Raw genomic sequence first — 72,089 nt, forward strand, 5'->3', positions numbered from 1 at the left:
AGTTGTTCACGCAAACACATGGATTCTGCATCCTTGGTGTGTGTGGTTATTAATCATAAGAGTGGAAACCCTCTCAAAAACCGACAAAAACAAATAGTCTTAAATGTGTATAATAGGTTAAGTGAGTTTTAATTACAGTAATTATAAAGTAAATGTTTCCTAAACAAACGAATGCATAGTAGTGAGGTTAGGCCTGTTTGACGAGTAACAGGAAATGTTTAACATGAAACAATGTCCAACAGTAGGCGGGAACACATACTGAGAATCTATGGCGCCAAACAGCGGCCAATGAAGCCTCACTTCAGTCACGTGCTATTGTTTATATTAGGATTTTTCTTAAAGCGAAAAGATAATAGGTAAGGAGAAAACAAAGTGTTAAAATATCATTTTATGTGCTCATATTTATTTCCTTATAAGAAATTTAAAAAATCGTTTAAATAAAACACTGCGGAGGGAGTTTAGATAAAAGAATGAAAACAGGCCTACTTATATGTAGTATACGATTCCCTCATCAAAACTACGATAATTTGAAACCAATTGTGCGATCCAGTCAAGCCTCAGGATTGGCAGCGCTGTTCCGAAGTAACTTCCTTCCCTCAATGACACAGCAGCAACTGATTGCATTAACTTGCTGTTGAGTGTACTCCCGATATCGCATCGCAATTGAGTTGATTTATAAACACGCCGCCGGTAAAGATCGGTATGGCATAGTTGCGTCTCGTGGTCAATTGGGAGGCCTAGGCATGGCATAGTTGCGCCCCGAAGAAATCAGGTAGCAGAATGAACATGACATAGTTGAGCCTCGATGGGATAGTACACACGAAAGTGATTGTCATAAAATAAGTAAATTAGGCCTACTTAAAATTATTATAGTAGTAGCTGTACTGAAATCAGGTAGCTTATGATCAATTTTGCTATTTGAAATAACACTTTTTTATCAACCACACACAATAAATGAACTGCATTTTTTGTTTGTACACCGATATCTTAACCCTACGGTACAGGGTTTCGCAGATCGAAACTTAGAACCATTGTGAATTATTAACTCTTTACCCTTTTCACTAAACTTAACATTTATTTTAAATTAAGGGGACACTCAACTATATTTTGGAACTTTTTTCCTATTTGACCAATCTTTTTCAAATTTGGAGAACAATTTTAATATACACATGGAAAGTAACTTGCAAAATCTCAGCTCATTAGATCAAATACTTTTCAAAATAAAAACTATTTCAATTTTTAATCAATCATTAATTGAAATATCACTTTTAATTATCTTTTTTTTTTTTTTTTTTTTTTTTTTTGGCTTTGTGCATTTGACTGTGACTTCTCAATGAATAGGGGAAGAATTCATTCTGCGTATTGATTTAGTTCTGTCACGTAAATTAGTGTAGACATTTAATTTTTCATTTCTATGACACTTTTTCTCCAATTTTTAAGTTGAGTGTCCCCTTAAGCTCACTATACAACACAGACAGTGTGAAAATCACTAATAAAATGTCACGATTGCTAAGGCCCCATATTCCAACGACTCACTCATTTGAATATGTCAGCTAATAAAGTACTGCCAACTCCATGGTGTTCACTTTAACCTAGACTATCCATAATCACTGCATAAACAACAGAAAAACAGTTAATAAAGTACTGCTGACTTCATGGTGTTCATTTTAACGGTATCGGTAATGAATATTAAATCGAATAAGACATCAATAAGATTGGTTGATTACAAGTCTCGAGTTCCCGTAATGTCTTTTTTCTCTACCTATTTCATCGGGGCGCAACTATGCCGTGCCCCTTTTCTCTACCTCATGAGAACATGGTGCAACTATTCCCACAAAACGGGGACCCTTTTTTATCTGCTGCATCTTACCTGACCGTGGGGCTCAACCATGCCTTGCCCGTAAAGATAGCCGTCTCGAGTAGTACAAGTAATATTAAATTTACGAACAATAAAAATCCAAGTACGAAAGGGTTACCTGATTAATAAAGTATAGACAATTTATTGTAAAAGATAAGAACAAGTAACTTTTTTTTAAACTGAAGTAAAAATTAAACCTAGAATAATAAAATTATGTAATGATGAAATTAATATTATATCAAATTTAATATTAGAGCGCCATATTTATGGGGTGGTGAATTATTATGAATAAGCAATATATTGTTTTACTTATAAGCAAATTCTACTAGATTTCAGGCTAATAAATCAACTTGTGTAAGAATTCCTCAAAGTGCTTAATTTGCATTGTTAGTAGTATTAAAGTACTGCTACTTTATCGACTTACCAGATCATTTCCTCTGAATAGCCTCAGTAGCTCAAAACGGACGTCAACTGAGAATTTCATTTTAACTGGTGATGAAATGGAAGATGTTCGAGTACTGAGTCTGGCACGGAATTTTGTGCATTTTGTAGGTTGTGCAGAGAAGTTTGTTTCTAAACATGCTGTAAGGTAATATCGGATGTTGTAATATCGCATTTATAAGCCCGCCAAGGTCTGTACTCTTCTGCCTTACCCTTGCTTCTCTATCAGACAGTCTTCTCATCCAAGCAGTCTTTTTCACTCGAGCTCCCCAATTTCCGAAATCCAATATTCGACGTAAAATTGAGGTCGATGCAAAAAAAAAAAAGAGTTAGAAGCTCTATCCACTTTCACCCATCCCATCGTTTTCTTTCTTTGTTGCATGATTCATTCCACAGGCTCCTCTAGCCTTACTCTTTTCATGGTTTCTTTTTACCCTCTACACGTGTTCTAAGCCCGTCTTCTCTTTTCCGTTATTTTATTATTCAATTATATCTTGTACGAAATGACTTGCTTGTGTTCTGCAAAAAATGGAGACAGGAAACAACGCCTTCGAGACGTGTAAATTGACGTCACTGACAATTAAATTATGGTACTTTTTAAGCTTCGTTCCTGGAATCTAAGGAAAAAGGAACCTTTCAAGTACATTTACATTCGTATTTCTCTCCATTGGTGGTTAGGTAGAATTCTGTGGCCAAATAATGAAGTTCCTCACTTAGGTTCCAAAAAGTTTAGCACCGAAGTAAAATGTTATTCACCTTGTTTTATGTGGATAGCCGACTGTCTTAATTATTATTCTGAGGACTTATCTATTACAGTAGTTCGGAGTTTTTCAAATGATGAAAATATTTCAGAAAGTTTCCAGTTTTTACTTTCTCCTGCTATGAAATATAGAATGTGATTCTGAAAAATGTGGCTTAGATAGATTTTTATTGAAAACTAGCCGTACTCGTGCGCTCCGCTGCACCTGTTAGAAATAAATATAAAGTAATTACATAATTAAAATAGGACGTTTGATCCAGGGAACATTCGTGTTTGATAAGGACAAATCGTTTAATATGTTACTTAATTTAAATTGTATTTACATAATTAAAATGCGGTCATTTTGGTTCAGAGAGCAATCATTTGGTGCAATGACAATTCCTTTAACATGTTTCTTAATTGTTATTACATGCAACCATAGTTTAATGAAGATTGACGTATCATTCAGTTTTAATGTGTATACTTTATATTACTTGCTATATGTTTCAGAAGTTACTGTAATAACATTGTAGAATTATGTCCATCTAGAGAAACTACAATTTCCAATGGTGAAATAATAATTAAACAATTAATTAGCTTCCGATATTACTTCATATAAACACAGAACCATTCCCTGTAGGCTATGTTTAATAGCTTTCGATTGTTGTTGTCCAAGGCCCCTTATAGACGAAGTCATTTGATTTTATTTCAGTACAGCGACTTAGATGGCGTTGTTATTGAAATTTTAAAACTCATTTATTTCATTAAATATCAGTCCTATCAAAATTTTGTATAGGATAAAACTTATCGGAAATTATGTTTAAAGAAACTTTTGCTATGTAATATTTTTCATGAAAATTAATAATAAAGGAGATATTTCGATTTATTTGATTCAAGCCCCCTTATAACCCCCCTTTTAAATAAAGTATTTTGAATGCCATACAGGCTAAAATCTAAGTTACAACGAACTTAATTTATATTCCAATTTTCATATAAATTAATGTAGCCATTATTGCGTGAAAAGGTAACAAACATCCAGACAGACAGACAGACATACAAACAAAAATTTCAAAAAAGCGATTTTCGGTTTCAGGATGGTTAATTATACATGTTAACATAAATTATTTTTGGAAAATCGAAAATTACCAGAAAAATTTTGGCTACAGATATATTATTAGTATAGCAGCTGGCTACGGACTGGAAGGTCCGGGGTTCGATCCCAAGTGATGACGGGATTTTTCTCGTTGCCAAACTTCCAGAACGGCCCCTAGGTTCACTCAGCCTCCTATAAAATTAATTACCGGGTTTTTCCCGGGGGTAAAAGCGGTCAGAGCGTGGTGCCGACCACACCACCTCATTCTGGTGCCGAGGTCATGGAAAGCATGGGGCTCTACCTCCATGCCCCCCAAGTGCCTTCATGACGTGTGACGGGGATACCTTTTATAGATATCATCCAACAATTTTGGTAGACCTCAAGATCCTGAATTTAAAAAGGAACAGAATATTCTGAATAAGAAATATAATGCAATAATATACTAGAAAGAATAAAATCAACACAATAAAATAAATGTCACATTTGTACAGATCAAATTTCTGTATATTTGAAGGAAAAAAATTAAATTATCTCAATAATTTACTATAATAATAAACTGCTCTCTTAATTTTCCCAAAACAATATATGAAGTGTTTCATATAAAACAATTTTTATCTCGAAAAGGAAGCAAAAACAAGCAGAATTCTTTTAAACTTTTTTTAAATAACCCATGAAATTAATGAAATTACTTAGTACGGTTCACTCTGTAATGTTCACAATCGCATTTTGGAGTGTTTCCTGCATTGAAAGTGCTCACAATAATGGAGTGTATCTTGAGTGGTGGAATAACCTGCCTATGTTGACGAGATTTCCATCAATGCCAGATTGTGAGGATGATGGTGTAATAACTGAGAAGCCTGATACTACAGGGTACATGATAATGAATTGAATAGAGTAAAGATAAGAATGGAAGCTGATACATCAAATCAGAGCTTGTCACGCCTATTACGCACCATTTAACAGATCCGCTCTGTCAAGCAACATTCGTGTAAATGTGTAATCTACCATTTCCAAATGCGATCAGGGGAACTGCAACGCAAATACATGTAATTTCTTGCAGCCAAACTAAATTCCATTGTGTAAAATTAATTTTTACTCTCAACTATCAACGCACTGTCAAAAATCTAACTTCTTTCTTACGCAAATTCGTTCTCAGTAATGAAAAAAAGAAATACAGAACTTCGTTTCCAACATTTTACATTATTTATATTTACAGTTCATAGGGTTTTCCATACTTTTCGAGGATTTTTTTATACTTTTCATAGGGTTTTCCATACATTTTAATGTCTTTTGTATATTTTCTTTCTCGATTCTTACTTATTAAGAAGCAGGAGAGTATTGATGAATAATTCTGTCAAGAGCGATCATGTACTTTCGAATTTCTGCAAATGGCGACAACTGGCATCAAAGTAGGCTGTAAGGAATGATATTTCGGTGGCTGAGAACCAGACTGTTCTAAGTCCAACTTTTTATAAGAAAGAAATCTGTGTTTCATTGTGTTCCAGTTCTTGTCTGCATATGAGCTACTCCATCTCAAATCCACCGAAATATAGAGAAAATTGACCTTACAATTTCTAAATACAATGAAACTTTTTTTGTACGTAGAGAACTGTGATGTAATGCTTTGTGCAAAGTTTGAGGCATCAGAACTTCATAGTGTTTAAATTAAAAATATTTAAATATATCGTATTTTCATAAAATTAGCAACTTTAAACTGTTGTGGCTCCGAAACCCTTTCACCCAATGATCAAAATCATGGTTTATTTTGATGCTGAGAAATTAAAGTTTATATTGACATATAAACAGATTTTCTTACTTTTATGGAAATGGAGAAATTTAGATTTTTTGTCATTAAGACGCTTTTGGCTAGAAAAAAAATTTTAAATATATAGTTAGATTCCGCATTGAAAGTACAAATAAACACATATTTTTTACTGGTGGTATGTTGATAAGAAAGTATTGAAAACATCAAATAAAGAAAATAAATAGTACGCGCGTGAACTAACCAGCGGACTGTGAGACGGGAGCTTAGCCGAGACAAGCAAGGCCGGGAGACAAACATGTGATGTGTCGTCTAGCAGCGTATGGCTGTCCTAGCTCTATCACAGGTTTTCATAAACACGGGAGTAAAATGACGCCCAACGCTCGCTTATCTTCAGCTCTCGGCCAGTGAGTGCCGTTCAAGTCTAGGCGTGTGAAAATATTCTACTTAATACCCTCGAAACTTATTGCCGTAACACTAAGCAAACAATGCCGAATCCCTCTTAATAATGCAAGGTTTTTTTCTCAATATTTTTTTACATTTTTACAAATGGCCAAAAAGCCTAAAAGCAAGTAAAATCAGATTATCTGTCTCTCTGTTTACAATAAAAATAAGGATTACTTCTTAACATAACCTACCAAATGTCAGCTTCAAAATGAGCTCTCGTTCAGTGTTGTGCAGTAAATGGTTCCAGAGTTCTGAGCGCTGAAAGAGGCTTGTTTTTATAAAATACGCTAAATTTGTCGCTCAATAATACGAAAACCGTTTGACTTTCGATAGTACATTTTTGAAAATGCAGTCCCCTCAGCATCTTGTATAAGTATGGAAAAATTAGAGTATAAAAGAAATTCGAGGTTTTTTACTGATCGATTTCATATGGAATAGCCCATATATGAATCGAAGAAAATTGTAAATATTCCTCTCCATAAGGTTGCTATGAAGCTATTCCAAATTGTTTCATGGAGCTTTCAATTTCGGGAGCTTAAAATAGCTCTACTAAAAAAATATATATATATATATTAAAATGGACTTGGAACTGTCTGGTTCTGGGCCATCGATTTGTTATTTTTTAAATAAATTACTGAATTTATTGCTTCTGTTCCATTCTAGAAAACATTCTATACAGTTCACTTATTTTAACATGCTCGAAGCTCAAATACAGTAAGTAAAACTTGAGAAAATTTCATAATTTGACGTTAGTTACTTAGCAACGGAAGTCAGTTGCGTCACTCTATTTTGACGTCACTTCACACACCCAGTAAAATACTGTCGTAAGTCGAAAATACATATTGCTATCGTAAATTATTTCCAACGCTGTTTTACTAAAGTTTTTTCATGTTTAGTCAACTGTCCGAAGACAGGTCTGAACCTCACAAGTGATACTAACAAGACACCACTTACGAGGCAACTAGGCCAGGAGGTAATGGGGTAGAGTACCCAGTTTACTTTCCCTCCATTGCATACATCGCCGATTAGCTACATGTTATACTAATCATACTTAACAAGTATACAAGCAATAATTGTTCTTCCTCTGACACATATCGTGAAGTGATATTTACTGCCTTATAATTTATGTACATATCAGCCAAAACCACAATCAGAGTCATTTTAATAGCTGGAGGTATGAAATTCTAATAATAAAATAATCTATTATCAAAGATATATATTTTATATATTTTGATGTACCGAAGTACATATGATATTTCCGTTCCATCACTCTTTCATCCTATTATCAAAAGTTTTGATATCTATTTATACAAATATTTGTACAGCAGTATTTTATTAGAAAATAGCATATCTTTACAGATCACAATTTTCGAGTTACGACACTATTTTACTGCGAATGCGACTTGCTTAGGAACGAATCACCGTCAAACGGTTATGTATATCACACTCCTAGAATAATACTGTCGTAAGTCTCGAAAATTGAATTTTAAGTTACAGGCAGTTTTGTAATCTTCATTTAATCCTCTATCTAACAGTAGAACTGACGTATCTCTATGTTCAAGTGCAAAGTTTGATAAGCCTATTTGGTAACCCTGAGTTTTCATACGCCTTTGAAATGTTCATCTTGCATTAACTCAAAACTAACTTTTGGTAGTTACGACAGTATTATTTTAAGGGTGCGATATATAATATAATTACAGCAGAATCCGTATAGGCCAGTTTTTATCTTATGCTTTTCCAATTCACTGCGGGCTAAAGCAAGGAGATGCACTATCACCTTTATTTTTAACTTTGCTCTAGAATATGCCATTAGGAAAGTTCAGGATAACGGACAGGGTTTGGAATTGAACGGGTTACATCAGCTTCTTGTCTATGTGGATGACGTGAATATGTTAGGAGAAAATCCACAAACGATTAGGGAAAACACGGAAATTTTATTTGAAGCAAGTAAAGTGATAGGTTTGGAAGTAAATTCCGAAAAGACAAAGTAGGCGTATATGATTATGTCTCGTGACCAGAATATTGTACGAAATGGAGATATAGAAATTGGAGATTTATCCTTCGAAGAGGTGGAAAAATTCAAATATCTTGGAGCAACAGTAACAAATATAAATGACACTCGGGAGGAAATTAAACGCAGAATAAATATGGGAAATGCGTGTTATTATTCGGTTGAGAAGCTTTTGTCATCTAGTCTGCTGTCAAAAAGTCTGAAAGTTGGAATTTATAAAACATTTATATTACCGGTTGTTCTGTATGGTTGTGAAACTTAGATTCTCACTTTCAGAGAGGAACAGAGATTAAGGGTGTTTGAGAATAAGGTTCTTAGGAAAATATTTGGGGATAAGAGGGATGAAATTACAGGAGAATGGAGAAAGTTACACAACGCAGATCTGCACGCATTGTATTCTTACCTGACATAACTAGAAACAGACGTTTGTGATGGGCAGGGCATGTAGCACGTATGGGCGAATCCAGAAATGCATAGTTGGGAGACCGGAAGGAAAAAGACCTTTGGGGAGGCCGAGACGTAGATGGGAAGATATTAAAATGGATTTAAGGGAGGTAGAATATGATGATAGAGAGTGGATTAATCTTGCACAGGATAGGGACCAATGGCGGGCTTATGTGAGAGCGGCAATGAACCTGCGTGTTGCTTAAAAGCCAGTAAGTAATATGCGCGAGAGTTAAATGAATAAAATGTTATAATTTCGACTTCTAACATCACATTATTAACTGCAGTGACTTACATCATACTATTTTGACGTCACTTGCTTAGCAAAGAATCACATTCTTACCTTGATTTTATTACTATTTAAACTCTTCAGCTGGTTTGAAACCGTGATCGTGGGAACAGTAATGAAACTAGACATTACTCGAAATTAGGAAAATCGAAGTAATATAATATTTTGTAGAATCAACACAGTATTTAAAAAGTTATGCAAATACAATTATACAATTTTTCTCTTTCCTCCAGCTAAATGTTCACAGATTATAACTAGCACATACTATCTCTCTTTCTGTTGCAATCAAGCGACAAGCTCCGAGGTGAGATTAATAGTGAGGTCTGTAGAAAATGTTTTATCGTTTCCTCTTTTTGCCGCAGGATATCAACAAATGTGCATGTGTTAAAAGCACGTGCCACTGTATGTGCGTGTTGGCGCACGAAAACCGCAATTTGAGGTGTGACTAAATTGGATAAAATGGGCCCAGGCACCCATATTCCCAAAGCTTAACTTTACCGCTGCGTTCTGTTTAGATTGCGTGCGTGCGTTTATGATATGAAGTCATCGTATCGCCTACCCACTTCTCACAATAAACCTGTCTTAACTTCAGTTTCAATTGTATTTGGCACACCTACTGTCACGCAATATTGAACTTTATTGACAATCTCTTTATAACGTCCCATATAAGTCCACACTGTAACAAGAAAAGTGGAACAGCATGGTAGTAGTGGAAGAATAGTTAAAAATTAATTTATTTATGAATAAATAATGGAACAGTGAATTACATAGTAACGTTATGAAATTTTCTAACTGGAGGAAAAATGGGAAACGTACATTCGAAGACAAAACTTGAAAGGATATCTACAGGGTCCGGTAAAAAGATACGACGTTTTCAGATTGACTGTAACTGTGGCTAAGACAATCGCATAGCAGAGGGAGCATAGCGAATGGGCACCATTATTCATAATAATTTTGTTATGAGGAACCGACCTCCATAGTCGTAGAGTTTAGTCGCTAGAGGTGCTATTCATAGACATTTCGCTAGCCTGCTCTACGAGCGTGCTATACTAGCCACGGCTATCGACTGGTTACTTGTACAGGATTCATAATATATCATATCATATATCGTATCGTTTCGTATCGTATCATATATCATATCATATCATATCATATCATATCATATATCATATCATATCATATATCATATCATATCATATTATATCATATCATATCATATCATATCATATCATATCATATCATATCATATCATATCATATCATATCATATCATATCTAATCATATCATATCATATCATATCATATCATATCATATCATATCATATCATATCATATCATATCATATCATATCATATCATATCATATCATATCATATCATATCGTTATATTATAAAAAAAACCAAACACTTCATCACATAAAAATTCACCAGTGTTAAAAATGTGTTCAAATTTCAATGAAATATGTAAAACATGGATCTAGATTTCTGCATTTTTTACGTGAAATACAAACATTTTCTTATTAATATACAGACGGTAGTTGATTTTATGTAATATTGCTATTGTTACTCTGTAATTTGCCAATTATACCTACATTTTACTTTTTTGGCTATGATATCTATATTTAACTACTTTTCATTTATTTTATTTTGTATTTTTCATTTATATCTATATCTGTATCTCTTACTTAGGTAGTATCTATTTGTCTGTTCTTTTTTTTTTCTTTCCTTTTCTCATTTTCCATTTAAATTTGTATTTACACTTGTATCTGTTTCATCTGTTTTTTCATGTTATCTATTTTTTTTTTGTAAACGAATATCTGTACTGTCTATTGTAATTGGGGCTTTGCCCTGTTATAGGAATAAATAAATAAATAAATAAATAAATAAATAAATAAATAAATAAATAAATAAATAAATAAGTAAGTAAATAAATAAATAAATAAATAAATAAATAAATAAATAAGTAAATAAATAAATAAATATATCATATCATATCATATCATATCATATCATATCATATCATATATCATATCATATCATATATCATATCATATTGCTAACACTGGTTTATGAATAAGAAAAACGTTAGTTCGCTGATCATCCACCGGAGGTCCGCGCTAAGAATGTCTATGAATACGGTCTTAGAAGCTTATACTTAATATACGACGTACACGCACCAACCTGACAACTAGGTTAAACTTTTGTTTTCGTAAAATCTGTATGGAAGGTTGGTTACAGAATGTTTGTTGTTGTAAGTCTTTCTGAGCCATTTTCTTTAGTTAACTTACAAGGAATACTTTATTTAGAAAACGGCGGTAAAAACTATTTCAAAAAGTTAAATTACAGAAAGTTTACGAGTAGCTCTACCGCTATGTGGTTGCTCATTTACAAATATAAGGTTAAAAACATGTTCAAATTTAGGAGTTCGCTTTCCTCTCATCACACCATTTCCACGTAGGTGGGCTGTAGCTGTCCTATTACCCTCAAACGCTGATGAATTCCTCTGAATGTGACACGAGCTGGGTGACGTCGTAATGGATACCGCTACCGATGAATACGCCCAGCTTTTCTGTCACTACATTCATCTGCCTTATACACAAAGAACATGTCATCAAGTTCCGATAACCTGTGCAGAGCCATGTTATCAATAAACGTAAACTGAACTGGTGACCTCGACTGCAAAAGCTATACCTTCTAAATGAAAATGATGCCTCAGGTACATGATACATTAGCCTGTTATTAAAAAAAACGCGTAAACGTTATGTAACCTAAATAAAATATTACGCCCAATGGTCTTGCTGGTAAAGGATAACATGGACACATTTATTAATCGCTTTAATGGCTTATAACTGTAAAACTGTACGTTCCGGACAAAGTTTCCTCCTTGAATTGGGTTCGGATATAGCAGTGATGGCCAACTCAGCTGCTCTTACGAGCAAAAGAGATCGACATTGGCATTCAAGCATTGGAATTATCTCATCTCGCATACTGCTCGTGTACAACGGAAAGTGCTCTTACATAAAGAGCACGAGTTGATCACTACTAGTCGATAAATTATTACTGTCACTATGCAACACAATATATTTGCGTAGCAGGGGTGGGGTTAAACGATGATAAACAGTCCCGTGCTGGCAGCAGTAGCATTGATTCAAGATAAGTAATTGAGATTACGAAGCACATTTATTTTGTGTTGATTAGTTATACAATTTGAAGGTACATTTTTTCTAAAACCACTGATCAGTTAATAGTTATTGTCAACTGATCTGATAATTGTTTATATAATGATGAGTTAGATTACACAAATATAAACTTTCTCAAAATTGTGAAAAAAAACTCTTTCTGTTACCTGGCAACAATATTGTGGCACCCGTCTGGAACGTTCTGGTCGCGTCTGGTTGCGCGCGCATCCAGCGAGAAGAAAAGCGCGGGGAAACGAAAACACGAACCCCTGACGCTAGCTGCGGTGCGGAGTGAGGGGGAAGAAAAAGGGACTGTGACTGGGCGGATGTAAGGAAGCATCTGGAGACCGATTGTTGTGGAGATTCAGAAGCTTCGGGACGCAGAACATTCTAGACGTTCGTGGTAATTAAGTAACACCGTGAGTTGTCGACGATAGTCAGTCTTCGGAAGTCAGTCGCGAGTTAGTCTTCAGTCTTCAGTCAGCCTTCAAGTCTTGGAGCAAGGTGGACCTGAGTTCGACGTGCAGTGAACTTGAGTAAATCCGTAACTGTGGCAATGACCAGGCGAGGGCGATGTATCCGGAGGATCTGAGTTCGATGAGCAGTTAACTTGAACAGTGAGCTAGAAGAACTAGCCAAGGCAAGCAACTGTGAACCGAGAACTGACAGTTTTGTTCTGCATTTAGTGCTTTGTGAACATTAATTGAAATTAGGAGTACATTGTTGTTATTCTCAAAAATACACGTGTATTGTCATTGTCGTCGTATGGAGTGCAATAACGACTATTGTGTTGCTGTGTTGAGTGGAATACCCATTGTTGTAGGGTGAATTATTAAGAAATGAAAGTCACATTGTTGACAGGTGTGGTGGTTAAAAGTAGAATAAAACGTTAGAATATTTTATACAGTACATGGAAAAAGTACGCTTCACATCTGTTGATACAGCAAGAGCGTAATTAAAATATCACGTCGATATTTGCAGTACCAGGAAAACATTTATTTGACAAAACAACAGAAGTGTTGCTAAGTGTTATATCCAGTGCTAAGAAGTTGGTACCGTAACTACCGATTAAGTTGTGTGAGCATGGGCTATTTCTCTACCGAATGAACAGTAGTCAAGCATCTCTAAACGTCAACAAACTAGCACAATCTATTATGTGCCACGTCATGTTAAATACAAACATTTATTTTCAAGGATACTTCATATTTGCTTTAATTATTATTACGGCTTCTGCGGAATGGTATACATAATTCAACGATATTATACTTCCATATATCTCACGGCTTCAGTTATTTCCACATTAATTTCTGTTCTGCAGCAGATTGGTTGTTATATTCAATTCAGTTGTTTGAATGGATATTGCTTCATACCAACATTGTAATGTATTGTGTCGAATAAGAATTGTGTATACTTGACTTAGGTTTTAAATAAGACGTTTCTTTCATTGCTGCATTTCCCATGTATAGAGAGGTATTCAGAGTGTTTTTCATAGCACAGTGTTCTGCAACATGTTTCTAAGGCTTCAGCAGGAGGTGGTAAAAGCTCAAAATTATGTGAAATAAATTTATAATAGATTCAATTGTTGCATTATTAAAATAGCATTTTGGAATAGGTATATTCATTTCTATAACATCACTTGGATCCATAGGCGGAGAGAGAATCGTTTACTTGGGGGGGGGGGCAAAGCAAAACCATAGAATCCTCATATAACGGGGTTATGGGGGACAGCATTTGCCTTCTCTCCCCGTTATAGTTTGACTGTGGTACAGTATCACAGTCTACTATATACAGTCGCGAAGCTTGAGGTGACTTTTTGCAAATCTCGTGATAAAGCGCTCCAAGCAGTTAGCAACTAGAAACAATAGACTGTCCACGGTCGACTTTGGACTGTGTCGTATTTCCATCGAGTGTTAGCTCGTTGCGTATTTCACATTGATGCTTGTGAAATGTTCGTTATTGGTTGTAATGAAAATGTTAATGGCTAAAATACAATAATTGGAATAATAATATTTTACTAGAGACGTAGAAAAATTAAATTTCCTTTAATGAAATTTATTTATCACGTTTTATTTTCAATTCTGGTGGGATTATTATTGCTTAGGCTTACTTTTTTTTTTTCAAAGGATAAGTTTTTAATTATAGCTGTTAATTTTGTTGTTATTTTTATTTTTTACTTTACTAGAGACGTAGAAAAAGTCTGTTACAATAAAATTTATCTATCACGTTTCATTTTCAATTCTGGTGTAATTATTATTGCTTAACCTCATTCCACTTTGTTAATTACGTAAGCCTACACTACAAGTACCGGTACACGTAAGTTACTCCATTAATTCATATTTCCATTATTATTGCTGTAAAGGGAAATTCAAATTAATATTTATTGGTTTCATAGTTAATTATCGCTATAATCTTGAATGAGTGAAGCGATTATAGTAAATTTCAGTTCGTTTTGCACAAACAAAAATGATATTAACCTATTTCTTGCAGATATCTTCGAGTTTATGTTGGAATTTAATATACTTCATTAAAATAATAAATTAACTTTATGCATTTAATATTTCAATAATGGAAGGAAGGTGTTAATTTTTTCCAAAAGAACACGACAACGAAAGTGTAACATATTTTGTCGTGTGCTAGGAGAAAGATCTGCGATGATGAGGCGATAGTAGCGATCCTAATGGTGGGCAACTACCCATGTTTGCATTTTTACTACATATTGAGTTTCGCGACTGTATATAGTAGACTGTGACAGTATATCGAAATATGAACATTTAATAAAGGTATTTTTGGGAAAAATGTTTCTTACAGTGTTACATTTATATCCGCGATGTTTCGAACCGAGTTGTATAGGGCTTGAACTGTAGGTCTACTACAAATTGTAATAGGGCATAACTTAAAACAATCTCCCTCTTTTTCTCTCTCTCATACAGAAATACATGTATGCATCAATAAAACCACGTAACAGTGCTAACAGAAACTTTTTTTTATATGAAGCTTACCTTCCTGAAGATATCATATGAAATGTAAACTCTCATTATTTTATTATAATCTCGTTTTTAAGTTTACGCATTATACCGGGATCACTTTTCTTTTTTCTCCATTATTGTGCAGTGTTATTCATACATCTCCAAGTGGCTGCCTGAACACTTGCAGACTTCTAACACATGAGTACAGGCTGTTATAAAAGAAACATTACAGTGCTTCCATTCCCCAAATGAAATATAGAAATTCTTATACATGTAGAATTTTAAAATAAATACCATGCTGTCCGTTCTATGCTGGCCGAGGCACTGAAGGAAGTAGGGTTGACAGTCCATCAAGAGGTGCAGGGACTAGCCACACAAGGAAGTGTTCGGCGAATTGATATCATTGTCATTATGAACTCGGCATACATTCTCGATCCCACCATCAGATTTGAGACACATGCAGATCAACCGCATGAGTGGACAGTGAAAAGAAACGGATCTATGAACCAACAATCCCGTTCTATAATAGTACATTATGCAACGAGCCTATAATGATAGCAATTAAGAAAGCGAGTATGAATGTTTATGAAACGAGCGCTAGCGAGTTTCATAATTTTCATACGAGCTTCTTAATTACCATTACAGGCGAGTTTCATACGACTTTTTATGCTCGACCATATTTCTAACTTGAAATTACCGGTATTCAGATGTATACATTTTATTTGTATCTGACAAGATCGGAAGTGACCTTGTTCTAGGTCGTGAATTGTGAGATGTGCGCAGATGCGAAAATATTGATTTTTTTCCGAGGAACAATAATGTCATTGACCTTGTGTAATCCCGTTAAACGTGGTATAACTTTGATTATTGAATTCGACATTGAAAAACGAGATGACAAATTGAATTTATTTGAATATTATTTACAATTAACGCTAATTATTATAGTAACAGAACATAACCTTCTGCGACAGTATTGGATTTCGCTAATTCTCTTTCGATTGCATATCCGAGAATAATCGATACTTGCGGTTTTATACCGGTACAAAGCTGACGTCTCATTGGCTAAACACATGTAAGCTGAGTTATCATTGGCTGAAGACCTGTACTTTAATGAGTAGGTGTACTTAAATGACATGCATTAAAGGACAGCTACCAGGTGTATAATTAGTACATTTCGGCATGGTCGAGCATAAAGATAAATATAGTCTGTCCCACATTGATGTAATAGGTCTGATGGTGGGAGCACGAGGTACCATACCCTCCTTCTTTGCCAACAAATGTAAAATCCTGGGGCTAACACACAGCATTGTGAAGGAAATAGCCATTAGTGCCCTCAAAGGATCGGTTCAGATATTGAGAAATCATTTCTTTTGGGAGTGATAATGGAAATTTCAAGTTATCTTAACCGATGGCCGTTGATTGGTTTAGATATCAATGTCAATAAATCCGTACTATTATTTTTCTCGCGGTATATGGCATTCAAATCATTCTAACCTATCTGATGATTCCCCCTCCCCCTTCTTAACTGTAAATGAGCACAAACGCTTCTTAGGTGTAAATTTTTCTGACAGTTTGTATATTCGAGTTCCTAACCGTTTCAAATGTAAATCATTTTACCTTTTAGGCGTGTTTCCAAATTATAAGTAATACGCTTTGTCAAGTCTGGCAACCTTTTCACAAGGGAAGCTACATTTATTATTATTATAGTCCAGACACATGATCTGAAGATATGAATTCATAAATTTAAGCACATAAACTTAATCATAAAGAAAAGCAAAATAGATCTCTTAAATTCAATATTTTCTAACATTAATAGAAAAAAATAGTTCAGAAAAGTTTGGGGGGCAGTGCCCCCTACCCATGCGCTCCATTACTTCGCCTATGCTTGGATCAAATGACTTTATTTGCTGATTGGAAACTTTGATTGCGTTCAACCACGTTCCCCATCCGATAGTTCTACATAGTTCTTCGGCTTTGTTAATTTTCTTATAAATTTTCCTTCCTCTGTACTTTCATAAAAAGCCATTCAGTTTCTCATTCTGCCGTTTGTTTAGCGGAATATTCGCTGCAATAAATGCTTCATGCAAATCTCCAGAAAGAGTTCTTTTACTTAGACTCCTGTTGTAGCTATTAACGTGGTGTTTTCTGTCATAAACACTGTTTTCTACTGTTACATGTCATGTACCCTGTCACTTTCACTGCACTGAAATTACAAAAAATTCCATTGCGAATGGAAAACACATTTTCTCCGTACTGCTCAACATATCTCATTATTAGTACCTCTATAGGTATTTAAATTAATTTTGGTCGCGCCATTAACACACAATTCGTTAATTCAGTTGCTTATTTACTACGCTGTGCCACTCTGTAAACATTAGCTGTAGTACGTCGGAATACTAACTTAAGCAAAACTTTTATCGAACCCTACTCATGACAAAATTTGTCCTTCTCATATTATATTCTATCATCAATGTAAGTTTGGAACGTAATCATGCTAACAACCTGTAGATTTATTGTATTATTGGACAGAATTTACAGCTGCCTCCGACATCTTGGTTCCCTGTATTGATTTTTATTTTACATGGCATTATTAATGGTTTTATTTTTAGTATCTGTTGTGTTTATATATCAATATCAGATCTAGTTTCAGAAGCGTGTATCGAAACAGAACACGTAAATGTCTTGTGTATTATATTTTACTACCAGAATTGAGGCTTTGCCGTATCGGAAAATTGTATTTGGATTCCGTGTGAATATGATTTAAAATTATAGTGATTGCCGTGTAACAATAATGTATAACCATCAATATAATAATAAATAAAAAAAATATTACTATAATCATAACGAGAAATATATTTTCTTCGTATCACTGTAATGCATAAATTCAAAATCTTAACACGAAGATAGAAAAACATAGCCACCGGCGTAGCTGAGTCGGTTAAGGCGCTTGCCTGCCGGTCTGAAGTTACGTTCGGGCGTGGGTTCGATCCCCGATTGGGCTGATTACCTGGTTGGGTTTTTTCCGAGGTTTTCCCCAACCGTAATGTGAATGCGAGGTAATCTATGGTGAATCCTCGGCCTCATCTCGCCAAATACCATTTCGTTATCACCAATCTCATCGACGCTAAATAACCTAGTAGTTGATACAGCGTCGTTAAATAACTAACTAAAAAAATAGAAAAACATTATAATGATTACAGAAATAAATAAATTATCTTACTGTTACTATGAATACAAAAATTCAAGATCTTAATGCAATTAAACGTAAATAAATTATACCAAAAGCAAATGTGATTAGAAATTTTAGTGACGGATTTGTAACAATAAATTATAACCTTCAATATAATAATAAAAAATAAAACATGCTGTAATTATCAAACACAAAAATAAATTATCTTGCTATTATTATCAATAATCGATTTCAAAACCTTCACACAAACCAAAATAAATTATATCACAATCAAGTATATAACTCAAATTACCTCAACATACGTATGTATTTATTTACACTGCAAGTGAGCAAACTGTCAGTGGCAGTTGTAATTTAATTACACAATAATTGCAGTTACACACAATAATGTGAATATTTGTAATTAATACTCGAATTTAAAATAATGTAATTAATAATTGAAACTAATTTTTCCATTACAGCCTACATACAATTAATATAACATGCAGTCCACACCTGTGGAGTAACGGTCAGCGCGTCTGGCCGCGATACCAGGTGGCCCGGGTTCGATTCCCGGTCGGGGCAAGTTACCTGGTTGAGGTTTTTTCCGGGATTTTCCCTCAACCCAATATGAGCAAATGCTGGGTAACTTTCGGTGCTGGACCTCGGATTAATTTCACGGCATTATCACCATCATCTCATTCAGACGCTAAATAACCGAAGATGTTGATAAAGCGTCGTAAAATAACCTACTAAAAAAATATGACATGCACATTGTTACTGATATCCTTTCACTACTTTTCCTTCACTCTCATTTCACTCACTGCATTGGCACAATGACACATTTCACTTACCTTTTAGGACATATTTCACTGACACTGTAGAACACATTTTACAGACACTATAAATTATCACTGATCGAAACTATTCACTGTCACTGTAAACTATAACTTCAATGACATAACACGCTTCACTGATACAATACTTCAAATAAGGCTGGCCGTCCACTAGGACCGAATTCGGCCGAATAAAAACTCGGCCGTTTACGGTCGTACACGGCCGAATGATCCCACAACAAGAGAATGCATTGGCGCGCGTCCATTACACTCGTCCTATTCGGCCGTTTGCGGCCGAAGACAGCCGAATGCCGATTCGATCCAATTCAGATGGGATTTTCCGGTCTCATTCGGCCGAACAGGGCAACACGTGATGACTATTTCCATAAATTTCGCCATGAACGCCGAAAAATTAATTAGTTCTTGTGTGTGTGTGTGTGTGTGTGTGTGTGTGTGTGTGTGTGTGTGTGTGTGTGTGTGTGTGTGTGTGTGTGTGTGTGTGTGTGTGTATTTTCGTTAAACAAGTGAAATAAAATTTTTAAGGTTTAACAAATTATTATTCATGTACTACTTACCTTAAGGGAAGAGGATGGTATTTTTTGGTGAAAAATGAGTAAATTTTCAAAAAACATTTTTTTTCCTTAAAATACTCTGTGATATGTGTAGAATACATTGTATAATATTTTGTGGGTATTTGTGCCCTTATCGGTTGTTGAGACGCCATTTTTAAACTTCCTGCGCTCAGGATTTTTAAATCACACCGCCCTTTGTTTGTTGTTTCCGGAACTTCATTTTTTTTTTCAAAACCAAATTTTTCTTCAAAATACTCTGTGATGTGTGTGGAATACATTGTATAACATTTTGTGGGTATCTGTGCCCTTATTGGATGTTGAGACGCAATTTTTAAAGTTCCTGCGCTCTGGATTATTAAATCACACCCCCTTTGATTGCTGTTTCTGGAACTTTATTTTTTTTTTTGCTACATAGCCAGACAAAAATCGATATAATTTTTGAACTATTAAAGATATATGAATGAAAATTAGAATACACATTCTCTAGACTATTAGGAAACTTTTCTCTGTAACGGAATTTCCCTAATTGATTTCATTTTAAAAATAAGTCTCTCTGTTGCAAGAAAGAAAATAAAAAAAAATGTTATTAAATTTTAATTGTTTATTTTACAAATGTAGGAACTAATATCAAAATTCTGTTACAGACAGTTTGTAGAGCGTTCTTTTACAAATAAATTGTAACATAGTGTTTGAATTTATCTTTAAAAATGGCTTAGATATATCGCGTTTAGTAAAATCCTCCATTGGGTACTTTTTTTTTTCAAACCTGGCTCCCAAATCATTTATTCAAAATATTTATATTTTGTTGAGTTGCTACAGCCATGAGCTCTCTACATACAAAAAATTAATATTTTACACCAAATAGGAAAAAAGTTTTAAAAATTACCATCCTCTCCCCTTAAGATCACTGACAAACGTTTCTCAGGTGGTACAACTTCTCTGAAATTTGACCATTTTGAGATTGATGGACGAATTACATTTAAAATATAGCTATTGAAATGTATCAACATTCACCCGATAGTAATCGAAAAACATAGCACTATCCTCTAGAAGTTTATTATGTAGGCGTATATGATGAAAATTACCCAGGCGACACCTTTCTCTAAGCATCGGATATATCCTATATTTTCGTCATTCCTTAAAAGCCATTTGTTTATATGTATGTATGTATGTATGTAATTTTTTTAGTTGATTATTTAATGACGCTGTATCAACTACGAGGTTATTTAGCGTCGATGAGATTGGTGATAGCGAGATGGTATTTGGCGAGATAAGCCGAGGATTCGCCATAGATTACCTGGCATTCAAGTTACGGTTGGGGAAAACCTCGGTAAAGCCCAACCAGGTAATTAGCCCAAGCGAGGATCGAACCGCGCCCGAGCGCATGTATGTATGTATGTATGTATTGTGACAGCGACGTGAGAATCGAACTCACGACCAGCGTCCCGCAAGAAAGCAGATCGCACAGGCTGCACGGAACATTGAGTGACGTCGCGCGGCGGAGAAAGGGGAGAGGGTGTATTACGTCACGCGACGAGTTTGCGCGCGCATCTGGTGCTGGTAGAGAGGAGAGGGCCCTGGATTTCTCTGGAATGCCATCTCTAGAGACGGGTCGAAATTTCCAGGCTACGTCGCTGTAATTATAAATTACGGTCGCGAAGGAACGACAGCAGTTTTCAGATAGAGTTTTCAGTTATTCCGTCAGTGAGTAAGCCAGAGCAAGCAAGCCAGAGTTCGACTCGAGTGTGCGTCCGCATCTGCGTCAGCATCCGAAGGCCTGAGTTCGAGTGCAGTGGACCGCAGTTGGAGGGACCTGAGTTCGAGTGCAGTGGACCGCAGTTGGAGGGACCCGAGTTCGAGTACAGTGAACTGTCTCTGAAGGTCTGTGGTTCGAGATACTGTGAACTCGAGTGACTGAGATAGAAGAACTGTGAACTGAGAACTGGTAGTTCTGATTTGTAAATAGTGCTTTGTAAATAGTAGTTAAGATTAACAGTTCATTGTTGTGCGTAATAGTCCAAGTAAATTGTCATTGTCGTCGGTGGAGTGCTATATCGAATACTGTGTGAGTGAAGATCCAATTGTTGACGAGAGCCTTTAAGGTGAATTGTAGAAAGGAATTATTGTTGTGACGAATAAATTACATTGTTGTAACTAATAAGATTCACATTGGTGTCAGAATCGGGACATTATCGACAATGGAGAACCTTCAGCTGATCCTGCAAGCCATCGCAGAACTGAAAAACGACTTAAGTGCAGTGAAAGCAGAAATGAAAGACGACATGAACGACATGAACAAGCACATCAGTGAGGTTAAGAACGACATAAGTGAAGTGAAAACGGAGATGAAAAGTGACATAAGCGGAGTGAAAGACGACGTCACTACGCAAATTGAAAACGTTTCGGCCCACGTAGATGGAATTGTCGCCATCGTGAAAGACGAACTTAAGGCCGATTTGGATAAACTAAACCAGAATTTTACAACTATAAACGAGACAGTAGCCGAGTTGAGACAGGATGTAGACCATTTCGACGGAAAAATCCGTGATCTCGAGCGTCGTCAAGAGCAGACGACCGAGTTGCTGGACAAGACGAGTGAGATGATGGATAAACACGCTGAGGAAAACAAGCACATTCTCGCGTTGGTGGATCGCCAGGCTAGAGAACAGAAACAGATAGTTGCCGAGGAGGTTCGACGTGCCATGCAAGAAGCGGCCACAGAGTTGAGGACTCCATATAGTGCCCCTGCGGAACCATCGGCTGCAGCCAGACATCACAACGTCAAGACGCCGAAGTTCGACGGTACGACGTCTTGGGCGATATTCCGTCGCCAGTTCGAGGCCATCGCAGAGCACAATGGGTGGACGCCAGCAGAGAAAACTACTCAGCTGCTGGCCGCGCTTCAGGGACAGGCGTCGGAGATTCTTCACAGCGTTCCAGAAGATGGGACAGCCGCTGAGATAATGGCGGCCTTGGAGGGACGTTATGGTGACCATCAACTTGCTGCAGCATTCAGGACCCAACTGAAAACGAGGGTCCAACAGTCAGGCGAGTCCCTGCAAGAATTCGCGATGGCGGTGGAACAACTGGCCCATAAGGCGCTCAGGGGCCTACCTAATGACTTCATCGCTGGAGAGGCGGCCTACACCTTCGGCAGCGGAGTTCGAGACCCGGAAATAAAGCAACAGCTACTCCTGGCAGAGCATCGTACCATCAACGCAGCTCTGGCGGCGGCCCTCAGGATGGAGGCGGCCAAGTCGGCGGCGGGAGTCTCAACACCGCACTGGATCAGGAGCGTCACGGCGACGGATGCTGGGGGGCGCCAACCGAAGCCACCCGAGCGGCAGTCAACGGAGCGGCGGAAACGACGGGCGCCCACCTGCTGGTCCTGTGGCAAACCGGGACACTTGAGAAGGGACTGTGACCAATCCGGCCACAGGCAGGAGAGAGAGGTGGCCGACGTCGAGGAGCGCCAGCAGTCAACGGAGCGGCGGAGACGACGGGCGCCCACCTGCTGGTCCTGCGGCAGACCGGGACACCTAAGGAGGGACTGCAACCGCTCCAGCCACCGGCAGGAGAGAGAGGTGGCTGACACCGAGAGAAACCAACAGTCGCCTGAGCAACGGAGACGACGGGTGCCCACCTGCTGGTCCTGCGGTGAACCTGGGCACCTGCGGAGGAGTTGCGACCGACCTGGCAACAGTCAGGAGAGAGAGGGGGCCGATGCTAGGAGGAGCAAGTCGGCGCCATCATCACCGTCCCCTCGGCTCGTCCTGAAACCGGTCGACAGAAGGTGCGACGATGGGCTGATTGCTGAAGGACGGATAAGAGGCCGTCCATGCAGAGTACTGGTGGACACCGGGGCGATGCTCACTATCGCCAGACCAGACGTCGTGCGTGGCCTACCTGGGAGGACGCCGCTGCGCCAATACGAGCTACGGACTGCTTCAGGCGAGAGCTTGCCCATCCAGAGAGAGGTCTTCCTAGACCTGATCTTGGGGAAGAGGAAACTGGAGATGTGGGTGTTCGTCGCCAACATCACCGAGGACGTCGTCCTGGGACTCGACGCCATGCGGTTACTCGATGCGACGGTGGACGTCCGGCGCCGTATACTCCGTCTTGGTCGGGATGAAGTGTTCCTGATGGACGCCGAGGACCAACCCGTGGCCAGCGAGCTCTCCTTGGAGGGCCAAGGGGAAGAGCAAGATGGCGCCCACGCAGTACGAGTATCGCTGCCCAGCCAAGCCAAGGATGGGGTGGCGCCACCATAAGGAGGGAGCAGCCGGAGGACCCCAAACGTTGGACCGACTAGCAGCCTACCAAGGGACTGCCCGGGACGAGCAGCCCTAAGGAGGGGGCAATGTGACAGCGACGTGAGAATCGAACTCACGACCAGCGTCCCGCAAGAAAGCAGATCGCACAGGGTGCACGGAACATTGAGTGACGTCGCGCGGCGGAGAAAGGGGAGAGGGTGTATTACGTCACGCGACGAGTTTGCGCGCGCATCTGGTGCTGGTAGAGAGGAGAGGGCCCTGGATTTCTCTGGAATGCCATCTCTAGAGACGGGTCGAAATTTCCAGGCTACGTCGCTGTAATTATAAATTACGGTCGCGAAGGAACGACAGCAGTTTTCAGATAGAGTTTTCAGTTATTCCGTCAGTGAGTAAGCCAGAGCAAGCAAGCCAGAGTTCGACTCGAGTGTGCGTCCGCATCTGCGTCAGCATCCGAAGGCCTGAGTTCGAGTGCAGTGGACCGCAGTTGGAGGGACCTGAGTTCGAGTGCAGTGGACCGCAGTTGGAGGGACCCGAGTTCGAGTACAGTGAACTGTCTCTGAAGGTCTGTGGTTCGAGATACTGTGAACTCGAGTGACTGAGATAGAAGAACTGTGAACTGAGAACTGGTAGTTCTGATTTGTAAATAGTGCTTTGTAAATAGTAGTTAAGATTAACAGTTCATTGTTGTGCGTAATAGTCCAAGTAAATTGTCATTGTCGTCGGTGGAGTGCTATATCGAATACTGTGTGAGTGAAGATCCAATTGTTGACGAGAGCCTTTAAGGTGAATTGTAGAAAGGAATTATTGTTGTGACGAATAAATTACATTGTTGTAACTAATAAGATTCACAGTATGTATGTATGTATGTATGTATGTATGTATGTATGTATGTATTAAGTATAAGCATGTGGCACGAGGACATACATTGATAATTGACGGCCGAAGTGTCGGCTCCAGTGGACGATCGATCGGCTCTTCTGCCGGTCGTCCGGTATTCGGCCGTATACGGCCTAACAAATATTCGGCCGTACACGGTGCCAGTGGACGGCTAGGCTAACACAAACAATTGACACTCTTAATGTTCCGTAGAATCACACTTATGAACTATATTAACCTAAAATCGCTAGTCTAAGATCCTCTTACAAGCTACTTTAAATTAATTTACAATTAAAACCAAAGGAATAATTCGTCAGCCTAAGTTAGTACATGTCACCTTAAGTAATGTAATGTACATATACATACATACATACATACATACATACATACATACATACATACATACATACATACATACATACATACATACATACATACATACATACATACATACATACATACATACATACATACATACATACATACATACATACCGGGTGTTTCAGACCATCCGTATCAGCCTCTTTTCTCGAAAACTATATGATACTGGTTATGTATAAAACAATTTTGATAACTAAAACCTATGTAAAGAATCGATTGGTGGTACCATTTCCCGTAACTAACCGGAAGTAGGTGTACCTGTGGTCAACTTCGAAATTTCAAATGAGAACCTGAATCATTGAAGGTATCATTAGGAACTACTTTTAAAAAGAGACAACTTTTACCGAAACTTTTTCTTTTTAACTTTTATTGTTTACTTAAAAAGCAACAAAAATGGTATCTTCTGAGAAATGCTGTATGTTATTTATGTAGCTACGTACAATCTTCATAGTAAGTGTTCAAAATGTACGCCATCCTGTGCTAAACAATACTGTGATCACCTCCTAACATCCGTGATTGCAGTTCAGCACAGCTGAATACTGTATATTATATATGTGTGTGTGTGTGTGTGTGTGTATATATATATATATATATATATATATATATATATATATATATATATATGTATGTGTGTGTGTATGTGTGTGTATCTTAGATCTAGAAAACATAAATAAAACTTAACACAAATAGTAATTGTTGAATTAAATTAGGCCTAATCATCAAGATTTAATTTATGTTACCGTTCATTTTCAACATACCGCGGCACTCAAAAAAATAATGTGGGCAGTTTATACTTCATATTCATAAAATAAGAAGAGATGTATTTGATAAAAATGCGAGAACATTATTTGCCCATCTCTTCTTAAAATTTTAACAAAAATACTCGTTTTAATATATTAGTATTAATAATGATTACTAATTTCACCACAATGGCCAATAACAATTTTTCATAGACTACAACAACAATACGATGAAATAAAATTTTATGTATACAGAATGAAATCTTTAGAACATTTGATTTTCCATACCTTCTTACACTATAATTGTCATCATTCTTTACTATCAGGTCGTTAGAGGTCTCTTGATGATCATTTTTGCCACTGAATCATACTTCGGCTAAGTTCAACTGATATTTTGTGTTTTACTTCACTTACTACTAAAATTTCTTTCATCTTTATTATAAGTAGAGGTTTGAAAAATATACACGAAGCTCGATACCTCTTTTTAAGGACAATTAAATGCTATGCATTTTGAGCAATAAATATGCGTGTGCATTCCATTTAAATATTCTAACACATAACAACTGCGTTTTTATCTCCAAATAATCAAGGCTTCATGTGGCTAGTAGATGTTAGTTTACGATAGAAAGACCTGAGTGGACATATGAACGTAATATGTCATACAAATTGTAGATTCAGATAATGGGAGTAACATTAGGCGGCAACGCTTTGTGACATTTCAAACATAAATTCACTTTCCAACAACTTCAATTATTTATCTCTGCAAGCGTGGAGTTCTGCTCGTAATATAAATTCTTTTTGTAATTATCACCATACTCAGTGTGATTATAAGATGTTTGACAGACATCAGGGACTGTTTTACTGGCTTTTAAAAATGAAATATTGGTATACGAACCGGATCCGTGCATTGCTCTGAGTTGTAGGCCTCCAGTCCTATATTTACACGACAAATAATATATTCAAAATGGTTTCAACAGAGAAGATTTAATCCTCGTCTTTGGCTATAAATTTTCAAAGGACAATAAAAATCATTAGCATAGCATACTTTTGGAAGAAAGTGAAACTGGAAATCCATCCGTCCGTCCGTCCTCCAGTCATTCATCCATCCATCCATCCATCCATCCATCCATCCATCCATCCATCCATCCACTCACCCAACCACCCACCCTCCTGAAAAAGATACAAGTTTATTCCCTCCCGTCTGAAATCAACTTCACGGAGGTTATGGGTCAATTCCCTCCCTCCCATCTGAAATGGAAACACAATTTTCCGTCCCACTTACGGACTGCGGACTGTCATAAGTTCAAATTAATATCCCTGACTTTGCGTTCAGCATAGTTCCGAATTATATCTCGGTTCAAGATACCGGAACTAACACATTCATGGTTATGCTCAATATTTCGTTCAGTCATTATTTCAGTAATTTGAATCAGTTTTAATGAAGTTAAGTTTATTATTCGGTTGAGAAGCTTTTGTCATCTAGTCTGCTGTCAAAAAATCTGAAAGTTAGAATTTATAAAACAGTTATATTACCGGTTCTGTATGGTTGTGAAACTTGGACTCTCATTTTCAGAGAGGAACAGAGATTAAGGGTGTTTGATAATAAGGTTCTTAGGAAAATATTTGGGGCTAAGAGGGATGAAGTTACAGGAGAATGGAGAAAGTTACACAACGCAGAGCTGCACGCATTGTATTCTTCACTGACATAATTAGGAACATTAAATCCGGACGTTTGAGATGGGCAGGGTATGCAGCACGTATGGGCGAATCCAGACATGCATATAGAGTGTTAGTTGGGAGGCCGGAGGGAAAAAGACCTTTTGGGAGGCCGAGACGTAGATGGGAAGATAATATTAAAATGGATTTAAGCAGGGGCGGCCCGTCCTTATGTGCTACAGTGCTACAGCACAATGATAATTTTTGCTCAAATAATGTATTTGTAATACCACCATAATATTTGATCTGTCATTTGACAATTTCCCGTGGTTATGTTCATGACGCGTTATAAAGTGTTTAGTCTTCGCTCTCCGCTCTTTGGTGCCTCAGGGGGTTCGTTGTGCTACTCAAAGCTCCACATGAAAAATGTAAACAGTTATGCGCATGTGCGAAGCTGAAATCACTGCTCTGATTGGCTATTTTTACGCGGGAAAGTGCTGTAGTCAGCTTCAGCACAACACAGCTTGGAGATTGCAAAAGTAAAGCGCAACGAAAGAAAGCTTGTTTGTGGAAGAATTCGGAACTATGTACAATGTATTTGGTAATTCAAGTGTCCGACTGCTGCTGCCATCTACCAGTCAAAGTTGCTGTCAACAGCTATACTATACTGAACAAAAGAGTGTTCCAGATACAAGTTGGATTTCTATACGGAAGACCTGACTTCCGAACAACAATTTACAGGATCCATTCTGTGAAGTATCGAAGTTGTTAAATATTTTGGTTACAACACCAATGGCCACTGCTGAGCCAGAAATATGTTTTTCTTGCTTGAAACGCATAAAAACGTTTTTAAGGAACACTATGTCCCAGGATCGTCTCTCTGCTCTTGCAATACTGTCAATAGAAAAGTGTATGATGTCCAAGATGGAGGGGTTTAACACCAAATGACAAGTTCTGCAGTACGAAAGAACGTCGTATGGACTTTATATTTCATCACTAGGCGAGACTCCAAATTAAGATAAATACATAAGTGTAGGCCGATATAGAGATTATAGCACACTCATTATTTTGACCACCAGCCGCTACTGGATTTAAGGGAGGTGGGATATGATTATAGAGACTGGATTAATCTTGCTCAGGATAGGAACCAATGGCGGGCTTATGTGAGGGCGGCAATGAACCTCCGGGTTCCTTAAAATCCAGTAAGTAAGCACTTGCACGGTTTTTTAATGCATGCTCATCTTTGTACACCGTCCTTCAATATCTTCTGAAAACTGAATTTAAATCCATTATGTAAAATTAAGTCCTTTCCCTTCCTACTTAAAATTTTCGTTACCTACCTCAGTCAAAGTAGTAACTAACCCAGTACAACCACAAAACAACTGTTACACTCCATGTGAACACTGCTACAAAGCAAGCACAGAACTATTGCTCAAGAAGTGAACAGCACATGAAGAAACAAAATCAATCACAGTGCTTTCAGAGAATAATATTACTTCGTGTACAGTAATCAGAAGGGAAAAGGGATACTTGTGTTTCTAAATAAAATTTAACCGGGAGGGAATGGGAATATTAATATCTTAGGACTTAAATCGACCGGGAGGGAATTGGGCTATGGAAATTGACCGCGGGAGGGAATTGACCCCACACACCTCCGATGGGAGGCAGTTTGTAATAAATAAATAATAAACTTTAATAGATAGGTTTATTATAGTTATAGGTGTGTAGTAAATAAGTTTAAAGAAACACTACATTTTATTACATACCGACAAATTTTAAAATTGTCAAAATATTAGAAAGAACGTTTGCATATTCAGTAGAAACATATTCTTGAAAGTTCTGTTACACTGAACTCTCCTAAGTTCGACTGAACAGAATTGAAAGTTCAGTCTAATAAGTGTACTGGTTGTGACAGGTGAAATGAATACAAATTCTTATTGGTTATCCAACAACGAATACAGTACTGTACTTGCATTTCCTGCTCGCCCCGAGACTTGTGTATGCGCTTCTAGTACCACAGTGGGTTTCGGCAGTTCCGTCTCTCAAACGGCACAATTCTCAAATAGAAAAAGAAGAGTTCATTAATTTAAAATCAGTGATCAATATGGATGTCCTAATTAATGAAATATTCTGTTTTCCTTTAACAAAATTATCACTAGAAGACACAGGACCAATTCCCATTCAAATGGCAAACCCATTTCTTAGTGCCCTATAGGGGCGTGACTAATTCTCCTACGTAAGTAGTCGAACTATAGGACCTCAAACTTGATTTCTGTCGAACTTACGAGCTAGCACTGTATTTTGTAAGTTTGTTAGGTACAGTAACTGATATATCCATATATATAATTTGAACTGGTAATGGAAATTACGAGAAAATGGCTGAACGGATTTTAATGAGTGACCTCTCATTTTGAAGCTTGGAACCTAACGTTTTTCGGAAAAGTAGTAGTTTTCAGTGAAATATCAATTTTCCTACATTATGTTCCTATTTTCCAAAATCCATCTGTTGTCAGTTTTGAGAACTAATTTTATTCAATCACGGCCGACTTCATAAACAATAGGCTATTACACGAAGGCAGGATTGCCGACTTATTTAGAGTTCAATTCAATTTGTTATTAAAAACTGATTCTGCAGTGTATAATTTTCTGAGTACAGCTGTGTATTGGATATTCAAATCTACGAAATGTGAGATGGTTTGATGACATTATTACCATTAGAAATTAAATATTATTATAGTTAATATCATGATGCATCTATTTTTTTTATTAATTGTACATAATAATGATGCTAAATTGATGACATGAAAGTGAAACGTTTTGTAGTTATGTAAGTAAATATAGAGAATATCTTAATTTAGATCTTCATTTCTATAATTTACTGAGTGGCTGCTATATATAACTACAAATCTTAAGTAAGATAATAATATTGTTATTAAAAATCAAATATGTTTATACTTATTAACCCAGTGGGGTTGGGTCTTTTTCATATACTTAATGGCGGTGTAGTTTAGATATTGATAAGTGTCATTGTCTTCAGTATTGGCTCGAGAGAGCGCAAAAATTACAGTTCCTAAGGAAAGATCAAAAGGTATTACTTACTGATAAAATAAGAGGCCTAGAAAATTTTGTAATCTCCAGATCATTTCAGCAAGATCTCTTAGTAGGATAAAATGATTTTACGCTCTACATTTAAAGTTCTACATGCAGCAGCTATACGAAAATGCTATTGTTCGAAAGCTTAGCAAACCTGACATTTTTTTAACTTTTGCCTACAATCCACAATGACCTGAAATAGCTACTGCTATCGTCCTGACATTGATACTTACGTTTTCGCGTTGAAACTCAAAAATTGAAGTTGGATAGGTTCAAGAATAGTATTTGGCCTAAAAAATCCATTCAGAGGGAGTATGTTTCACTATTATGGAAGCAAATAACTATCAAAATGTCTGGTATTCTTCATTGAAAATAATCTGAACAATTTTTATTTGAACTTTTTATGGACTTAGTTTGCAGCAATTCCTGCACAAGCTACTAGTTTAAATTATAAAGCATGTAGTATAGCTATGTAATGGGGTAATAATAATAATAATAATAATAATAATAATAATAATAATAATAATAATAATAGTTTTATTTTCCCTGGCAGAGTTAAGGACATCAGGCTTTCTCTTCCACTCAACCAGGATCAAATCACATACAGAAAAATACATACCGGTATACAAATATTAACTTAAAAATAATAATAAACATAATTAAGTAAAAAAGAGAGATTGAATACATATACACAATCAATAGAACTTTAAAATAACAATAATTAAAAAATATATATAATAAAAAAGAGACTGAATACATAATCACAAACAGGAAAATACATTCTAGTATACAAGTATTAACTTAAAAAAAAAGAATTAATACTTATGAATATAATCTCACAACTAAAGGAATAGTAGAATTAGTATGATCAGCATAGCACGTGTTACATTGAGATAATGACAATTACCTAGATATTAGTGTTAATGGAAATATAAAGTAATGACTGTGTAAAATAATAATAATAATAATAATAATAATAATAATAATAATGATAATAATATAATAATAATAATAATAATAATAGTAATAATAATAAGGGTACGCAGTCAATAAATAAATAAATAAATAAATAAACAAACAAACAAACAAAAAACAAAGAAACAAACAAAAAATAAAACACACTGTTAATATTTTCATATCTATCAATAAGAAATCAACAACAGCGTTAAATGAGGACTAATCTATATCCTCATTTAATTGGAATTCATTATAGATTAACTATGTTATATATTGCAGAATTTTTATGCTTGCAATGATAACACTAATGTGAAATACTTCTGGATGCTTCATGTTCTCCTTTAAGTCACCACTTTCAACGGTCAGAAGAACATTGAAAAATCAACAGAAAAACAGACAAATGTAAATATTATGTGTGTATTGCTTCCTGAAGTGCAAGGAGTTACCAATATGTTCATTGACAATAAGTTACTATATTATGTGTAAGCCTACCTATAGTCCGCACCTGTGGAGTAACGGTCAGTGCGTCTCGCTGCGAAACCAGGTGACCCGGGTTCGAATCCCGGTTGGGGCAAGTTACCTGGTTGAGGTTTTTTCCAGGGTTTTCCCTCAACCCAAAACGAGCAAATGCTGGGTAACTTTCGGTGCTGGACCCCGGACTCATTTCACCGGCATTATCACCTTCATATCATTCAGACGCTAAATAACCTAGACGTTGATACAGCGTCGTAAAATAAAAAATAACCCAGCCTACCTATAAAATAATATGTTGCATTGTTGAACTAACGCTATATTTTGTGCAACCCTGTTCTATCATTCCCCCGTCGTCTCTTTTTTCAGTCCCCAATGTAGGATGTATATCGACGTGTTACTGGTGTAACATATTCACCTGACATACTGTCTGTCATTAGCTACCTAACTTTGAATGTGTGTCAGCACCAACACGCAATTGGGTATTGTTGTACGTACTGTATGGATTCTATACGTCAACACATAATCTGCCATGTCCTCTAACAACCAATTGTTCCATAGCCGAAGCGAATATTGGAAACATGATAAAATATTAATTTCACATTTCAACAATAATGATGGTGCCAACATAACTACATGCGGAAGAGTGAAGAGTGACAAATAACCAACTAGAAAGTTTCGTTCTGAATAATAGACAAGACAGAAAAAAAATCGTTAAGTTTGATGAAGTTGATAAATGTGTTATGCATCGTGGAAGAATGTAGAATCGTTTAATTTTGAAACGAGTCCACTGCGATGCGTCTCTGTTGGCATAGTACATGCTATTTGTGCAATTTGATCCGAAGATCCTAGGGTTCATACAGCGATGAGTGAGATGTGTTTTTTAAAGATTAGTATAGTATATTATGCAACGAGCCTATAATGAAGATAATTAAGAAGCGAGTATGGATATTTATGAAACGAGCGCAAGCGAGTTTCATAATTTTCATACGAGCTTCTTAATTACCATTATAGGCGAGTTTCATACGACTTTTTATGCTCGACCATATTTCTAACTTGATATTATTAATTTTCTTTATCTGACCTTGACCAATGTCCCGTATGTTGTGAGATGTTGGCAGACGCGAAAGTATTGATTTTTTCCGAGGAACAGATGTTCACATTGACCTTGCTAGGCCATAAGAACCTACAGAGATAACATTGAAATAAAATTAGACATTGTAAATCAAATCTTTCAGGTAAGGCTCCCTGTAAAGCAGATTTGAATAATTTCAAGGGAAAAATTGTTCCGGGGCCGGGTATCGATCCCGGGACCTGGTTGAACGTACCAGCGCTCTACCACTGAGCTACCCGGGTAGCTCAGTGGTAGAGCGCTGGCACGTTCAACCAGAGGTCCCGGGATCGATACCCGGCCCCGGAACAATTTTTCCCTTGAAATTATTCAAAATTAGACATTGAAAAACGAGATGACAAATTGAATTTATTTAAATATTATTTACAATTAACTCTAATTATTATAGTAACAGAATATAACCTTCAGCGACAGTATTGGATTTCCAGCCTCCGTGACTTTTCGCTAATTCTCTTTCGATTGCATATCCGAGAATAATCGATACTTGCGGTTTTATAACGGTAGAAAGCTGACCTGTCATTGCTGAACAGTTGTAACCTGAGTCGTCATTGGCTGAAATACCTGACCTTTAATGAGTAGGTGTACTTTAATGACATGCATTAAAGGTCTGCTACCAGGTGTATAATTACTACATTTCGGCATGGTCGAGCATAAAAAATATTAAAAATGGCTCTCTCAGTGAAAGACCTGCCCTTGGGCAGAACCCTAATTGAATGAATGAATGAATGTCTCCAACTGAAATTTTAAATAGGCTAGACTAAAAGAAAATTTTATAGTTCAATAATAATAATGATAATAATAATAATAATAATAATAATAATAATCATATAATGATGATAATGATAATGTTAATGATAATGATGATAATAATAATAATGTAATGATGATAATGATAATGTTAATGATAATGGTGATGATGATGATGATGATGATAATAATAATAACAATAATAATAATAATAATAATAATAATAATAATAATAATTGGACATGGCAAGTTTGATAGCTATTTCGAAAGATTCAAGATTGAAACAGAAGGTGGAAATATTTGTGCATGTGATGACTCCCTGCAAACAGTCCAACATTTGTTATTTGAATGTCACAAATTTGAACTCCAACGTCTTGAACTAGTTTGTCGATTAGACAGTTGCGACACCAAGTACTCCCCACCAATACAAGTGTTCCGAAATAAATGCTGTTATCAAGATTTTATGAGATATGTAAATAACGTTCACAAAAGTTTTAATGTGAACACATGATAAAATTTGTATATATCCACTGAATTATTATTATTTTATCTATAATTTTTATATATTTTGCTATAAATATTTAAATTAACAGTTGATACAAATAAATTATGATAATAATTTAAAATAGATTCACGATAAATGTGTTGTATAAAATTTAGAAACTGCTTGTAACAACATTGTATAACGGAAAACTGTGTAACGTCTTCTAAGATTTCAACCCACAGAAATTTAAACTACATTCTAGTGAATATTAGGATTAGATATTTGCTTAGGTTATAATATAGTATACATTTCATGAAACGTGTTAATTGAAATATAAGATTGTGTTTTAGTATTTAATTTCATCTCATTGCATTCCATTCATTCATGTGTATATATTATAAAACTTTGTACAGATTTGCTGAATTTATAGATTTGTAAAATTGTATTAATTTCATAATTGAAACGTAAGATTAATTCAATAGGAGACTTCATTAATCAATATCATATAATAATAATAATAATAATAATAATAATAATAATAATAATAATAATAATAATAATAATAATAATAATAATAATAATAAGTTAGAATTTATAAAACAGTTATATTACCGGTTGTTCTGTATGGTTGTGAAACTTGGACTCTCACTCTGAGAGAGGAACATAGGTTAAGAGTGTTTGAGAATAAGGTGCTTAGGAAAATATTTGGTGCTAAGCGGGATGAAGTTACAGGAGAATGGAGAAAGTTATACAACACAGAACTGCACGCATTGTATTCTTCACCTGACATAATTAGGAACTTAAAATCCAGACGTTTGAGATGGGCAGGGCATGTAGCACGTATGGGCGAATCCAGAAATGCATATAGAGTGTTAGTTGGGAGACCAGAGGGGAAAAGACCTTTAGGGAGGCCGAGACGTAGATGGGAGGATAATATTAAAATGGATTTGGGGGAGGTGGGGTATGATGATAGAGACTGGATTAATCTTGCACAGGATAGGGACCGCTGGCGGGCTTATGTGAGGGCGGCAATGAACCTTCGGGTTCCTTAAAAACCATTTGTAAGTAAGTAATTATTATTATTATTATTATTATTATTATTATTATTATTACTATGTATTTATAACCCTAACATACCTATCTCAGGTAAAATAAGGTTCTCTGTAAAAATTGGAGTATAATAAATAAATAAATAATAATAATAATAATAATAATAATAATAATAACAATAATAATAACAATAAATAATCTTGTTAATAATGGTTATTCACAATATCTGTTCACAATAACTTGTTAATTTGGCAACATTTATAACCCATTCCTTCCCATCATTTCTATCGAAACACAGCTACCACATCCCGTGTCAATGCGGCAAACTAAGGAACTTCTATGAAAACACAAGTTCCATCATAAGAATTAAACCCTCCCTTGCTGTTTGCCGCAGTAGAGATAAAAGATCACCCACTACTACAGGGATTACTTGTGTTCAGCACATTGATCCCCAGTTCTTTGTTGCTGGCTTTATAAACTGTTTTATGCTATTCATGAGATTATATCCTCCACCATAAAGACCAGAATCAGCGCGTGTCCCGTACCATCAGTTCTTTCACTTCTAAACGTTTAGTTATATATTCTTTCGCAGTTGAGAATTCCAAATTTTAAATTGCAGTGTTCCGAGATATCTAAAATTACTGTATTTGTGAGAACTGATGATAGTACTTTGATGTGTGTACGTATCTCCAGATTTGAAACATAGCTACTATGGTGCTCTCTGCATCTGCTTGGAAAGGCAGTGCTTTCTGGTTCGTATAATTGGCAATACAGATACTCTCACATTGGAACTTGTATATTTTTGAATAGGAAATTACCCTTTTAAAATACGTCCATGTTAACAAGTAACTGTGCTGTATGGAGTAATGGCAGGGAATGATGCATCCTTTTCGCATAGCGTGTCAAAATTATGGTTAACTATATTCTTTTGCACAAAAAATACAGGACAAAAAGTCTCTTGTTAACAGATAACGAACTGCCATAAATGCGTTTTTAGTACGAGCTACCGTCCGCCCTCACTAGAAACTTATTTGGTATTCCATTATTTCGTGAAAGCGAGGGCTATTTGATTACCCTTTTGGAGCAACACTGAAAAGTCTGACCAACTAGCTATAGTACTTAGAATATCAAGTTGACCTTCACTTCGTTGTTACTACAATTGCTTTGGTGTTAATAATATGTATTATCTACGTTTCAGATACTACAAATCAAGAATTAACAAAACTTCCAATAAATTACATAAAAAGGACAATATTCCTGCATTGAATGTATACTCCATTTTCTTGTTCTCAACCCCTTTTACTCTCATATTTATAATCTTCTGATATTTTTTCAATTCTTTTGCATTCTCACTCCCTCCTTCAAACGTATTTCTTCTTCATCTACTCCCTTTCTTCTCGTCATCTATTCTTCCGTCGACCTTGTTGGCGAGTTGGTATAGCACTGGCCTTCTATGCCCAAGATTGTGGGTTCGATCCCGGTCCAGGTCGATAGCATTATTTTAAGTGTGCTTAAATGCGACAGGCTCATATCAGTAGATTTACTGGCATGTAAAAGAACTCCTGCGGGACAAAATTCCGGCACATCCGGCGACACTGATATAACCTCTGCAGTTGCGAGCGTCGTTAAATAAAACATAACATTAACATCTGTTCTTCCTTTTAATAATATGTTCCTCATCTATTCTCTGATTTTCTTATTCTCATGTATTTTACTCCCTAATTTTTCATTTTTCTTTCCTTGATTTTCAGTTTTCTATTCTCTTCCCTTTACTTCTCAATTTCTCTTTCAGTTCATACAATAATTTCCCTGATTTGTTACTCTATTCATTCCATCTTTCTCTCTTATATTTTCTATACATTCCTAGTCTGTTGTAATAGGACATCAACGTCTCTTTGGAACACTTAACCTCGATAACCTACCACACAAAGCTAAATGATAAATCAATAGAATATTCTGAAACCGTTAAGAATCTTGATTTCTGTATGGGCAATGACCTAAATTGGAATTTAGTCATGTAACATACATGTATAAGAAAATATTCTCGTTGCTCCATTCTTTAAATCACATGACGAAATTTCTACCATTTACCCTAAAAAGATTCTTATTCAGACACTTGTAATGCCCCATTTTGATTACTCGATTCCTTGCTGACACATGTTACCCATAACCTAGCTGAGAAATTGCAGCGTGCTCATAATATGAGTATAAGATTCATCTGTAATAAGCGCATATCGATCATGTAACACCATTCCTCGACCTTCTATCATGGGTACGCCTGAAGGAACGAAGAATCATGCATTCACTGACATTGCTATTTAAACTCTTGCACACCTCTTCTCCTACTTATCTAGCAGCAAGTTTTCAGTTTCTCACAACAGTACGGAATCAGAATCAAGCATTTCTTTCTATCCCTTATCACAGAACGTCATTGTATTCATCCATCTATACAATCGACTATCGTTACCTGTCTTTGAAATACTCTACCCAGTGACATCAGGGATTGCCACACGCTATCGGAATTTAAAATTAAGTTAAAACGCACATTTTGTCTAATGTAATGTAATATTCATAATTTAAAAGATGTTTATTACAGACTTCGTCTAATCATTTATTATTATATTTATTGTTTGCCCTTTCTCGCTTAGTTATTTAGATTAAGATCTTAAGCTTTGTTTGATATAGTATATAAATATAAATTTTAAATATTTTTTGCATTACCCTTTTTTGTGTTACTTTAATTGTAAACGTTGTTTTGTTTGAATTACCTATATTAATGTTTTTTTCGCTGCTGTCCTAAAATTTTGTATGCATGCATATTTCTGGTGACGTGAAAGAGAAGGCCTGATGGCATTAATATCAGAATATATTTATTATTATTATTATTATTATTATTATTATTATTATTATTATTATTATTATTATTATTATTATTTCAGTTTCTTCTCTTCCTTTACTTTTCTTTTCGTGATCTTTTTCTTATATCTATCGCTTTACATTTACTGTTTCTCAAACGTTTCATTTCTGCTACACTAGTATGTGTTGATTTTTACCATGGCTTTCTATTTTCTAAGAGAACGAAGAGAAACCGGAGGAACAAAAGAGACGTAGAATCTCAGAATCGAAAGCAATTATGGGCTTCAAAGATGTTCTACGTCACTGTTACACCTCGTTTAAAGGCTAGAAATGCCCGCGCTGAACATATCTGGTCTAGAAGGCTAGGAGAGAAGTTGGGTGCTAATCCACTGAAGATCAGAGAACTTAAGAAACAAGTCTGATGACAGATCGTAAGATGACTGAAATATGATTAGTTTTTTTCATCGCCCTTATGAGCAATTATTAAGTTCTGATAACTAAAAGTAACTAATTTTTGTTTCTCATTTTCGATAGACATCCTGTAGTTGTTTGCTTCTTGTTCGTGCAGAATAGACATAGCTGGAAACTTTTTAACGTAAATATACCATTTGCAGTATCTGAAAAATTTGGGTATCATTTTTCTATGCAAGAAAACTATAAAATATTGCGATAAAATTGTATATTCATTTTAGAGACTGTGATATGTTCTTGTATTTTGTGCAGCAGCTAGATTTATTGACACTACTTGAAACAAGTATTCGATTGTTTCATAACAGAATTCGCATTCACACCCGAATAATGATACTAAATGTAGAATTACTGCAGCAGCCAGAAGCTTTGTACAATCATATGAAACGCGTAGACTGATCTAATATAAACATTTAAGCCTTAGGAAGTGAACCTCGTAATACAGCAGAGACGCTGCCCGCTTTTAGAGATGGAACTAGATATTTAACCTCTTCCGATGTATGTAATTTTGATGAGTATCTGAATTATTTATTTTTAATTCAGACTCGAAACTTACATCGGTTGGTCTGACATACTAGGAAGACTCTTGAGTCTTCAACCATGCACCCGTTCTGGATTACCAGAATATTCTTTTTAACTTTGTTTCTTTCAGTTTCTACGTTCTGTTACTTTTCTGTTTATTTTTTCCTTAATAATGTTTTAAAATAAATTAAACAGACTTCAAAGAAATTATATAATCACCACAGGAATGGCTTTCTCCAGGGCGATAGGAGGTTCTACGCTAAATGTTTTTCTTTTGAATGTTAACGCAATGACTAGTGAGTCGGTTTTCGACGCCCGAGATTCAATTACGATGAGACGGAGTGGAATTATTTTGCCCGGAAACGACGTTTAGGCAGATTTTCGCGAGATACATTATATCTTTACCCGCAACTTAGCGTCGTAGTCTAAGGTAGTGGTTCCCAACCTTTTGACTGACGACACACTTTACTGAACGCTCACGATATAGCGACACATTTATTTTTATTAATAGTAATATAATTATAAGTAACGTCTATGTAGTGTCGGACGTCCAGTGTTGTAGATATGTCGATGTTAATACGCAATCGACAATTTAAAAAAAAAAAAGCAGCAACAACTTGAGTGGCATTAGAAAAAAGAACAAAGGTATGTGTCAAAAGTTCCAACCTATCTATGCTGGATGTCCGATAAAAATTTTTATTATCGTTTTCGAAAACTTACTTATTTGAATTAATGTGAAGTCTGCGCTTTGTGTATTGCACAGAGTTTGTCTATATGTGACCTTATGGTTGACAGGTCATCTTCAAGATGCAGAAGTCTATTCCTTTGTTTAGATTTCACTATTTTTGTGGTAGAAAATACTGATTTGCACAAGTATGACATTGAAAACGGCAGTTCTAAATGTATTTTAGTTTATTCGGCACCATCGACTGAATTAACAAAACCTTTCTGCATATAAGACACTAGGAATTTTGTTTATATTCATCTCCACGCCATGTAAAACCACATAGCAAGTATCCATCACTATATTTACGAAACGCGGTGAATTTTTGTGAGCCCAGAAGAGAATTTTTGCTCACATTATTTGAATTAGCACTGCTGTTTCCAACCCAGAACTTGATTCAGATTGTCTTTTTCGAATTAAAAATGTGTCCATGACAAAATCTAAATAAAGTACTTGTTATAAAACAGTCGCACTACCATCCCCTCACATATACATACTGTATATACTGAAACTGGCCAATATATTCTGACGATTCTAAACTCTGTTTATTACTCAGTGGGAAGAGTAAACGAAATACTAAGCATTGTTGCAGGTATTCACATTCATTTGAATTATCTCCAGACAGAAATATTAAACTGAGCATTGTTGAAGGTGTTCACGTTTCATTAGTAAAGTTTGTCTCAAAATAAATTATACTATACCAAAGACTTCGTTATAAATAAAAAAAAAATGCGTTGTAAAGGTAAGCATTCACTACATCGTATCGCACGCATCGGACGAATCGCGCGGATCAGAAAAATACTATCTTTGCTGTAATTGTTATGTAACCGCGTTCACTACATCGTATCGGACGCATCGCCTCTCGGCAAATCCGTCCACGTTTGTCGGATGGGCAACTTTTCCGATGCGTGCGATCATGGCCTTCTTTAATAAATCAATTTTAATTGGTCAACTGTTACTATTATGTTGTGCCATGTTCAGTGTCGCGCCAAAATGGCAGGCGGAAAACTTATTTCGCTTGTAGAAAATTGCGAAGAATTATATCATTTGAGGCGTTCCCATTACAGTAATGAAATCATTTCTTGCAAATCTATTATGTAACCAATATTTCTTTCGTTTCTTCCTCTTCAATTAAGACGCATGAAGCAATTACAAATTCTTATTCGCTAACAGACGTAATTAATAGACCTAACCTCAACTCCTCTGCTTTCAGTAATGTCAATATCTTAAGACAGCCGTGGCGAAAATGCGACTCACGAGCACATTGTGGCTCGCAGTGCTTTTCTCTCGCTACCTACCTACAACCTCCACCCTCTCACTCACTGGAGACAAACTCCGTTCTATTTATATTTGTCTCGGACCTGCGAGTGGCGTATCGTCGCAATGTCTCTCTCGAAACCATGCACCTCTATAAAAACGAAAGTTTCAAGTAGGATGCGAGGGCGCATTCTTTTGCTTACAATATGATGAAAATATTAAATGTATGATTTGTTCACAAATATTACTAGGAAAACGGTTGTATAACATAAAACGTCATTATAAGTTACTACATGTTACTGATGAAACATTAAAAGGTTAAGTGTTATTATTATTATTATTATTATTATTATTATTATTATTATTATTATTATTATTATTATTATTATTATTATTAATTATTATTATTATTATTATTATCATTATCATTATCATCTCTGTACGTCGATTCTTTTACAGCAGATGTACGAATAATGCAGTTAGATTTTCAATTTAAACTCACAGATTTACAATGTGACGTTAAATGGAAGCTAGATGTAAGGACTTGACAGATATCGAACTTTTCAAATCTTTGGAAAAAAATAAATATTTGAAGCTTCGTTCTTTCGCTTGCTCTGTTGAAGCCATGTTCGCTGTAACTTACGTTTGTGAAAAATTATTTTCAACAATGAAAATAGTAAAAATCAAATTTAGATCACGACTCACAGACAAATACCTTCGTGATCAACTACGATTGGCAGTAAGTGACATAATTCCTGATTTTGAAACTCTGTCGCAGAGACATTCTGAAGACAGTTAATTTTAGGTTGTGATAATGTGCCCTATGTTTTCTTGTTCATTTCTTTCTTCGTTACACGTCGTAAACATTAACTTCCCCTTCGGTTGTCCGCCTCCCTCCATAGGTGCTATGCACGTTGCAGCTTACACAGTGGCTCGGCGCACCACGGCCTTTTCGCCACGGCTGTCGTGCGACGTCATGTTTTAAACAGCTGATTGGGAATCCGATGAGGCGATGAGGTGGAGCCGTTACAGTGAACGCACTGCACTTAAAATATCCGTTGCGTGCGATGCGATGTAGTGAACGCTTACCTTAAAGAGACTTTCTGGATGGCATAACATTTATTTTTCAATTCCAAATTTCGCGACACATTCAATGGGGCCGCGCGACACACTGGTTGGGAACCACTGGTCTAAGGCATCATGTCTAGGACTCGCGTTTGGAATTGCGCGCCTTTTCGAGTTCTTTTGGGGAAAGAATTTTCTCATGAATTTTCAGCCATTATATGGAACCGTTGTCCACCCAGAATCGTGATGAATCTGTGCCTAACTGAATAACAAATTTTGGCCACTCGATCGCAATTTTCATAAACAATTGCATGTACAATTACGCCATATTCTGACACACGAAACAGTCACTACTTCACAGGATCACAGAATAACTACTATGTTTATTGTATTATTTACTACAACTTTTTTTTTTCTGTTTTTACAGGTAAGCAACGAATTCTGCTTCCGCACACAGTAAGACGTCCCTGGGGGAAATGAAGCTGAGGTAATGTGGGCTATTTTTGTATTGTTTATATTATCGCTGTGACATCCTTTGAAACCTTAAAACAATTAACAGGATAATAATGATAAAGCGACCATTTTGTTGATACATTTAACGTGACATAATTTGCCTTCGAGGTGAATATATTGTAACTATAAACGTTGCTTTCATTTGTTCATTTGTTTCGATGATTAAATATTGAATCCTTTCATAAATTTGTTAGTGAATGAATGTATACTATTCCTAATAAAAATGTAAGTGAAATGTTTATGGTAGTAATTATACCATGTGGAGAATAAAGACTCCTCTCCCACTTCTTAGCTTACTCACATACTGAGGTATGTATTCTAACACGAAATTTTGACGTAAGTGAGACAGAACCAGTACTTTTTGTATAGGTTATTTTGTGTTTTTGTTCCAATAAATCTATTCACGAAATTGTATTTCCTTTCTGCAAAAGGTCCCAGGGAAATCTATTTTTACGGCCCTCGTAATTGCGCTCGAGTGGCCAAAATTTATATAAGCACTGTTTTGACATTAACATGGTGGAAAAAAAATCACTTTTTTGTCTGCCCCCCATGAGAATGTTTGCTTGTCAACGTAGCAGTTGCAAACAAAAATGAAGAACATGTGGATCAAAATGATTCCATTTTTGAAAAGATACTTGGTGACATTTTATTCACATTATATCCCGATTCTTCATTTATAGTTCATCCACAGCAAGTGGTTGAAAGTCTGTAAAATATTAGGAAAAGTATGACATGTTTTAGGGCTAATCTTTAAAAAATGTGGGCCTATCATTTTATTTCTGGAACAAAATTAACATTTTTGGATTGATTATTCTTCATTCTTCTATTTACATATAACACTTTCCTATAAATACGTCATAGATATTAAATTACTAACGGAGTAGAGTTAGTGTTACACGAAAATCTGTCCGTTTCATCCCATTGACCATCGAATGATGTTATTCTGTGTTAAAAACATAGTAAGAACTTCAGAAATGAGCTAGGAACATTAAACTTTTATCGAAAAAATAGACAATGATAGGGGAAAATGGTATAGCACGGTAACAGAATGCCTAAAAGCAAATAACAATATTTATGAACTATAGAGGCTGTGTAGATTTTATATAGACCTCGACTCAACTGGAGAGATCGATATTGATAGGAAGCTAATACTGTATATTAAGAGGAGTGAAAACGGTGATGAAGGCAATAATGGTGGTGCTGGTGGTGCTGTTGCTACTGCTACTACTACTACTACTACTACTACTGCTACTGCTACTGCTACTGCTACCACCACCACCACTACCACTACTACTACTAATTATTATTATTATTATTATTATTATTATTATTATTATTATTATTATTATTATTATTATTAAACAAATATAAATGACACTCGGGAGGAAATTAAACGCAGAATAAATATGGGAAATGCCTGTTATTATTAGGTTGAGAAACTTTTATCATCCAGTCTGTTGTCCAAAAATCTGAAGGTTAGAATTTATAAAACAGTTATATTACCGGTTGTTCTTTATGGTTGTGAAACTTGGACTCTCACTCTGAGAGAGGAACATAGGTTAAGGGTGTTTGAGAATAAGGTGCTTAGGAAAATATTTGGGGCTAAGCGGGATGAAGTTACAGGAGAATGGAGAAAGTTACACAACGCAGAACTGCACGCATTGTATTCTTCACCTGACATAATTAGGAACATAAAATCCAGATGTTTGAGATGGGCAGGACATTTAGCACGTATGGGCGAATCCAGAAATGCATATAGAGTGTTAGATGGGAGGCCGGAGGGAAAAAGACCTTTAGGGAAGCCGAGACGTAGATGGGAGGATAATATTAAAATGGATTTGAGGGAGGTGGGATATGATGATAGAGACTGGATTAATCTTGCACAGGATAGGGGCCGATGGCGGGCTTATGTGAGGGCGGCAATGAACCTTCGGGTTCCTTAAAAGCCATTTGTAAGTATTATTATTATTATTATTATTATTATTATTATTATTATTATTATTATTATTATTATCTCTTCTATCCAGGTACCCTGTTTTAAATGTAGATACGTATAATTATAAAATGAGGATACCTAATGTAATCGGGAAAAAAATTGTTGTAGAAAATTCTGTGTAGTCATTTGTGTCGTCTGCAAATAACCGCGTCGTGAAGTTAAAATTTCCATAGCAATATGAAAATGATTATGAAAAAACAGTCGTTCTTTTTTTCAGCAAAACAATACTTAAAGTTTAATCGTTAAAATATGTGTCACCTGCATGAATAATAGTAAGTTTTCATTGGAATCCTACTGGTCGTCTACTCGTGCCATTGAAACAGATTATGGCGTAGCTATAAATATCGCTACTCAATAGCGAAGTGATACTGGCTTGAAACAATTTGAACCTCACTTTGAAGAACGCGGGATGCCGTAAAATGCTGAACTGCATTGAGGGAACGCATCCGAGATAATAGATCTGAGTGCTACTGTGGAACTGTCGGCCGCAGTCACTGATGCATGCAATGAGTACTTGAAATGGGGAGGGGTGGAGAAGCAATAACTTCACGTTCGCACCACTAGCTTCGTTCTAACTCTGACATTCACACTAGAACAACAGTATCAACTGAAATGAACGTCAATCATTGAAATAGAATTTAGTTTCCATTCAGAAGCAATGTTTCCTGCAGTAACGTTGGTGTTGCTAAAATAGAAAGACATTTTTTTATTTTGATGTAGGAATACATTATGTATATTTTGTAGTACCGAAACATTTAGCAAAGTAAATGGTAACCTTCTGTGAAGGGTCGTTAAAGGAAATTCTTTCTTAAAAGAATTGATAGCTGTAAGAGAAGGAGTTTTTGTATACAAGTTTTCTTCTTCCTAGGTTTCCATTTATCAGTGCTTACCTAAATGCAGGAGTTCCCAAACTTAAGGCCGCGCCGTTCTTCACATGTCGCATTTTCGGTGATAGCCCCTGTACCGAAAATTAAATATTGGTTGCCCAAATTATATTTGGTGTCATTTTCTAGAAGAAAATAGTCATTTACGTTACTAGATTTTATTATTGTAAAAATAATAATACAAAATTGGATTGAAATGGATACGAAAACGTACTGGAAATTTGCGTGTTGCGTATCACTATACGTTACACATTTTAGTTTCTCCTCATGGTCACTAGCGCGAGACATAGACCGGCAACGCACCAAGACGTCGCTATCATCATTTTGAGAACCCCTGCCTTACGGGAACATATGTGAAAAGTTGGAAAAATCTTTATATGTTTAATAATATTTAAATTGTAGAAACGCAAAAATCTGCAGCCACACAAATTCCACAATTTGGGACATCTGGCCGACATCTACGACTGACCACTAGGATCCAGAATACAAAGCAGAGGTTAAACTAAAAATCAAATATGATTGCGGAGAGAATACGGAACAGTGATAAATTTGAAAAATAAATTAAAATTTGATTTCGGAGAAACATGAGATGGAAGTACATTGAAGAGTAATGAAATGAAGTAAAAAAAAAAATATATATATATTACGTAGTATTATACAAGTGATTGTGTAAAATGGATCATGAATCTCCCAATACCATTAGACAAATTTTGTTAATGTCTTCATTAGAAAATATAAGAGAAAGGAGAATGGTTTTGGTTTACTTAAATGAAGTTGACATAAGTAATATTGATAGTATTATAGTAGATAATGTAGACATTTTATGGTCTGAGACATAACTTTCAGATGTAGGTCTATGGTTTAATTTACTAATACAATATGTTTAAAAAATTGTTAAATTTTTATACATGAGTATGAAGTGCTCACATACAAAAATCAAATTACCTATGGAAAGATTTTAACTTTTTACTAGCAGTCCCTGTTAAAATAATATTTAAACTGGTCTATTGTAATAATGTTTCTGTGATCATGTTAAACGATTTACTTCTTTACTATGTATGTATGTATGTATGTATGTATGTATGTATGTATGTATGTATGTATGTATGCATGCTACACGTCATTCATGACGCAACGACAGTCTAAGCGCAACTGACCTAATATCCTCGTGTTGTGGTATAAATTCCTACCTTTAATTTATTATTATTATTATTATTATTATTATTATTATTATTATTATTATTATTCTTTTAGAATTACTATGTCATTAAATTTATCTGTAACCGACCCTGAACCTTGAAGTTGACTGTTACATTTAGCGATGCAATAGGGGGAAGGGAACATAAACAGTACAGTTCAAGAATATTGTATCGAAACAGACCAATCAGAGATAGTAAATAATGCGAGGAAACGCGACCATATGGACTATAACCCAATAAAGAATCTCATTTCATTCCATAACCACTTAACCCGACTCTGTTTGTGAGCGTTGTCAAAGCAACATCCTCGCTATGTCTAACCTAAAAGCAATGTTTTTGGTAAGAACTTCCACCCCTAATTGTAATAGTAGTCTATTTGAGGTCTGAAAGTCTGCGCAAAAGTCCTGCTTTCTAACATAGGCCTCATTTATTTTCCACATGAGTGCATTGTATGCATACTTATTTCAAATTCTTTTTCCCTACGTGTATGTACAAGTCTACCTAGTTCCAATATGTTAGCCATCTCAATTTCTCCAAAGGTGTTCATCTATTTACCTTAATCTAACTCCCTGGATTATTCAACCTTGCTATGTAACTCGACGCATTCCACGTACTCTTCTTCACAATTATTTACTTTCTTATTTGGGATTTTGTCATCTGAATCCTACGTATAGTAGTGGGGGGGGGGAAACGGACCGACCCTTGTAGCTGATTGCAAAGTCTTGGTCACTCCAGAGCACGATAGACTGGTAACTAAGACTTTCGTGGTTCGAATCCTGCCTGGAAAGGAAACTTTTTTTTTTTTTGTTTCTTATTCAGATTTATTCCCAATACTTTTCGATAGCTGGTAAAATTCATGTTCTGGGAATAATACGTTAATTAAGTAGTAAAATATCGCTGCAATCGAAAAGTATTGGGAATAAATTTGATTAAGGAACAAAAAAAAAGTTTCCTTCCCAGGCAGGATTCGAACCATGAAAGTCTTAGTTACCAGTCTATCGTGCTCTGGAGTGAACAAGGCTCTGAAATTAGCTACAAGGGTCGGTCCGGTTTTTTTTGGCACTACTGTGCATAATCATAGCATTATAAGGCCCTAACCCGCAGATTGTTTCTGTAGCATGTAAGGGAATATGGGGCAGGACGGGGTATAGCCTCTATCTTGCCAACAAGTAGTGCAATCTACCGAATTTTTTTTTAGAACTTCGTCAACTCATGTAAATATATCATCACACAACACTTACTGCCATTCCTTGCATCTGTTGTATGTTATTCGGTTGCTGCATCATATTGTATCATTCATTTGCAACTTTAAAGTGTTCTTTTGTCACACGTAAGTAGAAATGAGATTTATTTAGATAATCTATTTTAATGTCATATTATAGAGTGCTTACCTGGCTTTTAATTCCTAAACTTTCTTAAATTTCGTGCGTTACTTTTCCTGCCAATACCTCATAACTTAGAAATTGTGACTGTGGGGCAAAACGGGGTGGGGCATAACAGGGCAGTACGTCCTGCCCCAAGTCATATTTAATTAAATTTCACCTCCTGTAATGGGTTGTTCGTTCTGTTGTTTGTCAGAAGAAGGTTAGATTAGATGCGTATCATGTCTGAAATGGGCTCACAATTGTTGCGCAGGAGTAGATAGTGAAGACGAGGATGCCACGCACATTTGCGTATTTTGCGAATGACTTTTTCTCAAGTAAACTTGTAAAATGTTGTGGTATTCACACTTTTTCAATATAGGCCTATAATTTTTGTCACTTTTGCCATTTAATTATTTAAAAAAAAATAGATACCCCATTTTGCCCCATACGTGGGGCAGAACGGGGCAAAACACACATTTCGAAAAACTAATTTATTTTAAGGTTATAATGACCGGATTTCACTCGAAGTGCATATTTTTTACTTGTTTACAGTGTAATAAAAGCATGTATGTCATAAAACCCATATATTTACATTATTTGTTACCAAATAAAAACATTCAAACATTAACTACCCCGTCCTACCCCATGTTCCCCTACTGCCCTTGGAATGCCGGAATATTTTATTTGTTCCAACTTCGACAAACAATAAGCTCTTGTTGCAATACATAAAATCTCTGTCCATCATTCTCTTGAGATAAAATTCCTCTATACTGCCGTACTGAGGATGGTAATTTTTTTACTTGGTTATTTAACGACTTTGTATCAACTACTAGGTTATTTAGCGTCGATGGGATTGATGGTAGCGAAATCGTATTTGGCGAGATGGTGCCCAGGATTCGTCATAGATTACCTGACATTCACCTTACGGTTGGGGAAAACATCGGAGAAAAATCATGTAATCAGCTCAAGCGGGAATCGAACCCTCGCCCGAGCATAACTCTGGATCGGCAGGCAAGCACCTTAGCCGACTGAGCTACGCCGGTGGCTGAGGATGTTTATATTTGTGCTTGTTGATGCATAAAAAAGACACTATCTAGTCTCTATAGCTTGTGTAATAAATAGCCTATGAAACATGAGTTTCTCATCTATAGTGCGGTCTGAAAAAGTTTTTTTTTTTTTTTAACAGATTCTATTTCACTTTGTTCTAAACTCATGTCTCGCGACGGTACTAATCAATCTTTCTCCGCAAACAAAACACCTGCCTGTAAGCCTGCACACAAAATGTGGTTCGTAAAAGATATTCATCGTAAATGTTGAATGTGTTCGCTATCTTTCTCTAATGTAATTAGTAACCCCTCTTCAGTGATGTAGAAAGTAGCTCTCAGTTCGTGTACTACAGTACATTAGCTGCTACCTTTATGCCTGATAGATTTATTGAATGGATGAACTCAAAATTAGACTGCCCACTTAAATACATCCTCTCTTTGAAAGAATACCATAACAAAAAATACGTAAGGTTAATATCTTACGATCTTGGAAAGGGTTTTCAAACAACAGTCGCCAAAACTGTTGGTTTGAAAATGTTTAGCGGTTTTTAAGATGTTGCGAGATACAAAGTTTTGCGCTAAAATTTTGCTTCCTATTTTTAGATTTCCTAAAAATGATAATGAAGTTACGGCTGCATGTAAACATCAACTTAGCAGCTCTATGAGTGCCATTGTTTATAAAACTTTAATCAGTTAAGTGGCTTTTTTTGTCTTTTGCTTAACTTTTTTTTTTTTTTGCCGTTACACGTGTGTCTTGGAATTTTACTAGGTAATTAAAATATCTTTTAAAACAGTTCTATTACAGGTTATTCTGTATGGTATCGTTGTGAAACTTGAAGTCCCACTTTGAGAGAGGAACAGAGGTTAAGGGTGTTTGAGAATAAGGTGCTTAGAGAAATATTTGTGACTAAGTGGGATGAAGTTACAGGAGAATGGAGAAAGTTACACAATTAGAACTGTACGCATTGTGTTCTTCGCCTGACATAATTAGGAACATTAAATTCGGACTTTTGAGATGGGTAGGGCGTGTAGTACGTATAGGAGAATTCAGAAATTCATATAGAGGGTAAAAAGACCTTTAGGGAGGCCAATACGTAGATGGGAGGATAATATTAAAATGGATTTGAGGGAGGTGGGATATGATTGTAGAGACTGGATTAATGTTGCTCAGGATAGGGAACGATGGCGGGCTTATGTGAGGGTGGCAATTAACCTACGTGTTCCTTAAAAGCCGTAAGTAATTAACATGTCTTTAGTGTTCTAAAATTTTATATTTTCTCATAATTTTTTACTAATCTCTTTTCTCCTCGAAATGCTATGAACTCTGTTTCTTTGTAGATATTTCCATTATTCTGTTTAACTTACAGTAGGTATATATTTTCTATATTTCGAATATATTATTTTGAAATTAATATTCCGAATTTGATGTAACTTATCATTATTACATAATATTGCTTTCTGTGTATATTTTTTCCTCCCATGATTAATTTCATATACAATACTAAATAAATGTGGAAAAAAACTGCAACCTTGTTTCGCTCCGTCTTTGGTGTCTACATAACTCGTGCTATATTTATTATCTCATTTCAGAACGTGATTTTTATTTTACTATAAACTGTCTATTGTTTCTGAAAGATATTTCAGATTTCCATTTCCTTTTAAAATGAAATTGTTTCGTTGTATCAAATAATGGGGATTTCTTCATTTTTTGCGGTAAATATACATATATTTTTTAATTTATTTATTTAACTAACTAGCGAGTGAGTACAAATTACATTTATAAAACAAAAATGTTTCCAGCCACTACCGTAAGAGCCAGGCTCGTGTACGGTGTGGTCTTAGTCAGTAATATAACATAAAATTTACAAGGACAGTTTACTAAATACAGTAACTTAATTCAAACCAAAAAATACAACACAAGAGCAAGAATAAAGAAGAAAGAGATAAAGAGAGAATAATACATATTTAATATAAATTGACAATCCGACAGAAGCCAGTGATATTCAATAAAAACATGAATATAGTCGACAGAAATAAAAGATAAAAAAATACATTTGTTAATATCATTTATCATGGATAATTTTACAAATTTCTTTTTTATTAGCTTCAATTTTAAAATATTTCAAATTTGGAAAATGGTTTGTAATTTTAATATTACAATATTACTTTTGTTTTCAGATAGGCCTAATAAAAACAAAACCTTTCTAACAAAACATAATTTTCTTCAGATTTTACACATCCAAAATCGAACCGAAAAGTTTAACATTCGGATTATGATCAATGCTACTTCATTTTTTTATGCGTAAGATTTAGTGAAATACGTGAGTAAAGAATAGTTTTTTTTTATTATTTTAATGTAATAGCTTGTACTATTAAAAACAGCTGCGTTCATAAGGTGTGCCTGACCGCATCTTTAGTTTCGTCGTCTTTTACACTGTAGAGTTCCATTGTGAGGAACCAGGGCCTGGGACACGGCACCTCGCGTGTCGGTACGTGTGACCCAATTTGCAGGTAGAACATTGTGTAAAAATACAGTCATTGACATGGAAAAAAAATGATCTACTGCAAGCAAAACTCGTCACGTTCTACAAATAAAGAAGCCGAGGTTTTTGATACCATTACTGTTATGAGGTTGTAAGAACATATCTTATATTAAAACAGAGTAAACATTCGGCGTTGAATACTTTATAGCATATAGTCATGACAGATGGCTGTAGTTAAATATTTATTCGTACGAATTTTCTTCTGTTTTGCTGTTCTGTCATTCTACGGACAGAAAATCGAATACGTTGATTGATTCGGTGTAATAACTGTTCTATTGTTCGCACGAATATGTAGTCTGTGTGTATTCTAAGTTCGAGTTACATTTGGAATGTCTGTTGAAACGAATGAGTACAAGGACAGGTACATTGGCTTCAGTAAGAGATATTTCGTTAGAAGCACTACATCTTTACAATTATGTAGGATAACAAAATGTGTTTAACAGGGGTGACAGGTGAAATTTTTTCACTTTTAGTCAAAAATCGCATTTTCGTTTTCTTGTAAAAATGAATCGGCAATCTCTTATTTATAAATCGAAGAGTTTCAATGCTCTTGAAACCATAAATATTACGTAGGCCCTAATGTATAAATGATTGCAACATTGAACTTTAATTCCATGCAAATTTTAACAACTGTTTTCTCACAGTTTTGGCCTGATGGCCTTATCTCTACCAGGTTAAATAAAGAAAATAAAATAAATAAATAAATAAATAAATAATAAATACGTAAGTAAATAAATAAATAAATAAATAAATAAATAAATAAATAAATAAATAAATAAATAAATAAATAAATAAATAAATGAAAGTCCACACCTGTGGAGTAACGGTCAGCGCGTCTGGCTGCGAAACCAGGTGGCCCGGGTTCGAATCCCGGTGGGGGCAAGTTACCTGGTTGAGGTTTTTTCCGGGGTTTTTCCCTCAACCCAATACGAGCAAATGCTGGGTAACTTTAGGTGCTGGACCTCGGACTCATTTCACCGGCATTATCACCTTCATATCATTCAGACGCTAAATAACCTAGATGTTGATACAGCGTCGTAAAATAACCCAATAAAATAAATAAATAAATAAATAAATAAATAAATAAATAAATAAATAAATAAATAAATAAATAAATAAATAAATATTCACTTTTTTTTCAGCACATTTCGTGAGGTTCGAAGTGTGAAGGCTTATAATTTCGATGCTAGAAACATGAAATTTTTACTGCATGGCGTATACACTGTGGTTAACTAAATAGCGCATGGATTCCATATTTAAACGATTACGTTTTTATTTAAAAAATGAAATATTTATAGTGGAAATTGAAAAGTTCTATTTTTAGGTGTGCAGTGATTATACAAATCTTTTCCCCCTTTCGTAGTAAAGATATAGGAAAAGTAAACACTAATGTTATTCTAAATATGCCACTGGTCTTGCAGAAAAAAATTTCAAACATTTCACTGAAAAATTGAGTGACATATTTCATTTTGGAATATGCAAATTTGTTAAAATATTTTTGTTAATAACTCAGAAACTAATTGAATCACAGAAATGAAACTGTACCACATAATTATATATCACACCGCGATTGTTTACAAAAAATCAAGGACGTAGCTTGAAATATGTAAAAAACAAATTGAAGTTTCACCCATCATCCCCTTGGTTCACGAGCGAAATGAGAGTTTGTACACAAACAATGTATACTGTCTGTAACTTGTGTATAAATTTTCATAAAAATCTGGTAGATAAGATAAAAGTAATTAATTTTATCTACAAACATGGGTGTTCTTACATCAATGTATATGCCACCTGTAACACCAGTACAAAGTCTTCATTAAAATCTGTTTGATAGGAGAAAAGTTATACATTTTGTCTAAAACCACCCCTATAAAGGGGTAGTTTCCCTACACAAACATAATGAGTTCGTAGGCAATAGTAATATACGTTACAAGAGCGGTATGTTGACGTTTTCATGGTCGAGGAAAAGATTGAAAAAGCGAAACGTAGTTGAGCTTTTTTAATTTCCGAGAACATGAAAGCAAACATACCGCTCGTGTATCGTACATTATTTTGTGCGAAGATCGTTTATTACATACCTGAAAGACGAATTTCTAATTAGTTGCAATGAAATCTCCATGTTGGTTTCTGTTTAATGACGCCAACTTCGGAACACCAAAATATCTTTCTTCAACATTGTTGCTGTAAAATGTTTTCTGTGTTTAATATACTCCAGCAGGCCGTGATATACGTCTGTCTTTTTTTTCCCCCAGTCTATAAATGCGAACTTAAAACAAACGGTAAGGTTATGTAATGATTTATTTTTCATTTTAATATTTTAACAATAATATTTATATAACATATTGCAGTAATAACATCGGCATCTGGAATCTCGTTGATTTTTTCACGGCTTCCTTAATGTTACTTGTATCAAGAATGCAATAAGTTTCGTGGAGTAGTAGACTTTACTTAATTTTTGCAAATATTTAAAAACAATAATTAACATTGCAATTTAGGTGAAATTGCAGTGGTAAGTTTCCAATTTATAATTATTACTATGTTAAACGTCTCTAAAAATAATATGTTAAAAGCCTAAAGCAGTAAAATGAATGTCGCGCTTAAGCGGTAAGAAGAGGGAAATTGTTATGTGTGTTACGTTAGGAATACTGAATGTGGTATTTCACACTTACCGCGTATTGGTTCTGTGCGGAAAGCAAGCAAATACGCACGATCTCGCACAAAAAATATATGCTACCTGTAACTCCTGTGTTGAATTTAATGAAAACCTGTTAGATAGCATAGATGTTATTAATTTTGTTCAGCTAGATTTGCGTTTTGGCCCACTGTGCAGCAGTTAGTACATATAAGAAGCTCTGTAGTAAACCTCTGGGCACTGAGATTTTTGGTTCATTATAACCGAAATAACTTCCCTTAACCTGAATAATTGAGAATAGTGGTAACAGACGAAGTAGAATATAATACTGTGTCTAAAATAGAATGAATGCTATTGTTGTAGAACTGTTATTAAGAAACAAACATAAAAGAGTTAATTTTTTTCTTTACTTTCCATTAGGACTCAAATAATCAGTTGTATGACTTGCTTGGAGTGGTTGAAATCTTTTAATTAAACTGACAAGTGCAGCAGACAGTCACCTGTTGTCCCTCACCTCAACACTCCCCTTGTGGGTTCGCAGCAGTGGTCATTGCACTCGGCCACGGACTTTACTTAGATCCTCCTCATTCACCTCTTCCCACTTAACATGTGGGTTGGGAACTGTCGTCTGGGTTTGGTCAAGGGCTTTCTCTGAGTCCTCATTTGCCTCTTTCCACAAAATAACTCGGGTATAGAGCCTGTATATTCAACCTTATGCACAAAGGGATGTTTAAAAATATTTATCCATGACCATAACGAAAAACATGCCTTTACTAAATACTTTTGCGTTTGTAAAGTAGGCTTTTATTCAACATTACTTTATTTCACTAGTGAGATAAAGAATTTACCTCACAGTTCATTAGTATTTTCCTAGTACCCGGGTACACACTTATACTTTTCCATTGAAGAGATAATTTGTAGGAACAAAAGCCGCCCTAAATAAGGGTTCGATAGATCGGCCTACTAATCAATTCATAAAGAATAATAAGTAAACAAAACAATTTTGTGACACTTGGAAAGAAAAAGAAAAAACATTAAGATAAGAAAACGTCGGAAATCATTTACAATAAAAAATTTTGTTGGGTACAAATGATTACTAATTATAGCTAAGGATGATTTTAACACGTGAGATCCTAAGGCATCAATCGTTGCATCAGAAATTTTATATTGTTTAAGTTGATTTAAAGTTTCACGTGGGATCGTGCCACGGGCACCGAACTTGAGCCCAAAAACTGTCCAATGTGTAATGTGGTATTGTGCTCCAAGATGCTGACAACAAGGCTCATATATGACTTGTTTTTCACGACACACCTCTTGTGGCTGTTGCTCATGCATCTCAAAACGGATTGTGGGATCAAGAATGACACCCTTATCCTTCTGCCGATCAATTATGATGATATCAGCCCGTCTAGTAGAGCCATCAGAAAAGACGCAACCAACCTCCTCATAAACCTCATAGGAAGCATTCTGACGGATTGAAGCTGCGATGAGAGAACGAACCGTATTATGTCTGTTGATTCGGAGCAATTCTCCATGATGGCAGAAACCCAAGACGTGAGGAAGCGTTTCTTGCTCGTCGCATCTTCTGCAACGGGTTAAGTCAAGAGTTCTAGCAGGGAGAGTACGTACAGGCATTGTATTACAGTTCATCTTAATGGCTTGCGTCCACTGACTGCTCGAAAGTCCCTACTTCTTTATTACCATTTCTTAAATATACATACACTCAATCTCCTTCTCTTTTCTCTATCTGCTACGTCGTAATTTGTACATTACATCCATATCTAAAATGCATCTTTTTAAAATTTTGTAATAATTTACCTTTTGGGATGCGAGGAGACTTGAACCTACGAAGTTGGGCTTATAGGACTTTAAAACAACACGCGTTAACCAACTGAGCTAAACAGACACGATGATTAATAAAGTTTTAATATTCCTCTTATATTTACAGAAGTAAAATGTGAAATTATTTTAATCACATTAGTTCCGTGAACACTTCTAAATAATCCCTGAAACTTCAAAAAGACGAAAATACACGTTTAAAGTGAAAAAAAATATATATTAAAATTATATAATTAATTATAATTTATCTATCCAACGCCTTAGATACCATTCTTTACTAATCATGGCCTCCTACATCATGACCTACCTAGTAACGTATTGATTCTAAAATCCATGCCATGGTATGTGATTACATGAGGACTTATTTTCAACATATTTTATTTTATAAAACATAATTTTTCGTTACGGTCATGGATAAAATTACGTATGGTACTTGTGAGCGTGATCTTTATTGCACTCGTGTAATTTAAGCACGAGGCTAACGCCTCGTGCTTAAATCTTTCCACTCGTGCAATAAAGATGCACTTGCCTCACAAGTACCATAAATAACTATTTTGCGACATTACAACACATTTTTCTCTTAGAAATTGCACTTTCTAGGTTCACAGAAACCGAGGCTGAAGGAGTACTAAAATCGAATTTTTTTGTGAAAACTGTCTAAAATTATTGGATTATTGGATTTGTAACAATATATATTAACTATTACTGAACATAAATATTCAATAGAAATACATGTTATTACCATGTGAAGTTTGACTTAATTGCATTACATGTGCGTCCCCCAACAGATGCCCAGGCGGTTATCCAATTTTCACGAAACCCTCTGAATCATGTCTTGTGGGGCATATTCCTGATGGCTGTATTAATTCTTCTTCTCAATTTCGACAATGTCGTTGGAAGTGGAGAGACGTAAACATTTTCCGTGACCCCACAAGAAAAAAATTACACATTGAAATCCGGTGAACGGGGTGGTCATGTGCAGAAGGGGTTGTCTATTGTCGACTGGCTCACCGCACTGATTTCAACATCTTGTTTAAGTTTTCAAAATTGAAACTCTGAGGATTATAGCTAACACAGCCTTATACACTTTGAATTTAGTAGATCACCTTCCAGCCTTCAGACTATACTGTCACTAAGTTTAGAAATATGGACTCTTCTCTTTTACTTGTTCCCATCATAAACGCTTTTATTGAAAGCTGTAGCTTGTAGGGATTACGATCTGATCGTCGCCATAAATAGAAGTAGGCCTACATGGGATAGAGCGAGGTGGCAAGTATATCTTTCTGTTCCAAATGAACAAGTCAACTTAAACCTCTTGCACTATAGAAGAAACTGACATGACAAACGACAGGGAAGAATGGGAAAAATCCCGATTAGAGGAGAGTTAAGAAATTGATGACCATTCGAGACACACGGGCAGTAGCATTACAAATACAAATAATACAATAATCAGCATGCCAGGGAATATTTAAGAAATTAAAGAATTTGGCTGTATTTTAGTTAATCTAGAGGAATTCTTTCTCTTAGGTCCGATTTCGCCAACACGTTACTAATCCACAATTAACTGATTGTGATGTAACTTAATACGAAAGTAAGATCATACTTAATTTGTTCGTATTTCACCAAACTAATACGCTGAAAGAGTAATGGAACGGAGAAAAATTCTCTCCGGCGCCGGGATTTTAACCCGGGTTTTCAGCTCTACGTGCTGATGCTTTATCCACTAAGCCACACCGGATACAACCCCGGCGTCGGACAGAATCGTCTCAGATTAAGCTCCAACTCTTGGGTTCCCTCTAGTGGCCGCCCTCTGCACTACGTCATAGATGTCTATGAACGTAGGACCGAAGTCCACACATGTGCTGAGGTGCACTCGTTATGAGTGACTAGTTGGCCGGGATCCGACGGAATAAGCGCCGTCTTAAATCACGAAGTGATTTACACATAATATATATATATATATATATATATTATTTTAATGTACCGAAGTACATATGATATTTCCATGCAGATATTCTGCGTCATCATACGATGAAAGAGTAATGGAACGGAGAAAAATTCTCTCCGGCGCCGGGATTTGAACCCGGGTTTTCAGCTCTACGTGCTGATGCTTTATCCACTAAGCCACACCGGATACAACCCCGGCGTCGGACAGAATCGTCTCAGATTAAGCTCCAACTCTTGGGTTCCCTCTAGTGGCCGCCCTCTGCACTGCGTCATAGATGTCTATGAACGTAGGACCGAAGTCCACACATGTGCTGAGGTGCACTCGTTATGAGTGACTAGTTGGCCGGGTCCGACGGAATAAGCGCCGTCTTAAATCACGAAGTGATTTACGCTTATCATATATATTATTTTAATGTACCGAAGTACAAATGATATTTCCATGCATATATTCTGCGTCATCATACGATGAAAGAGTAATGGGACAGAGAAAAATTCTCTCCGGCGCCGGAATTTCAACCCGGGTTTTCAGCTCTACGTGCTGATGCTTTATCCACTAAGCCACACCGGATACAACCCCGGCGTCGGACAGAATCGTCTCAGATTAAGCTCCAACTCTTGGGTTCCCTCTACGCATTTAAAATAAAATCAATTAACTTAATTCGCAATTAAGTCATCGCAGCCTTCTGATCATAGTAAAATCGTAATTTTGAAGGTCATATGCTTTGTCAATGTAGGCACTGGTCTTTATAGTGAGTTCATTAGTTGTATCACAATAAAATATCAAAAAGGAAGTTAAGAAGATAGCGAAGGATAATAATTTTAAAGAAACTTAAAAACATTTATTACTGGAAGTAATCTCAAACTATATAAAAATAATCGAAAACAATATGAACGCAGATGCAATGAAATATCATGCAACAAGCAAATTTGAAAGACGATGAATTTGGGCTATTGCAGTGCCTTCAAATATAATATGATAAATTTGTTATTCGTATCTTTATAGCAATAAATTATAGCATTCGACAGTTGCTTAAACTTGTACCCTTGATTTGTGAAATGGTTGTGATAGTAAATATAGACCTAATGAAATAAGTCCCTGTAATTAATTTCCTTTCTCCTGAAACATTAATTATAGTTTTGGCGATTGAAATGTCATTACAAATCATTTATCAGCATATCAATAACAACCTCATAAAATTACTTACAAAAACACTCCCAAAAATAATATACACTTATGAAAAAATAAATAATTAAATAAAAAATTATTGGATTAACAATATTTTCACCGTTACAATTACACATATATAAACACTAAATATAAACATTTACATAGAGATAAAAAATTTTACAGGAGAAAAAGTTCGTCCAAAGGGCTGGACTCTGGAAGAGTACCCAAAACGCTCATTGCATTTCCACGTTGAATAGCAATACTTAAGCGTTGACGCAAATATGTAGTGCAACGGCGATCACTAGTAATGGAGATCAAAATTTGGCCGATTTGAGATACCAAAACTTTAGCGTCATGACTCCAAGGACCGAAGGTCTCCACAGCAAATGGGACAAAGATATAATTGTTTAAAAGATGAGCATATTTATTGACTTTCTTCTTCACGGCTAATTCAGCAGCAGGTTGCTGCGTGTCTGAAGGTATTCGGGAAGTGAGATGGAGCTAGAGTGTCGTATTACTGTATTTAGTTTTTTTTATTTCAGGCAACCGAAGATTAATTAGTTATTTCTATAATAAATAAAGAAAAAACATAAATAAATAAATAAATAAATAACTAAATCACATCTTAAATAATTAATTATGAAGTATCAGCTGGGAATTCTAAATCACATTCTGTACTATTCAAAATATCGAATACTTATGTTTTGCTGAGGCAAAACCTCATTTTCAAATTTTTCTCATGCATTTTCTTTTTCCGAAATTATCGTCTCATATTCAATTAATATCAAGTCAATCATTGTGTTCGCTATGAAAAAAAAATATATTGTTGTTAATGCAGGATTAATTATTTAATTTACAGAATATCGACTAATTAACTTAAATGCAGTTTAATGAGACCTTAAAGCCCAATTTCTGTTGGTGAAATGCATTGTCCCTTTAAGAGTCGATTAAAAATTTTGTGATAATTAAAGTTAAATATGTTCGGTGAAATCGAGTCTTAATCACTAATCTAATAATACTAGTGGCTTGTGCAGCAAATGCTGCTGCAAACTAAGTTCGTTAGAAGTTCAAATAAAAAATTTTCAGATTTATTTTCAATGAAGAATACTTGTCTTTTTGATAGTTATTTGCTTCCATAATAATGAAACATACTCCCTCCGGATGGATTTTTTTAGGCCAAATACTTTTTCTTGAACCTATCCAACTTCAGTTTTTGAGTTTCAACGCGAAAACGCAAGTATCAATGTCAGGACGATAGCAGTAGCTGTTTCAGGTCATTGTGGATTGTAGGCGAAAGTTAAAAAAAATGTCAGGTTTGCTAAGCTTTCGAACAATAGCATTTTCGTATAGCTGCTGCATGTAGAACTTGAAATGTAGAGAGTAAAATCATTTTAGAATAACTCTTCTCGGGTTCTCAGCCAGGTGAGTTGGAGATTAGCTTCCAAGCTTTCGACGGCTAGCTCTGCCATCTTCTTCAGGGACGAAGAAGATGGCAGAGCTAGCCGTCGAAAGCTTGGAAGCTAATCTCCAACTCACCTGGCTGAGAACCCGAGAAGAGTTATTCTACATCAAACGCCGGGAAAGCCTCAAGTCATACATAAAATCATTTTATCCTACTAAGAGATCTTGCTGAAATGATCTGGAGACTACAAAATTTTCTAGGCCTCTTATTTTATCACTAAGTAATACCTTTTGCTCTCTCCTTAGGAACTGTAATTTTTGCGCTCTCTCGAGCCAATACTGAAGGCAATGACACATACCAATATCTACACTACACCGCCATTAAGTATATGAAAAAGACCCAACCCCACTGGGTTAATAAGAATAAAAATATTTGATTTTTAATAACAATATTATTATCTTACTTAAGTTTTTTAGTTATATATAGCAGCCACTCAGTAAATCGTAGAAATGAAGATCTAAATTAAGATATTCTCTACATTTACTTACATAACCTCAAAACGTTTCACTTTCATGTCATCAATATAGCATCAATATTATGTACAATTAATGAAAAATAGATGCGTCATGATATTAACTATAATAATAATATTTAATTTCTAATGGCAATAATGTCATCAAACCACCTCAAGTTTTGTAGTTTTGAATATCCAATACACAGCTGTACTCAGAAAATTATACACTGCAGAATCAGTTTTTAATAACAAATTGAATTGAGCTCTAAATATCTCGGCAATCCTGCAGGTCATGGCCTTCCTGTAATAGCCTATTGTTTATTGTAGTGTGTGGTTCGTTCTGAAATTCAATCAAGTCGGCCGTGATTCAATAAAATTAGTTCTCAAAACTGACAACAGATGGATTTTGGAAAATAGGAAAATTATGTAAGAAAATTGACATTTCACTGAAAACTACTACTTTTCCGAAAAACTTTGGATGCCAGGCATGAAAATGAGGGGTCACTCTTTAAAATCCGTTCAGCCGTTTTCCCGTAATTTCCATTACCAGTTCAAATTATATATATATATATATATATATATATATATATATATATATATATATATATATATAGATTTGCGGTCACTTTTCCCGAAGTAGAATGTTTAGCCCGACGAATTATGCTGAAGGGATGGTTGGATCGTTCCGTTACATAGGGATGGATGTTAAACTGACATTAATAAAATTAATGTGTAGAAAATAGATTAAAGTACTGTCTTTACAAAGTAATGGATATTAGTGACCAATGTTTAGAGATATATCAAAGGAAATAAAAGCGAGATAATGGCCTTAATTGGGATTTGTGGTCAAAATGAAAAGGGAATGCCTAAAATGCTTTTAGGAGGAAAAATGCAAGACAATCCCGTAAGAATTATATCTCAAACATTCATTTATCATAAAATCTGGTTTGCCAGAAAAAATATGCACGCAATTTCATCAAAATTCTAGCCCTATTAATAATATCTCGAAGTGAGGTACTGTAGTTATGAATGCTTTGATAAATCCATCCCAGGTTTCGTTTCGTTCTTAATACTGCATATAAAGTTACACTGATACACCTTACGTGAACTTCAAGGCGGTAAATATCTGTATTACATAACACTTTGACCTTTACTTCGCTTTTATTCTAGCGATGTAAAATAGAACTCGGTATGGATTGACGCGTGAAATTAGGTCATAGATTTATAGCCAGGATGTGTGGACTTTCACAGCACTGAGCTGAAAAGCCCCGGTTTTCATTCCAGACATAATGGACGGTGAAGTTACTTCAATATATACAGACCTGCACCGGTCAAATCTGAACATGTTCGGTCCGTTACTAAAAGGGTTATACTGAATTATCGTGGAATTTTCCGGATTTGTACCAGATCGCGTTCCAACTTCGTATCTGGCGGTAACCCATCGATTGGTTCAGGACATCCAATATCCAATTACAATTTAGGTGTCACGAATTTCATTTTAATTTTAATAATATTTCTACTTTAATTTAACCAATCTGCTTATGTATTTACACTTTCATACTTAACTTAATGATGTAACAACAAATACAGGGTGTGTAAGAAAATTACAGACAGTAGGAAATTAGTACTTCATAGAATATAATTTTCTGGAGCGATATTAAATTATTTAATGGTAATATATATATATATGGTAATATATATATATATATATATATATATATATATATAAGTACGGCTTTTGTGAAACAAAAATAATTGACCATTCACTGAATATTATAAATCAATGAAACTTTTTCATTTTTATGTGAAAATTTTAAGTGAGCATGTATCCTGGAAAGGAAATCAATCTCTCCTGATAATACGTGTCACAGGGAGAAGAATATTGCATACGTCTCAATTATGATTACTCAACTATATTATTAGTAAGTGATGTATGCAGTACAGGGGAGTCTACACCTGTGGAGTAACGGCTAGCGCGTCTGGCCGCGAAACCAGGTGGCCCGGATTCGATTCCCGGTTGGGGCAAGTTACCTGGTTGAGTTTTTTTCCGGGGTTTTCCCTCAACCCAATATGAGCACATGCTGAGTAACTTTCGGTGTTGGACCCCGGACTCATTTCACCAGCATTATCACCTTCATCTCATTCAGACACTAAATAACATAGATGTTGATAAAGCGTCGTAAAATAACCTACAAAAAAGTACAGGGGAAAGGAAGTAGCCAGTCTATCCCATAATCTTATGTCTGAGTTTCTTCATGAGTGATGCAATATTGGTGTCACTGATGAGTTCCAACCAGTCTCTGGACTGTTGACTAAAATACCTAATTACGAGTATTCTAGAAAAAATATCCGTTATCATTTCTGAAGTACTCTATGCGGAACTTTCTCCTTAGCAGGAGCACGCCGATGCAACCCGCAACATCATAGTTCCTTAGCAGCAGCGACCTGATGCAACGCGCAAAATAACATGACGAATGCAAGTAAATATCTATCAATAATTCATTATGCGTAACATAATGATGTTTAATTTATTTCATACACATCATAACCTACAAGCATCCAAACCCATAAAATGATACAACCACCAACACTGAACCTTGAGGTACTCCACAGTTAATTATTCTAAAATATTCGAAGTTTCTTATTTCTAATTCCATAACATTCAAGTTAAAGTAAGAGTGTATCATGTAATACACTACCAAAAACTTTACTTAGGTCACAAAAAATACCATCACAATACAATTATTCTGAAAATAATTACTGTAAATATTTTGTAATACTACTCATTACATATCTCTGATTGAGGTTATAGCTGATATGTACACTTTATCTATTATCAAGGAGTACATCTCACTTGACGATGTGTGTCAGAGGAACACTACATAATTGTTTGTGTACATCTGAAGTCTGATTAGTGTAATATGTAGCTAATCGGTGATTAGGCAATGGAGGGGGAGAAGAACTGGCCACCCTACTCCATTATCTTCTGGCCTAGTAGACCCATAAGTGGTGCCTTGTTGGTATCACTTGCAAGGTTCAGACCTGTATTCGGACTAAACAGCAACTCACTGCACTCATAGCATACTAAAACCTGATCTAAATCCATATTGCTGTCTTGGTTTATCCCTTAGTACGAGTAGTCTACTTTGAAATCTTATGAGTAGGCCTACATCTTGCCATAATTTTGTGTTTTTGTCTAAGTGTCATAATAATAATAATAATAATAATAATAATAATAATAATAATAATAATAATAATAATACACCGTGGTTACAATTATTAATATATCGAACAATTTCAGAAGGCTATATTTTCACAAATATTGAACATACTGCAGGCCTAAATACATGATCTCACGACCATTTGTAAGAGGGAAGTTTGAAATTTTATACTGACCTTAGAGATGCACTCGATGTGACCCCCAAATGTAATACGGCAGAGTCCAGGCGGTGATTCCATTCTTCCCAAAACCTCTCAAACATGTCTTGTGTGACTTTCCTGAGTGCTGTGTTAATGTGCCTTCTCAATTAGGCCAACGTCGCTTTGGAGGTGGGGGTATGTGAACATTGTCCTTGACGAAACTCCATAGAAATAAGTCACACACTGAGAAGTACAGTGTTGATTTAGATACCTCCGGACCTTCTTATGCCAACGTGGAAGGGTTCCGCCTTGTTGGAAAATGAACCCCTGTTCCTCCTCGTTCGTGAGTTTTGGCATTAGCTAATTTTCATTGATCAGCACCTATCAGGCCGATAGATTGGTCGTGCAGCGGGCGCAAACAGCATCTTCTGCACATGGTCACCCCGTTCACCGAATTTCACATTGCGATTTCTTTCTGAGGGTTTCGTTAAGGACAATGTTTACAAACCTCCGCTTTCAGCTACGTAGGCCGAACTGAGTAGGCGTATTAAAACAGGAATCAGAAACATGACTTGGCAAGAATGGGATCACCGCCTGGATGTCTGCCGATTATAGGTCTCGCAAGCAGGGAATACCGACGGAAGGAATGCGAATGAAACAATGCGATAAGGAAGAGAGGGTGATAGGAAAGGTCACGAGATAGCTTGAATGATATTCAAGAGTACAGTCGGAAGAGAAATGACATCGATAGAATCAGTCTTGCGTTGTGATAGTTACATTACGACTTTAGTTTATTCCATTGCATGTGAATACGTGTCTTGTGTCGCACGGCATTATTTCATTCGTAGACATATGTTGCGTGTTTAATTAGCTTCGAATTTTTCTCTTGCTACGTTCTTTATTTCCACAGTGATGTCTTCATTTGTTTATATTCTTGAAAGAGATAGTACTTACAGTAGGAAGCCCCCTCGGCTTGCCTACATACAGACGTCAAAGTAGACAGCAACGCCAACATTACTTTTCGATAATCGTTTCTTGCACGAGCTATACACGTGGGGCTCACTTGAGTGCGTCTAAGAAAACTTCAAACTTCCCTCTTTCAAATGGTGTTAAGGTCATTTATTTGTGTTCAGTATTGTTGAAAATATAGCCTTCTGAAATCGTCCAATAACATGTAACCACAATGTAGTAGTACTTACTTACTGGCTTTTAAGGAACCCGTAGGTTCATTGCCGCCCTCACATAAGCCCGCCATTGGTCCCTATCCTGAGCAAGATTAATCCAGTCTCTACCATTATATCCTAGCTCCCTCAAATCCATTTTAATATTATCTTCCCATCTACGTTCCCATCGGCCTCCCCAAAGGTCTTTTTCCCTTCTGCCTCCCAACTAACGCTCTATATGCATTTCTGGATTCGCCCATCTCAAACGTCTGGATTTTATGTTCCTAATTATGTTAGGTGAAGTAGTAATAATAATAATAATAATAATAATAATAATAATAATAATAATAATTTTGTCAGAAGAATATAATGAAATAGAATTGTGAATATACAAAATTCTAGCACTCTCCTGAAACAGAAAATTAATTTATTATTTATACTGTAGTATCTAACGTAAACATACTACAAGTAATAACATTCGACTTGCAAATAAAATGCTTTTCTATATCCACATGATTGATAGGTACCACTCGTCAGATCATGAAAATTCCATCTCACGCGGAAAGAAAACAAATGTTAGGAGATAGTCCTTTGACTGCGGCAGTAACTTGCAAGATCACAGGGGATCAATAAACAACACTGAGAAGATTCGTAAGCTGCGAAAGGAAATGGAGACAAAAATCAATCAATACACGTAACATGTTTTTCTTTACAATTTTATTTTCGTCTCAGAAGAGGGAAAAGTCATTACTTATGTCCTTGCTATAAATTTATCTTAGACAAAACGTTTGAAGACATCTCGTGAAGTTCCGTGACAGTAGGATGTAAATTTGCAATCTCGTTCTCTGAAGACAGTATTCTTAGAAGACGAACTTTCTTGTAAGACCTTTCTATACATTTCCCATGGTATGTATGTGTGCGAGGATGCGTGGAAAATACTGCTTGCCCCCTAGCGGTGACTAGTTTATTTAAAATATAAAGAAATCCGACATAAAAAGGAATTGCTTTCCGTCGGCAATGTCGACAACTGTTGACACCTCCTCTTCATTCTTTATTTTTCTGTTCATCTTAAGTCTTATCCTATTTTTTTCTTCTGTTTTTTTTTTTCAAATCGTATATAAGGATTTGGCTGTGATGGTTGAGAAATTTTACGATTTTGCTGCTCATGGTAGAGAAGGAATGAGCGTAGAGGTAGAAGGTGACCTAGAGCCGGGGTTGACGTATGGACACATCGGGTTGCTCCAGGATTTGTTGAAGGGATTCAGCGGGATTTCCTGTAGGGAACATGGGTAAGCCTGTCCGTGCATCTCGAAAACAGGAAGGAAACGAAATACCGATTCAAGGAAATGTGAGAATGAGAGAAAGAGACTTTATGACACAAAGTGCAGGTGTCATTTTCACACTATTCTTCTAGAGACAAAGCTTTAATATCTTTATTGCATTTGCTGAGCTTTTATTGATTTGCATTTCAATTCGGTCAAAGGAATAAAAGGTTTTTTTTTTTAGCTTTGTGGCTTTTATTATAGATACATTTGTCGTTCTTCCTTCCTTTCCTGTCCTATTCTTCATCAATAGGAACCTCATTCATCATAATCGCTTTCTTTTGTAGATTTTTATATTCATCAATTCATCATATTTCTGACATTCTATCACAGTTTGATGGAAGACTGTATGCATAAATAAAGCATAATTTATCCACTATTTGTATCGTGTTTCTGGAATACACGTTGTTAACATTGCTACATATCTAGTAATATTTCTGTTTATATCGTATGTATTTTTTTTGTTTGTATTCTTCTGACGACTGTAAGTGAAATATCTGTAGATTCAAATATCGTCATTATGGTAAGGTTTAAGACAAAGTATGTGATTATGTCTCGTGACGAGAATATTATACGAAATGGAAATATAAAAATTGGAAATGTATCTTTTGAAGAGGTGGAGAAGTTCAAATATCTGGGAGCAATAGTAACAAATATAAATGATACTCAGGAGGAAATTAAACACAGAATAAATATGGGAAATGCGTGTTATTATTCGGTTGAGAAACTTTTATCATCCAGTCTGCTGTCGAAAAATCTGAAAGTTAGAATTTATAAAACAGTTATATTATACCTTATTTTATTTCAAGGAGTGCAGTTCGGTGGCTCCTTTGAACACCCATTTACAGATTTATGACTTCCTACACAAACAACTCTGACAATTCCATCCTGTCCCCTCGTCCCAACATTGCACAGTTGTCACAGTCCTGATGACCTTCGAAATTATGCAGTGAAACTGACGGGATTCTTGAAATTCGGAAAAGATGCGGCAACTCTGCCTCCACGTGGATTTGATGGGCACCTGTCAATTCTTCTGAACGAGGGCTGTGATTGGTTACTAACAAGAGAAGACAAGATTTCCGTCATAGTAAGGAAGACATTTATTTATGACAACCAATTAGTAGGGGGCAGTAGAAGGTCTGTCGGCAAAGTCCTTTCTATGAAACTGCACTCCATGAAAAAAAAATAGAGTATACCGGTTGTTCTGTATGGTTGTGAAACTTGCACTCTCACTTTGAGAGAGGAACAGAGACTACGGGTGTTTGAGAATAAGATTCTTAGGAAAATATTTGGGGCTAAGAAGGATGAAGTTACAGGAGAATGGAGAAAGTTACACAACACAGAACTGCACGCATTGTATTCTTCACCTGACATAATTAGGAACATTAAATCCAGACGTTTGAGATGGTTAGGACATGTAGCACGTATGGGCGAATCCAGAAATGCATATAGAGTGTTAGTTGGGAGGCCGGAGGGAAAAAGACCTTTAGACGTAGATGGGAAAATAATATTAAAATGAATTTGAGGGAGGTGGGATATGATGATAGAGAATGGATTAATCTTGCTCAGGATAGGGACCAATGGCGGACTTATGCGAGGGCAGCAATGAACCTCCGGATTCTTTAAAAGCCAGTAAATAAGAAAGTATGGTAAGGGTTCGATATTGTGTCCTTTTTGCCTCAAATATTGGAATTGGTTACTGTAACTACGAAGATCATTTCGTAAGTCAAAGTCGCTGTATATCAGCCAATAAAGCTACAAGAATAGAAATTCACTAGGTCACTGGAATGTTCTTCGCAATGTTAGTACCAAATTATGTCCGAGTAGAGGAGGTAATGGGTAAAGGAAATTGAAAGGTGCGTAAAGAGAGATCATTGTTTTATTATGCACAAAAGGAAACAAAGTACAATGCTCACAGCTAACACCCTTCAAAATAATCAACCATGGTTTCCACACACCTTTCCCAACGCTGATACAGGCGTGAATACCATCGGCTGTTTCCGATTCGTCTATGTCAGCCCTGCGGAACCCGTAAGTAAGGGAAATATGACGTAAGCCTCACTCCACTTCTATTCGGGATGACCGACTTCCGCGTAGAGTTGTTTACATTCTCTCCCCATGCAAAGGCCCATCAGTGGCGGCATGTAATTTTCAAAAAGGATTGTAATAAAATCATTGTATTTATAATGAGTTATCTCGTTTCAAGGTTAGAATTATGCTAGATTTCCTGTCGGTAGTTTCTTTGAGATTTCTTTGCACCTAACCTGCTTTAGATTTTCGAAAACTTTTTTTTTATTTTAGTAGGTTATTTTACGACTCTTTATCAACATCTAAGGTTATTTAGCGTCTGAATGAGATGAAGGTGATAATGCCGGTGAAATGAGTCCGGGGTCCAACACCGAAAGTTACCCAGCATTTGCTCACATTGGGTTGAGGGAAAACCCCGGAAAAAACCTCAACCAGGTAACTTGCCCCGACCGGGAATCGAACCCGGGCCACCTGGTTTCGCAGCCAGACACGCTGACCGTTACTCCACAGGTGTGGACTCGAAAATTTTCCTCCTATCATCACCTACGGAAACATAAATTTATAGCATTTAAGCAATGAACCTTGAGAGTCACTATTAATTTCAATTCAAAATGAACACAACGAGTGACGTCCTTAATTTAACAGTATATAAATAAATACTCAATATACAGTTCGTAATAATGAACTTACCCGAATGTTCGTGCATTCCATAATTCTTAATATAGGCTTTGTTGAAATGTGGTTTAATATTGAAATGACGAGTGGAAATAAATTAGATGGGACACAATAAACAAGCAATTCTTTCGTCTTCAGCAACAGAATAATCATATTCCCATTTCCTTTGGAAGTAGAATTTCTTCACGGATTTAGATTTTCCCATGTTCCAGTTTAACTGCAGTACGCGTATTGTGTGAGTGTGTGTGTGTGTGTGTGTGTGTGTGTATATATATATATATATATATATATATATATATATATATAAGAACCAGTTTATCTACTTTCACTATGGAATTGAAATATGGTAACTAAGAAATAAAACCTGAACCAGTAGACAGATTTGGACTAATGCAGAAGGAAGAAAATGCAAGGATATTTATATCCAATATACAGAAATACAATGCTTTAAGAAGGACAGTAACTTACAAAGATAAAAAAGAACCATCAAATAATGACTCAAGGTATAATAAGCGACTTTATTTAAACTTGTCGCATAGGAACAGAAAAAGGAATAGACTGAAGGGGTATATAATAAGGACGAAGAAGGACAGAAACGGAATATCAGAATGTAAATATTGTAACGACTTAGAAAGTATATGGAATTAGAATAACGCTTCGTTTTTAGTTGTTATCCTACCTCACTCGACTGTGATACATAGCACATAGGTATTCAAGGATTTGGTATGGTTCACTTTTCCAATAAATATGCCATTCAAAATCATTTTATATTCCACTGTTACTCTACGCTTAAAAATCGGATTCCTATAGCCTATTTTGTGGAAATACTTTTAGACGGATTCTGTCGATATAGATTTCGGAGATCAGACGCGTGTGCTTAATATTGATGTAACATAAATATCAAATACGTTAGAAGACATACGAAAACTCTAACGTCACTTTCAATACAGGGCACGAGGAAAAAATTATTCCATTTAATACTGTGACGATACTTACTTACTGGCTTTTAAGGAACCCGGAGGTTCATTGCCGCCCTCACATAACCCTGCCATTGGTCCCAATCCTGAGCAAAATTAATCCATTCTCTATCATCATATCCCACTTCCCTCAAATCCACTTTAATATTATCTTCCCATCTACGTCTCGGCCTCCCTAAAGGTCTTTTTCCCTCCGCCCTCCCAATTAACACTCTATATGCATTTCTGGATTCGCCCATACGTGCTACATGCCCTGCCCATCTCAAACGTCTGGATTTAATGTTCCTAATTATGTCAGGTGAAGAATACAATGCGTGCAGTTCTGTGTTGTGTAACTTTCTCCATTCCCCTGTAACTTCATCCCTCTTAGCCCCAAATATTTTCCTAAGCATCTTATTCTCAAACACCCGTAGTCTCTGTTCCTCTCTCAAAGTGAGAGTCCAAGTTTCACAACCATACAGAACAGCCGGTAATATAACTGTTTTATAAATTCTAACTTTCAGATTTTTCGACAGCAGACTAGATGATAAAAGCTTCTCAACCGAATAATAACAGGCATTTCCCATATTTATTCTGCGTTTAATCTCCTCCCGAGTATCATTTATATTTGTTACTGTTGCTCCCAGATATGTGTACTTCTCCACCTCTTCAAAAGATAAATTTACAATTTTTATATTTCCATTTCGTATAATATTCTCGTCACGAGACATAATCATATAGTTTGTCTTTTCGGGATTTACTTCTAAACCTAGCTCTTTACTTGCTTCCAGTAAAATTCCCGTGTTTTTCCTAATCGTTTGTGGATTTTCTCCTAACATATTCACTTCATCCGCATAGACAAGCAGCTGATGTAACCCGTTCAATTCCAAATCCTCTCTGTTATCCTAGACTTTCCTAATGGCATACTCTAGAGCAAAGTTAAAAAGTAAAGGTGATAGTGCATCTCCTTGCTTTAGCCCA

Source organism: Periplaneta americana, chromosome 5 (assembly GCF_040183065.1).
Source record: "Periplaneta americana isolate PAMFEO1 chromosome 5, P.americana_PAMFEO1_priV1, whole genome shotgun sequence".
Lineage (NCBI taxonomy): Eukaryota > Metazoa > Arthropoda > Insecta > Blattodea > Blattidae > Periplaneta > Periplaneta americana.